The sequence below is a fragment of the Photinus pyralis genome, unplaced genomic scaffold, assembly GCF_008802855.1.
Source record: "Photinus pyralis isolate 1611_PpyrPB1 unplaced genomic scaffold, Ppyr1.3 Ppyr1.4_LG5, whole genome shotgun sequence".
Classification (NCBI taxonomy): Eukaryota; Metazoa; Arthropoda; class Insecta; order Coleoptera; family Lampyridae; genus Photinus; species Photinus pyralis.
The window spans coordinates 1753229-1823589 of NW_022170596.1; the positions used below are offsets into that span (position 1 = coordinate 1753229).

The following is a 70361-nucleotide window of genomic DNA, read 5'->3' on the forward strand; positions in this document are numbered from 1 at the left end:
AATTGGTTTCTAGTCTATAACTTTTGATTGAGAAGTCTGATCGAAAAAGTACGAATTGTTTTGGATTCTACGCACCAAAATTAATAAGAAAAAGTGTTTTCCCGAGAAATTTTGGTGCAGTCGATTTTTGGTAAAAAAGGAAGGTTATACACTGCCTTTTTTTGAGCCCCGAAAAAAAAATTGTCTCAGATCGACCGGAAAAAAGATTTTCTTATAGAATGTGGCCTGTAGAATCCATAATTTCAAACAGTTCCAAGATTGGGCTACTAGTTCAAAAGTTACAGCCCTTTGAATTTTCTTTCGAAATTGGTTTCTAGTCTATAACTTTTGATTGAGAAGTCTGATCGAAAAAGTACGAATTGTTTTGGATTCTACGCACCAAAATTAATAAGAAAAAGTGTTTTCCCGAGAAATTTTGGTGTAGTCGATTTTTGGTAAAAAAGGAAGGTTATACACTGCCTTTTTTTGAGCCCCGAAAAAAAAATTGTCTCAGATCGACCCGAAAAAAATTTTCTTATAGAATGTGGCCTGTAGAATCCATAATTTCAAACAGTTCCAAGATTGGGCTACTAGTTCAAAAGTTACAGCCCTTTGAATTTTTTTTCGAAATTGGTTTCTAGTCTATAACTTTTGATTGAGAAGTCTGATCGAAAAAGTACGAATTGTTTTGGATTCTACGCACCAAAATTAATAAGAAAAAGTGTTTTCCCGAGAAATTTTGGTGCAGTCGATTTTTGGTAAAAAAGGAAGGTTTACTGCCTTTTTTTGAGGCCCTCAAAAAAAATTGTCTCAGATCGACCCGGAAAAAAATTGTTCTTGTAGAATGTGGCCTGCAGAATCCATAATTTCAAACAGTTCCAAGATTGGGCTACTAGTTCAAAAGTTACAGCCCTTTGAATTTTCTTTCGAAATTGGTTTCTAGTCTATAATTTTTGATTGAGAAGTCTGATCGAAAAAGTACGAATTGTTTTGGATTCTACGCACCAAAATTAATAAGAAAAAGTGTTTTCCCGAGAAATTTTGGTGCAGTCGATTTTTGGTAAAAAATGAAGGTTATACAATACATTGCCTTTTTTTGAGGCCCTAAAAAAATTGTCTCAGATCAACCCGAAAAAAAATTTTTCTTATAGAATGTGGCCTGTAGAATCCGTCATTTGAAACAGTTCCTAGATTGGGCTACTAGTTCAAAAGTTACAGCCCTTTGAATTTTCTTTCGAAATTGGTAACACCTTTGATTGAGAAGTCTGATCGAAAAAGTACGAATTGTTTTGGATTCTACGCACCAAAATTAATAAGAAAAAGTGTTTTCCCGAGAAATTTTGGGGCAGTCGATTTTTGGTAAAAAAGGAAGGTTATACACTGCCTTTTTTTGAGGCCCGAAAAAAAAATTGTCTCAGATCGACCCGGAAAAAAAATTGTCTTATAGAATGTGGCCTGTAGAATCCATAATTTCAAACAGTTCCAAGATTGGGCTACTAGTTCAAAAGTTACAGCCCTTTGAATTTTCTTTTGAAATTGGTTTCTACTCTATAACTTTTGATTAAGAAGTCTGATCGAAAAAGTACGAATTGTTTTGGATTCTACGCACCAAAATTAATAAGAAAAAGTGTTTTCCCGAGAAATTTTGGTGCAGTCGAATTTTGGTAAAAAATGAAGGTTATAACCTGCCTTTTTTTGAGGCTCGAAGAAAAAAATGTCTCAGATCCACCGGGAAAAAACATTTTCTTATAGAATGTGGCCTGTGGAATCCATAATTTCAAACAGTTCCAAGATCGGGCTACTAGATCAAAAGTTACAGCCCTTTGAATTTTTTGTCGAAATTGGTTTTTTGCCCATAACTTTTGATTGAGACGTCTAATCGAAAAAGTACGAAACGTTTTGGATTGTACGCACCAAAATTAATAAGAAAAAGTTTTTTCCCGAGAAATTTTGGCGCAGTCGATTTTAGGTAAAAAAGGAAGGTTATACACTGCGTTTTTTTGAGGCTCGAACAAAAAATTGTCTCAGATCGACCGGGAAAAAACATTTTCTTATAGAATGTGCCCTGTAGAATCCATAATTTCAAACAGTTCCAAGATCGGGCCACTAAATCAAAAGTTACAGCCCTTTGAATTTTTTGTCGAAATTAGTTTTTTGCCCATAACTTTCGATTGAGACGTCTAATCGAAAAAGTACGAAACGTTTTGGATTCTACGCACCAAAATTAATAAAAAAAGTTTTTTCCCGAGAAATTTTGGTGCAGTCGATTTTTGGTAAAAAAGGAAGCATTTTTTTGGGGCCCGAAAAAAAAATTGTCTCAGATCGACCGGGAAAAAAACATTTTCTTATAGAATGTGGCCTGTGGAATCCATAATTTCAAACAGTTCCAAGATCGGGCTACTAGATCAAAAGTTACAGCCCTTTGAATTTTTTGTCGAAATTGGTTTTTTGCCCATAACTTTTGATTGAGACGTCTAATCGAAAAAGTACGAAACGTTTTGGATTGTACGCACCAAAATTAATAAGAAAAAGTTTTTTCCCGAGAAATTTTGGCGCAGTCGATTTTTAGGTAAAAAAGGAAGGTTATACACTGCCTTTTTTTGAGGCTCGAACAAAAAATTGTCTCAGATCGACCGGGAAAAAACATTTTCTTATAGAATGTGCCCTGTAGAATCCATAATTTCAAACAGTTCCAAGATCGGGCCTCTAGATCAAAAGTTACAGCCCTTTGAATTTTTTGTCGAGATTGGTTTTTTGCCCATAACTTTTGATTGAGACGTCTAATCGAAAAAGTACGAAACGTTTTGGATTCTACGCACCAAAATTAATAAGAAAAAGTTTTTTTCCGAGAAATTTTGGCGCATTCGATTTTTGGTAAAAAAGGAAGGTTATACACTACCTTTTTTTGAGGCTCGAACAAAAAATTGTCTCAGATCGACCGGGAAAAAACATTTTCTTATAGAATCCATAATTTCAAACAGTTCCAAGATCGGGCCACTAAATCAAAAGTTACAGCCCTTTGAATTTTTTGTCGAAATTGGTTTTTTGCCCATAACTTTTGATTGAGACGTCTAATCGAAAAAGTACGAAACGTTTTGGATTCTACGCACCAAAATTAATAAGAAAAAGTTTTTTTCCGAGAAATTTTGGCGCATTCGATTTTTGGTAAAAAAGGAAGGTTATACACTACCTTTTTTTGAGGCTCGAACAAAAAATTGTCTCAGATCGACCGGGAAAAAACATTTTCTTATAGAATGTGCCCTGTAGAATCCATAATTTCAAACAGTTCCAAGATCGGGCCACTAAATCAAAAGTTACAGCCCTTTGAATTTTTTGTCGAAATTGGTTTTTTGCCCATAACTTTTGATTGAGACGTCTAATCGAAAAAGTACGAAACGTTTTGGATTCTACGCACCAAAATTAATAAGAAAAAGTTTTTTCCCGAGAAATTTTGGCGCAGTCGATTTTTGGTAAAAAAGGAAGGTTATACACTGCCTTTTTTTGAGGCTCGAACAAAAAATTGTCTCAGATCGACCGGGAAAAAACATTTTCTTATAGAATGTGCCCTGTAGAATCCATAATTTCAAACAGTTCCAAGGTCGGGCCACTAAATCAAAAGTTACAGCCCTTTGAATTTTTTGTCGAAATTGGTTTTTTGCCCATAACTTTTGATTGAGACGTCTAATCGAAAAAGTACGAAACGTTTTGGATTCTACGCACCAAAATTAATAAGAAAAAGTTTTTTTCCGAGAAATTTTGGCGCATTCGATTTTTGGTAAAAAAGGAAGGTTATACACTACCTTTTTTTGAGGCTCGAACAAAAAATTGTCTCAGATCGACCGGGAAACAACATTTTCTTATAGAATGTGCCCTGTATTTCAAACAGTTCCAAGATCGGGCCACTAAATCAAAAGTTACAGCCCTTTGAATTTTTTGTCGAAATTGGTTTTTTGCCCATAACTTTTGATTGAGACGTCTAATCGAAAAAGTACCAATCGTTTTGGATTCTACGCACCCAAATTAATAAGAAAAAGTTTTTTTCCTGAGAAATTTTGGTGCAGTCGATTTTTGGTAAAAAAGGAAGGTAATAACTGCCTTTTTTTTGCCCAGAAAAAAAAATTGTCTCAGATCGACCGGAAAAAATATTTTCTTATAGAATGTGGCCTGTAGAATCCATAATTCCAAACAGTTCCAAGATCGGACTACTAGATCAAAAGTTACAGCCCTTTGAATTTTTTGTCGAAATTGGTTTTTTGCCCATAACTTTTGATTGAGACGTCTAATCGAAAAAGTACGAAATTTTGGTGTAGTCGATTTTTGGTAAAAAAGGAAGGTTATACACTGCCTTTACCGGGCCTTTAAACTACAATTGCTCTACAGGATCTTGCAAGACTCCGTACATTTTGAACTGCCTTTTAAAGAATAATAAGTGCGACGTTGCTGTTAATCGCATAAATTCAAATGAAATTTTTCAAAGAAGTTGCGTACGTGGCGACATCTTTAGGTGAGAAATTTACTAAAGACTAAAAGTGCCTATCACGTTTACGGTTACATTTTCTTTTTACTTCTTTTTTTGTTAGTGTACGAGAACTCTGTGCTTATGTCTTGGTAATTTTGTTACGTTGGCTACGTAATTTTAAAGTTCACTTAGAAAGTCAAAATTTTAAATCAAAGAAGGGAAGTTCACCCCCCTCTCTGTGCAACACTGTTGGATAATTAAGGTTTTACTTGTAGCTGATTCCAGTTTACTTGATAAAATGTAGTTTTATTCTACATTGACACCATTGAAATAATTATAGGTAATTTTATCGTGAAAATGAGACATTTTGGCCGCCTATTGGGCGACACAGGAAAGAAATCGGCATAAGTACATACAATTTTATTGGAAATGGTTAAAATAATACACTGTCAAAACTATTGCCTTTATTTACGAAATTACAATAGAACTCTTTAATAGTCCATTATATTCATGCATATCAACAGCTCGACAATAGCTTGTAAATTATGAATTGATTGGGAGTAGGATTGGTATAATGTGGGGGGAGGGCGGCAGATCTATCAGGGTCTATAGATCCTGGAAATGTCAGCTTTCTCAAGGCAAACAAAACTTTGTCTAAAGTTGCTGTGTGTGGTTATTTAAAGCTGTTCGCTGTGAATATTGAGGACACTGGTTCTGGATTGGTGCCCCCTAGGAAACGGATTGGAAAATCAACCACAAGTTTGTAGGTATATAAACACATAATTATGGTATGTTAGCTTGATGCCACCAAAGAGTGCCCACTCTTTGATGCCACTCACATGAAGCTCGCTTCCTCTAGAGTTAGGCACTGTCACTGTTGCTCGTTGGGAACACAGATGAAAGGATGTTTTCTCTCTTCCCCCTTTTTGGTCCCTAGTATTTATAGAAGCAGGAAATTCTTTCATTTACTATTATAGTCTCGTCAATGCATAAAAGAGGAAATCTTCGGAGGTCTTCAAGAAGAATTTTGTATTTTTATTATTAGGTATACTATCACAGATTTAAACACTCATCTGTGGTACTATTTAAAATCAGAAACCCTGAAGGGAGAGAGGGGTGATAATTTATTATTTGTTTTGTTTAAACAAATACGAGTATGTATCTTTTTTATATAGCGCATTTTTAAGGATTAAACAAATGTGCTATTGTTTGTGTTTTGCCATAAAATTTTGTTGACTTAAGGTAGCCCCCATGAATTATTTTCTGGGATGCTGTTTCTGAAAGCCAAACGTCATACCTTGTACAAAACTTATGAAAATTGTGTGTGTGTGTGGGGGGGGGGATAAACTTGTAACCATTCTACGAGATTATCTGACTAAGTTGAATAAGAATCAAATTCCGAAGTGTTTATTTATAATACGAAGTTGTATTGCGAAATTCAATTCAAGTAACCTGTAACGCATGCTTTTTTTAAATTAAATTTTCGCCACCTTCTGATTTTTCTTAAGTAATTAATCCCGTTTATATTGCATCAAGCCGTTAACAGATTCAGGTAGGTAACGATTGTTCATTTTCATTGTACACAGGTGTATGTAGGTAAGTACCTACTCTAGAAAGGAAAATCCATTAGATTCATTAACTTCCACATTGACTTACCTATTTGCTTTCATAATTAATTTTAGGTCCCTTACATTTACATTAAATTACCTAGAACCTACCAAAGACTACTTAATAATTACTCTTTGCTAGTATCTACCTTAAATTATTATATCCATTGGTACAAGTAGGTACGGATTAATTTCGTTAGAGACAATGAGATAACTTAACTTAAGATATTCTCAGAATACGTTAATTATGTATATTTATGCAGAAAGGTGTATACGTTTTATTGTTAGTTTCCAACTGTGAATAGAGGTATACTTGAATGGCAAAGATTGCCTAACTTTAATCGAATATTTGTATAAACTCAAGTTAAATTTAGTTATGTTTTGATGTATGTCCACCTGATTATGAGGTCAGAGTTTTCTAATGACGTGCCCTTGAATTCAACTTAACATAAACAAACAAGCAACCCACTGGTTTTTGTTAAATAAAAGACGTCACTTTTGCAGAAATTTAGACATAGCAATAAAAGCGAAACTTTCTACCCTTGACCATTTAGTCTAATAGTGTCTTTTGTGTTAGAAATTGTGAAGCACCAGGGGATAAAACTAAGTAAGTGATTTTGCTTTAAATGACGAAATTGTTTTTATTTGGTAAACAGGGAACATAATTTAGGTTACAGTAGTTCAATTTTTCGATAATTGTACTGCCAGGGAAACAAAAAACCATAAACTGAAAACATGCAATTTAACCATTTTTGAAAGCATATCAAGTACCTAATCGTTATTTACAGGTGGAATGAATTCCAAATCCCTAAAAATACCCTTTATCGTTGGGGCCATTTTAATTTTAAGTGGCCCAGTTCTTAACGCTCCAATGGAAAGCGACCAATCCCTCGTTGTCAGCAGTACAGTTCCATCGCTACCTAACGTCTCTGGTAAAGAGGTAAGTTCAGCTTCCTGTTACTTGTTATTTCTTGGGCAAAAACCAACATTTAAAAGCATTCACGGAGATCGAAAATCGAAACAAGTTTCCGAGTAAATTTTGAAAAATGCCACTTTAATTCTTGTATTTAAAATTTCAGAACAAACCAATCGAAAGCGTTCCTCAAATTTACCAAATGCGTGTGAGATCAGAAATTGGCAATCGTTTCGCGCACACCACGGTGACAAGTAGGGTGCGAAATTATGCCAGTGAACCACGCGAGGCTGTATTTTCGCTTATTCTGCCCGAATCTGCATTCATTTCTGGATTTATAATGGAAATCGATGGCAAGAACTACACTGCTTTGGTGAAAGAAAAAGAAGAAGCCCAGCGGGACTATGAGCAGGTGATCTTCGAACTTATTGGTTCATAGTTACACCGTTTTTCCTAAAACAGGCGATATCTAGTGGCTTGGGAGCAGGACACGTAGCAGTAACCGCTCGTGACTCCAACCGATTCACCGTTTCCGTAAACATCGAACGCGAGGCAAAGGCCGCCTTTTACTTAACGTACGAACAACTCTTGAAGAGACAAGATGGCCATTATGAGCAAATTATCAATATTCATCCAGCGCAACCTGTGAAAGATCTACACGTAGAAGTCTTAATTGCCGAAAGTCGAAAATTGGTTGACTTGAAAGCCCCGCCACTTCGGACTGGTAATAAGATTGGTACTGACAAGGTTGAGTTGGACCCGCGAGCCGATATCACCATTGTCAACGATACGTCCGCGATTGTCACATTCACTCCAAATGTGGAACGCCAGAAGCAATTCGCACATTTATTGGGAACCAAAGAGGAGAATGGACTTTCTGGACAGTTCGTCGTGCAGTACGATGTGGAAAGGGACCCAACCGGAGGAGAAGTTTTAATTCGAGATGGATACTTCGTCCATTTTTTCGCCCCTACAGAATTAGCACCTCTACCTAAACAAGTTGTGTTTGTTCTAGACACTAGCGGCAGCATGTCAGGGCAGAAGATAGAGCAAATGAAGCAAGCCATGCATAACATTTTGGATCAGCTCAACGAACAAGATACATTGAGCTTGGTGGAATTTAATAGTTACACCAAAGTATGGGACATTGACAATGCGGAAAAAAGCGTATGGTATCCATACACAGATGTCCCTTATTATTGCAGTAACGAGTATCAGAACCTCAGGGTATTAAAGGTGGGTAATGCGCGATATTCTTACCTCCTGCACTTGCATCTTTTGTAGATGGCAAAATTCCCTCGCGCTTATCCGGCTAATGCCAAAAACATTAAAAATGCCAAACTCGCAATATCGGCTTTCAAAGCGGGAGGCAGCACTGGAATATTTGGAGCGTTACAAGTCGCATTGCGACTGGTAGAAATAGAAAGAGTCGTACCGCATGTAAACGATACAACTAAGCGTCAGCCCTTGGTGATGTTTTTAACTGACGGTCAGCCGACTGATATGTCAACCAACAGTATCATAACTGGGATCACAGAGTTCAATACTTACACAAAAAGATCGCCCATTTTCGCGCTTTCATTTGGGGATGATGTCGATAAGGAATTTCTACAAAAATTGGCAGGTCAAAATGCGGGATTCTCTAGACATATTTATGATGAGGCCGATGCGTCACTACAACTGGAAGGTTTCTACCGCCAAATTTCATCGCCTTTACTTTCTGATGTCACTTTCAAGTACGAACCCTCGACTACGAGCCTCACAAACTCAAACTTCCCCATTCACTTCGGCGGTTCTGAAATTGTGATTGCGGGTTTTTGCGGTACAGAAGCGCCGCCGCTTCCTGTTGTTCATGGGGTTGGCACGCAAGGTTCCATTTCTCTCGAACCTACTGTTACTTCAAGCGTTTCGAATACGGAAAGATTATGGGCGTATCTCTCGATCAAGCAATTGTTAGAGAAGGAAGGAGCTTCTGATGGTGTTTACGGTGCCAATTTAAAACAGCAGGCTTTAGATCTTGCATTGAAGTACAATTTTGTAACACCTGTTAGTTCTTTGGTTGTAGTAAAACCGAATGGCACCGAGGAAGTTGGCGCAAATGAAGGTGATCGGATCGACATCGACAAACTTGAACCAAGTAAGTATAATGGTCTATCCGAAAATGCACTTTAGTCTTACTCACTTAGCAACCCTTCCGCCTCCTCGAACAACACCCTTTTGTTTCATTCCCACTGTCCCGACGGATGAATTGGACACGATCTTAGGCTCTCTGCCTTGGTTAGGCATATTACTGGAGGACAACCAATTTGTAGTGACTCCAAAAGGTAAGTTTTACGTATGCGAAACCAAGCACAAAACTATCTGTTATTTAGGAAACTTCAAGTTAGGTTTAAACGAAACCATCTCAGGCATGACTCCCTGTCCCAAGACACCCCTAGGTCAGGAAGGTTATTGTGCACTGCTCCACGAATGTCCTCACGCACATTCCGCCTTGGAGACATCGCTAAACTTCTTCGATCATTTTTGCATCTTAAAGAACGAGTAAGAATTTTGCATTTAGTAATGGTTGAGCTAAGTCTCTTTTTTTAGGTTTGCTGGGGTTTGCTGCCCACTATCCTAATTAATATCGTTTTTTGTACCTTATTGATTAACTAATTAAATAATTTGCCAACGATGAATTCGATCTGTTTGCCATAAGCATAAAAAAGAAGCTAAACAACTATAAATTGTGCATCAGTTAAAGCGCATTTTTTAAACCGAAGTATACGTTATAAGGTAGCAGCATGCTATATTTATCAATTTTTACCTTATTGGAAGATTATGGGAATCTTTACACATAAAAATTTAATGGCCGCCTGGCATACTTAAAAAAACTACGCTATATATTATCTAATGCATGAAAAATCAAGACCTTAGAGACATTTTCAACAGTAATATCCCAAGTGCTTAAAAATAGGCGATTAAATTTTGACGTTTTTGTCAAATGTTTGAAGTGACTCTCTATCTCGAACGCACAAATATTGTTGTGTAAACAGCGTCATGTAGACGTTATTTCGGTTTAAAAACCAAAAATAATGACGGGACACCCTGTATATGAGAAATATTTCAGTTTATTAACTGCAGATCGAGGGGGGGGGGAGGTATTTACGAATAAGCACAAAGTTGGTTGATTTTATTTGAATTTGTATTTCTGTGTTTGTTTATCTCTTTTAGAATTGTTTGTAAAATCGTAAATTATTTTGAAACAAAGTGTAGAGAAGAAGTTAATCGGCCATAACAAAAGATTTAAGTTATCGTCCAGTGAAGTTGTAAAAGTTTGTCGACAGTTTTTTTAATAAAAAACAGTTTGTCCGTATTTCGAAAAAGGTACCACGAGTGGGAGTCAACAAAGCAGTTGTCTGTTTAATGAATCTGAACGGTTTTTACCGTCCGATCAGCCACGGATAAATGTTTTTATCTATCTTATTTATCACGCTACTTTGAGTCATCGAGTCTAGTTGATTAAATCCTTCGTATTTTTACATCAGAAGTGGGATGTACCCAAATAATTAACTATTAGCCACCGAGACAATAAAATTAAAAAAAATGAAACTTGCTCGCGCCACGACAGTGCCGTTAAAAGTGAGGTCTGTGAGGTGGAGTGTGACGTATCTCCTTTGAGAAGACAGCAGCTGATTAATTTAGTGCAAGTGCAACAACAGTTAGCAGAAGTCGTAACTATAGTAGGGAACACTTCTCGTTTCCATTGGGTATCTCTAGTGCTAGTGAAAATTTCTCCTCAATTTCCCTTTTCAAACACGCCTCATATTGTATGATTCTTCACCTAGAGCTACAGCGATCATGGCTAATTCGTCGTCTGTAAAATTAGCCATTCTAAAAATTTTCAGAGAAAACTACTACAACTGAATAAGAGGAAAACTATGACGGATTTATATGAATAACCGTTTCATGTTTACTGAATGAGACTGAGACGGAACTCCAACGGAAATGAGACGTAACTGATAGACCGTTATTAGCGTTTTAACTTTTGAAATGGATTCTAACTGGTTGCTTCTATGGCAACGTGAAAATTCAACTTTTACCTTTTTTAAAAAGAAAAGGAACCACAAAGTACGATTCTTTAATGTGATCACAACGCCAATTAATATTTTTCTTTTATGAACCCAACTGGTCGCCTCGATTACTAAAACACAAATTTGCATTTAAAAACGGTTCTACTTTTGTTACTCATTAATTAACCACATCTACAAAATGGCTTCTTATGAAGTAAAATCGGACATATTTAAACGTTAATTTGTTTATGTAAATCCTGACTTACGAATCAAATTTGAGTTAGGGGGATAAATCATTCCCAAATATGCCCATTCTGCAAATTCCACGATACTGAATGCTATTAAGGTGAGCGTGAAAATGGAACTCAATTGTACCAATTAAAAAGGCGAAATACGATACAAACTGCATAGGTACTTTATGACTCTACCGACTTCCAGAAGCAATTAAGAAACAAAATGAGGCAAAAATAAATGCACTGCAGTTAATCAATTAATTGTTTCAACCACTATTTATCTGGGAAATAATTTAGAACCCCTAAATTTGATTACAACCTAAAAATGTTGATGGTGGTGGTCTAAAATTCTTAATCTCCAACTTCACAACCAAATTTCGAAAAAATTTAAAGACACATTTTACAGCTACCGTTACAACGTAGTTCCCAAGCAAAATTGTAACTGCTTCTATACCGTTACCGTAAAGCGATGACCAGATTAGGGCGACGAATTCTAAGGAGCTGAAATGTCACAAGCTATCTATAACATAAGCAACTGATAACGGCGTACTACTGTTATTTATATAGTTTTCTACGTGTTTGTTTTATCTGTCTTACCTGATCTTTGAAGCTTTTATTAGAGAGGTTTTTGTCCCCTTTTTTATGAAACAGGCTGTATATTTTAAATTAGTGGACAAAGTTGTGCAACCGCCTCTGAAAATGCCTAGAAAAAATACCACTTCTTCATTTGTTTTTCTATACAGTATCCTGTAATGTAAGGGTATAGGTAATATGTGAGAGTATGTTAATTTTGAAGACGTATTTTGGTATCGCTCCTGTAAAGACATCCAAAGTTGATTTTCAAAAGGGACTTTTTGAATGTAATTTTCAAAATTCTGTATTTTGGATCTTGTGAAAACATTGAACGATTTTTGAGCATCTGGTACGACCTTTTGTGTGAATTTTTAGCTAGCCCCTAAAACTGTTACACTGATGATCTACAAAAGCTCTTTGGAAATTAGAAGTCCTGCCGATTTTTCCAGAACTTTAACTAGGACAATAATGTCCCACCCATTCCCTTTCAAAATTAGGTTACTGAACTATTGTTAAGCCCCTGCAGATAACAATAAAAAAAACACATGCGCATAGAGTTTAATTTCAAGGAGACGTCTGTTCCCGTTAAGTAAGGAATTATGGTGATGGAATCAAGCGAAAAAGTACAATTTTTCAATATTTCTATATTTAAATTATTATTATTTAGTAAGTACATCAACAAAGCTGTTCATATTACGATTTAGTAGGTAGGTACTACCTTCCACATATGAAGCAACAGATAGTTTGTCATTGAAGATATATTCTTGAGTTTATTTATGCGTTTTTATTGATTAAATTTGTTTCAACCTACTTTAAATTTCCTCTTACATTCAGACGCCAAGTAACTTAAATCATCCCCAAAGGAGACTCTAAAAGTCTTGTTCCTGAATCCATACGATATCTGTGGTTCAATAAAAACGAAGCATACGAGCTCTTTATAGAAGAGACTAGGCTAGATTGATTGATAGATAAACCTAAACTTTCTATAAGGTTCAAGTAGATACGGGTGGTACGTTATAATATTGTAGCTTGTTGGGTTAAATGTCTAATTGGATGGTTTGCTCATTTAACAACTTTTGTGGTAGGCCAAGATTTTCTTAACTTTTAGAATCAAGATAGTGAATTAATTAAACTCTTCCGCAATTTGTTTCCTGCTCCGAAGATCAAAATTGTAAATTTTATTATTAACTTTCGCAAAAGAAAATTTCACCGAATATGCCGTCAATAAAACTTCTACTTGCTAACAATGCGACATCGCCAGTTCTTAATTTTAGTTTTCCTGTAGGTATTTACTTACTCTCAAATATTGAGAGAAATTTTCCGAGTAATTTACGTAACTCTAATGTTTATTACTTTACTATCGGGTTCTACGCAAATGAATATGTAGATTGGTGATAAATATGACTTGGAGAATATTTATACATCTAACTGAAATGTCCATGAAACTAATATTAAACAAAACAGGCAGGTGATTATTATATCATCAGGAGCCTTGCATATTCAATGACTAACAATTACAATGGTTTGTTTAGGTAACTTTTTACCAGTTGTTTATGTACTCCATCGCATGGAAAACGGATGTAACGTAAATAAAAAATCCCATCAGCTATTAAATAATTACGGGATAGAAGGTAATAAAGGCGAAAACGGACACCATGACCTAAAATGCGACAACTCGTCCTTCCATGATTATAGTTGTACGTGTGATTTTTGATTATGAGGTCAACGATATCATTTATATTTTTGTCGAAAGAAACGGAATTATTCCTGAGAGACGAATGGCCTTCGTTTTTGTGTAAATAGAAGACCAGTTTTGTATTTTAAAGCTTTCTTGGAGTTTACCGGTTTCTGAGATAATCATCGCATCAGTGACGCTCGTTTAGCAGAAGAGGTGAAAGAGAGGGAATCCCCCCTTAACGACAAATGTTTAAATAATACAAATGTCGAACGTATTATTTTGTTAGTGTTGGTGATGAGAGCGTGTAGATAACTTCTAATCATTTCATTAATTTCGTAAGTCTCTAATCAATCTTGTAACACTCGTGTTATGCGTGGCTTTCGTTATAGACAAGATGGCTTTTGAACTTCCCAAAATGCTCTTAATTTTTGGGATAGCTTTAATTATACCTGTCCTGACGGCCCCGGCAGATGGCGAGCAATCTATGGTTGTTAGCAGCACGGCTCCAACTACGCCAAAAGAGTCCGAAAAGGAGGTACTTAGTTTTTTGTACTTATTTTTTGAAATTCTGAATTGTGTTTTTAGGGAAAACCCGTTGAAAATGCACCAAGTGTTCCACAAATTTATCAAATGCACGTTAAATCGATTATCAACAACCGTTTTGCACATACAACTGTGACAAGTCGTGTGAGAAACTTTGGAGATAAAGCACAAGAGGCGGTATTTTCCATTGTGTTACCAGAATCTGGTTTCATATCTGGATTTATAATGGAAATAAATGGTAAAAACTACACCGCTTATGTTAAAGAAAAGGAAGAAGCCAAACGTGATTACGACAAGGTATTAGGTATATCAAAAACGCCTCTGCATGGTTTCATAAAAAAATTGTAGGCTGTTGCCAGTGGATTGGGAGCAGCTCACGTTGCAGTAAGCGCTCGGGACTCGAGCCGTTTTACTGTCTCTGTCAATATCGAACCAGAAGCAAAAGCCGCGTTTTATTTGACATACGAACAACTTCTCAAGCGGCAAGATAGCCATTATGAGCAAGTCATTAATATTCATCCGGGCCAACCTGTGAAAGACCTGAACGTGGAGGTCTTGATTTCGGAAAGCAGGAAAATTGTGGACTTGAAGGCCCCACCTCTACGTTCTGGGAACGAAATCGGCACGGACAAGCCTGAATTGGACCCTCGAGCGGATATTACCATCCACAATGATACGGCCGCGATGGTCACGTTTAGTCCAAATTTGGAGAGGCAAAAGGAATTGGCTCACGTATTGGGTACCAAAGAGGAGCAAGGTCTTTCTGGACAGTTTGTGGTGCAGTACGATGTTGAGAGGGATCCAAGTGGAGGCGAGGTCTTGGTCCAAGACGGTTACTTTGTACACTTCTTTGCGCCCACAGACCTGAAACCATTGCCTAAGCAAGTCGTATTTGTACTAGATACTAGTGGCAGCATGTGGGGGCAAAAGATAGAACAACTCAAACAAGCCATGTTAAACATTTTGGACCAGTTAAACGAACATGACACATTAAACTTGGTGGAATTTAACAGTAATACAAAAGTGTGGAACATACACGACCAAGAACAGAGCGTCTGGTACCCACATAAAAACACTTTCTACTATTACAATCAAGGTTCCGACAACCAGCAGCCTGTGGTAACCTTAGAAGTAGGTATAGGCTTTATATTAAGCACATTTTTATTTCGCCTGTTTCAGAACGCCACATTTCCACGCGCCTACCCCGCAAATGCAGACAACATCAAAAAGGCCAAAGACGCAATTGCAGCTCTCAAATCTGATGGCTCGACTGCGATGTTTGGTGCGTTACAGGTAGCTTTACGCCTGGTGGAACTGGAGCGTACTCAACCGTCCGAAAGTGACTCAATCAAACGCCAACCCATAGTCATATTTCTAACGGACGGTCAACCTACAGACTTATCAACCGATGAAATTATTACGCAAATTACGGAATTCAATTCTGAGGCGAAGAAATCGGCCATTTTCGCTTTAGCATTCGGAGATGGTGCCGATAAAGACTTCTTACAAAAGTTGGCTCTTCGAAATTCGGGATTTTCTAGGGTCATTTATGAGGGAGGCGACGCTTCACTGCAACTTCAAGGTTTCTACCGGCAAATTTCATCGCCATTGCTCTCCGACGTCACTTTCAAATACGAGCCTACAACGACCAGCCTTACCAAGACCAACTTCCCCATTCACTTCGGCGGTTCCGAAATTGTGGTAGCTGGTTTCTGCGGCACCAGATTCCCTACTCCCATTATTGACGGAATCGGGATCGGTGGACCGATTTCGCTAAAACCTGTCGTCACTAACACGGTTTCTAACATGGAACGATTGTGGGCGTACATGTCGATTAACCAACTGCTGGAAAAGAAGGAGGCTTCCGACGCCGATAAAGAAAAATTGAAGAAACAAGCGTTAGAGCTCGCACTGAAGTATAACTTTGTCACGCCAGTGAGTTCATTAGTCGTCGTAAAACCCAACGACACAAGCGCCGTGGATACAGAAGAAGCGAAGCAAGGTGTAGGGGGACTGCCAGGCCTGCCTTTGGCAGGAGGTGCAGGTGCTCCTTATGGCGCATTTGCGTCATTTGCAGGCCCTCCAGCAGCATTTGCACCTGCTTCTGCTATTTTACATGCACGTCCTAGTTTAGGTGAGATAACACAAACCTTAAGAACACAGAATTAAAGTTCTAACCGCAGATTTTGCAGGAGCAACCTATCGACCAATATTAACCACTTATATGACAACCGCCAAACCAAAGTCACCACTCGAAATGCTCATGGACGCGTTGCCATGGTTAAACGCAATTTTAGACAATGGTTTCATCAAGGCTCCACAAGGTTTGTAAACTATTGAAAGAGGTTGACCTAAATCTGCTGCTTTAGGTTCTTACAAATTAGGTTTAAACGAGACAATATCAGAGAAAGTTACCTGTCCGAAAACGCCTTTCGATCAAGAGGGGCATTGCGCACTTCTACACGAATGCCCACAAGTCCATTCTAAGTTACAAACGTCAACAAACTTTTTCGATCATTTCTGCATTTTAAAGGATGAGTAAGAACAAGACTTGCGTTGTGTAACAAAGCGTTAATTTAACTTGTTTTCAGGTTTGCCGGTATTTGCTGTCCTAATTAGTTTATAATTTTTTAATGTGTGACTTTTTGTATTTTTCCAAAATAATAAATGACTGTACAGTCTAATTTTCCTCTTAGCACTATGGCTGATGGGTGATCCGCTCATGTTTTCTTGTAGTCCGTCCACGTTTCTCAATGCATAAAATTGACGTTGCCCTTGTGCTGACCCCTGGTATTGGGTAAGTCAATAAGGAATCAAGATTTATTGGTTAGAGCTGGTTAAAAGTGGACGTAAGCAAAGACATTGTCCACACATTTGTGATCTGGCAATTAGTGTGTGCACACTAATTTTAAAAATGACTAAGGTATAGTATTCAACCAATTAATAAATTATTTCAGGACACGGTATTCGAACCCATTAAGTAATGTCATTGAATAATTAATTATTCAACGGTAATGTCGTTGAGTGAAAATAGGTACTATTTTTCATTCAGCGGGTAGGGATTCCTGATTATTTTTTGTAAGAATGCTCAATGCGTTAGCAAATCAAGAACTCAAGTAACCCTCAATCTCAAATTTTCTATTTGTTAAGACATTTAAATGACATTTCATAAGTATGCACCTCGATTAAAAGTAAAACTGATGCCGAATCCAAAATTTATTTTGCGCATACGCAATCTTAAATTTTTCATTTGTTGAGATATTTAAAATGAAATTTTGTATGCGGGCACCTCGAGTAAAAGTAATGCCGATTCAAAAAATTTGTTTTACAAGCTATGCTGATCTGGTGGGACAGAATGAACCCCTTAAGGTGTATTGTAAAAATGATGTATGTGTGAAGATCTCGAGGATCGTTCGGTATTCAGTTGTATCGGATGTTTTGCATTAGGTTCCTATCTAATATTGCATGAATCACAATCTCGCAATCCTCCATGAAAAATCATTGCTCCAAACTTCTAGGGTATTAGCATGGTGGGTTTATAGAATCATTATAATTACCTACTATCACTATCATTAAGAAATAGCTAATAGAAAGAAAGGAATGGTTACGTTCGATAGCGATACGTACAATAAACCTTTGTTTCAATTGGCTATTTCTTAATGATCTATTGATGGTGAAGTAATGATAATTATTGTATAAACCCCTTTCCTCCAAAACTTGTTCTGAAGGCATTCAAGAAAATAAAAATTGATTAGTAAAAAGATTTAATTAGTTTGGGCATTTTCAAGTTAAGAAGCTTCCAGATAAGTGTAATTTTAGTAAGGTTTAAGGGGTTTTGTACCAGAAAGGTAACATTTTGTCATCGGTGGGGTCAGAATGGAGAATTATTCGAATATTTGCCTACTAGCATAGTGTAAATCTATTATTTACACTATGCTACTATAGTCATTGTTTGTTTATTTTGTTGTTACTATTATTGTGAATGTTTCTAATAACTTCTCCATTGTACAAATGTTATTTGACACACGGTATAGGTATTCTCAAATTATTAACACTACTGTTAAATAGAAAAGTAATGATCGTATGAAATGGTTACTATACAGAATAAATTGCTTTATGATTTCCCTTTTTTTGTAGTGTGACGTTCGGTTTACGTTACGATACATTACAAAAATGAATTTAAAGTGATGAAAGAATACTGCTGTGATAATTTCGATTTATGTTCAGTTTAATATGCGATTTTGTATGAGTCGGGTGGGTTGTGTACATGAGATCCAATACCGCGTGGTGAGTTTAACTGTTTTGTATGTTTTCTGTCCACCTGCTTATGGTCAACTTGATTACAAATTACCTATTTCATTTGTACGTAGGCACATTTTCGATATTAAATGTATTTTAAGGAGCAAAAATACATGCCCTAGCCTGTCGGTCTGAGGACTACGACTACCAGATCAGGCATCAGTCATATACTAGTATCCAACCAAAACTTATAATGAAAGGAAGGTTGTCTGAAGTTTACAATGTATTTCTTATGGCAATAATTCCATGGCCGATTGTATTTAAAACCAGATTCATTCGTTTATTAATTCGCATAGTAACAATCAACCCCGTCAGGGAATAGTAGTCATAAGAAATACATTGCAAACTTCAAGGTATACATTGCTATACATGGTTCCCAAATAAGTGTGTACTATCAGTGGTTTTGTAATTTTTTTAATATCGAATGACAATACAAATCCAATAGGGTGTCTATAAGAAATAAGAAAGTGATTTATTCGCAACCCACAAGTCATAAAAATTTGATCTCTTTGAAAACGCCAGAGCGCGTGCTCGAAAATTACATTTTTCGTTTTTTTGGCCATAACTTCCCTATTTGTATGGCTACAAAAGGGGCACCATCAGCATACAATTTTGCATAATTTGCATATTTAGACGGTTTACGAGATCCCCATAGTGAAAATGCAAAAAGACTGATCCTGTATATATATCAACTAAGCATTTTTCTCAACTAAATTATAATAATATAAAAATCATATCACATCTACCTGAAATTGAAACTTCATTTAAGCAGCCTTACAACAAGCATACAGTCTGTTTCAAATTAAGTCGGCACTATTGCTAACTTTCTTAGTTGTAGAGTTAGAAAGACGGTTAAATTACCAAAATTTTGTATTTTTTCAACTGAATCCAAATATACAATTAAAACAACAGATCAACTTTCAGGTAACAAAAATGTCACCTGTATATTATTACATCATATGGCGCAGATTATAAAATTTTAATATTTTCATTACGATCGAGTTATAAAATGACGTTTTTCGTTAATATTAGTTCATTGTTCCCAAATTTATCCTCAAGTATTGATATTTGCGTCCTTTAAATTTGAATACAAAACTATAAAGGATCTGAATAACAAACTCGAATAGGGGGTAGGTACATGATCCATTTGGGGAAAGAGAAAATAAGAATTTCATTCAGCTTGCCCTGGAAATAACCACCTTTTTGCAGCTGAATAGGTGCCATAATAGGTAAAATGTTACAGTTCTGCAGAAATTAATCATCTTTTGTTTTTGTTACCTATGTGATTTACTTTTATACATTGAAAACCATATTTCAAGTAATAAATTTATTTATTTAATTTATGCCCCTTTGCTTATGGTTTGAATTTACTTATCTAAAAGTGCGCTTTTAAATAAAATTTGTCCGCCTGTCTGTCTTACAACTGCTACATGTATAAATCATACACGTATCAAGCCAAAACTTATAATGTTAGGGGGTGATCTTCTGCAATTGCTCAGTTGATGCAGAAAGGGGTAAAGTTGGAAATTCAACTACTCCTCGACTATGAGAAGCCATCGTAACATTGAAACTAGAAAATATCTAAAGAATTTCTAAATTATGTAAAAATAACCCAAAAGTATCAAAATCGTTATACCGGGTGAACAAGGGGTGAAAACAAGCATTTTTTCCAAATAAACCGAAGATCCACGTGTTCCGTTTGGAATCCACCCTCAAAAAAGTTGTGAAATTTGCACTTTCTTAAGGGTGGTAGAGTTTTTTTGTTCATCACGTGTATGTACTTTGATAAAAAGGTGTTAAAATTAGCTATTACGGAATACGGACTAATCTCGGCGAGCAAATTCATGCATGAACTCGATCCTAAGGGCTAAATTTGATGTATTATTTTCACGTGCAACCGTATCAATATGCACAATTTTAGAAAAAAATATCTTATACGGATTGAAAACTGTCGCTATAAATACAGGGTGGCCAAGTGAAAATGACCACATTTGAAATGATTGCCATGCGCTTAATATTAAAGTCGAAAAATTAAAATAAAAAGCATTTCGTTTATTTTCCATAAATAAGGTTTTCAAGTATGGAAGATGATATCCGACATTGAGGTCCTTGTAAGCAACCCACCCTTCGAGACGCTCGGAAAAGTTGCCTTCTGTGCAACTGTGGTGGAGAGGTGATCGAACAGTGGGGAACGCTCAAGTTCTCTTCTCCTTTCATCTTGTTCTCTGGTATGGGAAGTTTAGTTTCCGTGATGGTTTGCTCGATCCGGTCCCCTCCAAAATTGCACAGAACGCAACTTTGTCGAGCGTTTCAAAGAATGTGTTGCTAATCAAGGACGTCATTTGGCAGATATCATCTTCTATACTAGAAAACCTTATTTATGGAAAATAAACTTCCACATTTTTTCTACGAAATGCATTTTATTTTAATTACTTGGCGCATGGCAACCATTTCAAAAGTGGTCATTTGCCATCCTGTATCGCTAGGTCCAAAGCTTTTTCAACAGAGAACAAACTGAGTAGCCTTCCCCTCAATTCCTGTATTTTTGAAATCCTGGTTGCCTTGGAGATTTCAGAGACCTCTGAAGCTATCGACGCTCTGGTAGCGCTATACTATAAATGTTTAGGAGTTATATAGAAACATCAACCTCAGAAACTTAGGAACTTAGGTTTATTATATTTTATTGTGTCATTGGAAAATGAAATGGCTCATTATGAAAATTAGTTGGGCAATAGGTAAAGCTTTTATTTTGTGCAGTGATAAAATCAACTGAAAAATAATAATGTGATTTGGCGTGCGTGCTACTTCATGACAATGCAGCACATTTCCTGCGATTTTACGATTTTAATACCCTTGAATACCAAATTTTGCCGGCATACATTTTCACTCACTTTATCAAATTGTAGAAAATTGAAAAGGGGATGCAGAAAAATGACCCCTTTAAGTCTTTTTGTGTAATGAAAAAAATAAACAAGCTCGTTTACAAACGACTTACAAAAAGCGCCTTTATAAGAACGTTGCCTTTGTCCAACGGAATCGGGAGTAGTAGTACTGTTTTGGTAAAAAAATCAGTAAATAGGTTAACTTGGATCATATTCTCATTCAAGACATAATTTTAAATAGTTGTTGACCATTTTTCAACCATTAAATTTTTTTGAAAACGCACAGGGTGTTCCTAAATATGATCTAAATACGGCAGGGGCTAATTATTTGGCTTATTTTATTACCCAAATTTCATATAAACATAGGTCCACAAACGCTTTTTTACTGATCTACATGCTTAAAGTTTTTAGCGCATTTTCGAAAAAATATTTCGACTGGCTGTTCGGCTGAGATCTCAGCAATTACAATAGCTAGAGACTTCAAATTTTCACTAAATGCTTTCTCCTATACTGTAGATGTGCAGGCTCTAGTCTATTTTGAGTTAGATTACTCGTGAGATTGATAATTTTAAACTTCGCTAATAAAATACTGATCTGTATTACCAAAAATGTGCTTTAATCATGAATATGCTTATAAATTAAAAAGTGTACCGGTAGAACTTTAACACTCTGTAGACCAATAACAAAGTGTGAACATGTGAACGTGTGAACATCCTGTATAATCAAAAGGTAGGGATCTAACGGTCGATACAGGCAATGGAATTTTCTTCATGTAACTCTTTAGGAAATGCCCTACAAATTCCATGATTCGTGATCAATGTATTTATTTGGGATTAAATTGGGGGACCTTTTCATAGTCGATATGTACATAAAATACTAGGGATAATCACACGAATGTAATTCGCCTAACTTTGTGGTGGATAAAAAAGGAATTAGATTGGACAACAAACACCTGCAAATCTAGAACGATAAGAATTAATATTTTGACTGGTAAATTAAATATCCGTACTCATTCCTCAAGACGCAGAAGTGATCGTAGTACTCAGTTTCGGTTCGCAGCACGGCTTGGAGGCACTCATGAAGTAACGTGCATCGCCCCGCTTGAGTGTTGGGTGCTTTTGGACATGGAACGTCTTCGGTCACGGTTTCGTTGAGACCTAACTTGTAGGAACCTACAGGAGAAAATCATAGCTGCGGTTTATGAGAGATTGATGAATAACCTGCAGGCACATTGACCAGTCCATCCCGAAGTATGTTTCTAAGCCAGTTAAAGCTTCGTAATAGCTGACTTATAGTAGCTCTTTTAGGTTGGGAACTAACCGAATGCCCCGATACTCTTGATACTGTCTGACCAAAGTTTGAAGATCTTGGACCTGTACTTTTAGTTGTAGAGGAATGCAACAGAAAAATAACTTGCTTACCCACTGTTGGCACATGCGGACCTTTGGCCTCCACAATGTCTATTTCCTTGGCATCATTCGGTTTGACTACTACCAATGAGCTAACTGGTGTAACAAAACTGTACTTAAGAGCAATGTCTAATGCGTTCTTCTTCAATTGAGCTTTATCGCCATACGAAATATCCGCCTTTTGAAGTAACTGTTTGATGGTTAAATAAGCCCAAATTCTTTCCATGTTGGATGAGGTCGTTGTAGTTACATCTGGTTTAAGCGAAATTAGCCCGTTTGCCCCAGTACCTTCAATTGTTGGAGGATGAAAATTTGTCCCGTAATAACCGGCTACTACAATTTCGGAGCCCCCAAAGTGTATAGGAAATTGACTTTTGGTAACATGAGTCGACTCATATTTAAAATTAACGTTTACTAGTAATGGAGAAGAAACCAATCGGTAGAAGCCTTCAAGCTGTAGTGCTGCGTCGCCGGCGTCGTAAATGTGTTTGGCAAATCCCGAGTTGCGTGAAGCAAATCGTTGCAAAAAGCCTTTATCGGCGCCATCGCCGAAAGATAAAGCGAAAATTGACGTCCTTCTTGTTCCCACGTTAAATTCACTTATCTACAGAGATCAGTTAGTGATTCTAGTTTAAAGGGTAGGTAATAATACCTTGGAAGTTATTTGTTCAGTGCTTGCGTCTGTGGGTTGCCCATCTGTCAAAAATATAACTATTGGTTGACGCTGAATGTCATTAGCATTACGTTGCCTGTTTCTTTCCAACTCGACTAGTCGCAAAGCAACTTGTAAACTTCCATACATGCTCGTTGAACCGTGGGCAGTTAGCTGAGAAATTGCCCCCTTTGCTTTTCTAATGAAATTCGCATTAGCTGGAAAAGCATTCGGAAATACATCATTCTAAAAGTGATTCGATAAAAAGCCGCGCATGGATAATGGCCTATCGTACCGATGTAAAGATGTCTTGGTACTGTCGGAAATTCGAACGTGGATACCACCTGCTACTTTGCGGACGGTTCAAATCCCACACCTTAGTCTTGGTATTAAATTCCACCAAACTGAACGTGTCGCTGTGGTGCAATTGGTCGACAATGTTGTTCATCGCTTGAATGAGCTGTTGTATCTTTTGCCCCCACATGCTGCCACTTGTGTCTAACACGAAAACTACGTGCTTCGGTAGTGGTTCCAAATTTGTCGGTGCAAAGAAGTGGACAAAGTACCCATCTTGAATCAGTACCTCTCCACCACTTGGGTCCCTCTCAACGTCATACTGTACTATGAATTGTCCGGACATTCCGTCCGAATTTCTCGCCTTAAATGCAATAGCGAACTCCTTCTGTCGTTCAATAACTGGTGTAAACGTCACCACAGCTGTGGTATCATTGATTATCTTTATATCGGCGCGTGGGTCCAGTTCCGGTCTGTACATGCCGATTTCATTTCCGGAACGTAGGGGCGGAGTCTTTACTGCCGTAATTTTTCTGCTTTCGGCAATTGTAACTTTGACGCTAAGATCATTAACGAGTTGGCCTGGATGGATGTTGATAATCTGCTCGTAATAACCATCTTTGCGGTCTAAAAGTTCTTCGTATGTCAAATAAAAAGCAGCTTTTGATCTTGGTTGAATATTTACGGAGATCACGAACCGGGTAGAGTCACGCGCACTGACTTCCACGTGAGCTGCACCAAGACCTCTGGCCAATGCCTAGATTATAACAGACACTAAAATCTTCTGAGTTTCTCATGCTTTACCTGTTCGTAGGCTAGCTTAGCCTCCTCCTTCTCCTTGACATAGGCTGTGTAATTTTTGCCTTCGACTTCCATAATAAAACCGGACACGTAGGCGGCTTCTGGTAGTACTACAAGAAACGCGGCTTCCTGGGCTCGGTTTAGGGAATTTTTAACTCTGCTTGTTACGGTTGTATGTGCGAAGCGGTTACGGATATCGGACGTTATAATCATTTGGTATATCTCTGGAACGGTTGATGTAGTTGAAGCGCTATTGCCCTACAGTTTAAATACATATATTTATCCGGCGTTTAGGTGAGGACATTTACCCAACCCCGCTCCTCAAATGGACTCACAACTAGAGCGCCATGTATGTTTGAAACCATGGCACTGATACATGTAATTGTAACGAGCAGTACTCGGTCCATCCTGTGAGAAATAGAAATTTCTTGATATTACCAAAGAGTATACGTATACTCTTTGATATTAACTAAAACCATATATGGCACACTTGATAAATGAATAAGTAGCTATATTTTCAATAAGGTTATAGATAATTTGTGTAACAAAGAATTGTTGCTACTTAGAACTTAGTGAAAAGTAAGGGAGCTTACCTTTAATTTTCTATCCAATGCCTTTACCGATTCGTGCTTGTCAGTGCGGGATAATTAACTAAGTAGACAATTAATTAATGAAACTACGAGTTTTACTGTGACTTTCCCACTCAAATTTAAATTGCGCATCGTTATCAGTTAACTTTATATCATTACCATAGGCGCATCAGTTGAACTTTTAGAAATGGCGTGAATGATTTACACACAGCAGGCAGGTTTTCTCAATTGACTTACATTTTTATCAAAGGGAGTACCTACGGAATTTTGGAAATAGTTAAGTAACCTGATCACATGACTCTTTTTGAGAAAGAAAAAGAAAAAAGACAAGAACCATTTTTCTTATTGTTGGTTCTACTTTTATTTATCAAAATTAAATGTGTGTGTTTACTCTAAACTCTATACCTACACCAACGGCGCCTATGAATATATGTATTGCAAAAAATATTAAAATACATTAATGTAATAATCAAGAACGAGTTGTTATTACAAGTGGTTATCGAAAGTTGTAATCGCATCACACAGTTATTTATAAAATGTTGACAGTTTGGGAATTTTAAACCTTTGCTTTGCGGAGGGTCAATTATTACAAAAGAAATTTGAGCTTTGTTGATTAATTGTGGACAGAAATACAAAATTAGGGCGAAAGATTGAATATATTGACGGAATAAAATAGATCCAAATTTTGAACTCTTACATTCTTTACTTATTTATATATGTATTTGTTATGTTTACATTTGAAATCAACCCCTAATATTGTAGCCACATTCTTTTCTAAATACTCCTATTTAAATATCAATGAACAATGACATATGGTATTTTTTTCAAAAAGAATACACACGTTATGGCTAACAAAGTTGAACATTCTCATTGCAACTCTCCTTAATTTCACAGTTTCACAGTTTTTAGTGAATACTCTCAATAATTGTTTACGCTATTTTCTTAAAGAGAGCAAATAATTACTTTTATACAAATCAAGAAAACATTACAGTACTAATATACATATAGTGTGATTTTGAAACGATGGTTTCACAAACTTCAAAATTCACCAATGAATCATTGATAATGAAACTTGGAAGACATTGCCATTGGTCATCGGTCTGTACTCGGGTCTGTGTTTACTGTCTCCTGTCAAGTAACTTTCGTTGTCACAATACAAACTTCCAAAAAAAACAGCAACTGGATTAAATTGTTCCGGGCTACTTTAGCTTTCGAATGGGAAAAATTTTACAGACTGAAAAGTATCACTCTAGCTTTGCACGGGAGCGATTAAAGACGATTTTCCCCTAACTTTCATAATAATCGGTTCAAACGAAACGTACGATGAATTTATTCTTTGAATGATACTAAATCATCAAATTGTATTAAGTCTGGTGGAATGTTAAGAACGAGGTTAAGAAAAAGTTTGTAAGCAGGTTGATGGAATTGCCTTTCCTATGTATTTTAACAGTAAAGCTAAGAGTAAAATAAAGACTCGCGTTTTGAATCACGCTAGAATGCCATATAAATGTATATGGACGAAAATCAGAAGATGTTAAGTGCTGTTTAAGAATGCAACTTAATATTTAGAACTTTAATTGCGGCTAACTTGAATGAGTACGTTCACACTTTAACCATTTCTCAATTTGTGGTTACTATGACAAATTATATAATAAACAACCCTTTACTTGGTTTTATTCACATATATTAATATATAATTGAAAATCTATGGAACATCTTTGATTCAGGAGGTCCACAATTTAAAAATACAAAATTTTACACTTTTTCCGACTCCTTTAAGATCTCTCGTCTAAAATGTTATTAGTAAGCTTGCAACAGATCAATATTTACCTTTGACGATGGATTTTAAAGTTATCGAGTAAATTTGACGAAATACATAAATACAACTAACATTTTTATTTACAATTTTCCTTCGACGTGGGTGATCTGGAATTTTTACTTGTAACCTTTTTACTAGTCAATCTGTGGTAGATATCAGATGATTTCTAAAGGGCTGCATACTTAAACGCCACGGACTTATTGCTAGAATATTTATTGCTAACGATGTACTTTAGCTGTTGTTTTGCGGCGTAGCACCTTTCAGCATCTGGTGGATTTTATAGAAAAACTTTAAATACATATCGCAAACCAAGAGCCAAGAGTCTAACCCAATTGCAGTGGACAACGCTTTTCTAAGTGTATGCATCGATATAGTTTTTGCCCGCCCATTGGAATCAGGTTTTTGCTATATGGTATGGTGCTTCTGTCTTTCAGTTATGCAATTTCTTCACAGATCAAAAGCAAAGATGAGGAGGAGGTTTTCTATCTACACCCTAGTAATTACAACATTTATGACCGTCGTACAGTTCAATTTTTTGTAAATATCATTTCCAATTATACAGAAGGAGTAGTTTAAAACTTTTTGTGATTTTATTAAAAAATAGATACTTATTTTATGTATTACACTTCATTGGTATATAAATTACGTTGGACAGCAGACTCCGGCAAACCTAGAACAATGAGCAATTATTTATCTTGATAGATTAATAAATTAACAAAGTACTTACTCATTTCGCAAGACGCAGAAATGGTCATAATACTCAGTTACTGATGGTAAGACAGCTTGGTGACATTCGTGAAGTAACTTGCATCTTCCTTCTTGGTTATTAGTTGCTTTCAGGCATGGAACGTTGTCGGTGATGGTTTCGTTAACACCCAACTTGAAGAAACCTAGAGGTATATGGAAATTGTTGTTTGTTCTTGAGCATGGTTTTACTTACCTGTAGGTCCCTTCACCATACCATTCGTGAGTATGTCTCTAAGCCAAGGAAGCTTTTGTAACAATTGGTGTAGGGACGAAGTAGTAAGATGAAACGGTTCCACTCGGCCGTCAGGCGTGTCTATGTTAGTTCAGGTTAACAATTTGTCATTATGGTTAAGAGCAGTTATTACCTTTAACTTGTGGAACCCCGCCTATAATATTTATATGATGTGCACTTTGCCCACTTGGTGAAGGTCGCGGTATTCCTGGGTAGCTTGCTGGTGCAACACTCATGGGTCTTCCTGAAAGTAGTATACCTACTTTACATTAATTTAAAGCTCCTGTAAAATGAAAAATGCTCATTACCTCCAAAGAACGGTTTGCTAGCATGATAAGATGTTCCTAAAAGAAATTAAAAATGTAAAGATAACTCTAGTATTTGTGTTATAATGCATACTTTGTGCAACGTGACCCCAATGAGGTCCGGAGATTCTTGATGCCGTACTTCCAAACGTTGAAATTCCTCGTAAACCTAAGCAAATCTTACTTGAAAAGAATGTGTACAAGGAAACGTCTACGTACCTAGGCCTTGCGTTGGAACAGGTTGACGCTCGGCGTCTTCGGTATTCACTGCATTGGTTTCATTCGGTTTGACTACCACTAATGAACTGACCGGTGTAACAAAGCTGTACTTGAGAGCTAAATCTAAAGCTTTCTTTTTCCGTTGATTTTCCTCGCCTTCTGACGTCTCCTTCTTTTCGAGTAATTGTTTAATGCTCAGATATGCCCAAATTCTTTCCATATTTGAAGTTGTCGTTGTAGTTACGACAGGTTTAAGAGAAATTCGCCCTCGTCTTCCAATACCGTCAATGACTGGAGTTGGAAATCTGGCACCGCAATAACCGGCAACTACAATTTCGGACCCTTTAAAGTGTATGGGAAATTGTGTGTTGGTAATATTAGCGGCGACGGTCGATTCGTATTTGAAGGTAACGTCTGACAATAATGGGGATGAAACTAATTGGTAGAAGTCCTGAAGTTGTAGGGAGGCGTCGTCTGCTTCGTAGATGTGTTTCGAAAATCCAAAGTTCCGCGAGGCTAACTTTTGCAAGAAGTTCTTGTCAGCGCCATTACCGAAGGATAACGAGAAAATTGGCGCTCTTTTTGCTTCAGAGTTAAATTCGCTTATCTGCAACAGGGCGATTTCAGTGAACTTGCTTTGAGGGATAATCTGCATTTACCTTGGAAGTGATATCTTCGGTGGTTGCATCTGTGGGGTCTCCATCGGTTAAAAATATAACTATTGGCTGACGTCTTAAGTCGTTAGAATCGCGTTGTCTATTTCTCTCCAACTCGACCAATCGTAAGGCAACTTGCAAAGCTCCAAACATGGCCGTTGAGCCTTGAGCAACTAATTTGGAGACTGCCGCTTTAGCCTTGCGGATTACATCTGAATTTGCTGGGAAAGCACTTGGAAATGAAGCATTCTGAAAACGATTCAATATGAGTTTCTACAAAGCATAACAATTAGACTCACCTCTAACGGTACCGATGTTTGTCCAATGTGTTCATAATATCGACTGTTTGCACGTGGATACCACGTGCTTTTTTCTGGATTATCCAGGTCCCACACCTTTGTGTTGCTGTTAAATTCCACTAAACTGATCAAGTCACTTTCGTTCAGTTGATCGACAATGCTGTTCATCGCTTGAATAAGTTGCTGTATCTTTTGCCCCCACATGCTACCACTGGTGTCTAGCACAAAAACTACATGCTTCGGTAGAGGGTCTAATTCTTTCGGGGCGAAGAAATGTACAAAGTATCCATCTTCAATCAGAACCTCTCCACCACTCGGATCTCGCTCAACATCGTACTGCACTACAAATTGTCCAGAAAGACCGTTCTCTTCTTTCGTTCCGAGTACACGTGCGAACTCCTTTTGCCGTTCGACATTTGGACTAAACTTGACAACTGCCGCGGTATCATTGAATATTTCTATATCGGCTCTTGGATCGAGTTCTGGCTTGTCGGTCCCGATTTCGTTTCCTGAACGTAGAGGTGGCGCCTTTAAGTCGGTAATTTTCCTACTTTCCGCAATTACAACTTCGACACTAAGATCTTTAACGGGCTGGCCCGGATGGATATTAATAACCTGCTCGTAGTGACTGTCTTTACGATCCAAAAGCTGCTCGTATGTCAAGTAGAAGACTGCCTTTGACTCTGGTTGGATATTTACGGATACCACGAATCGATTGGAATCACGCGCGCTGACTGCCACATGGGCCGCACCCATACCACTCGCTACCGCCTAAATTGCGTTTATTTACAAAAATGTCACTGATACGAATGTTCCTCTTACCTGGTCATAAACGCGCTTAGCCTCCTCTTTCTCCTTAACGTAAGCTGTATAATTTTTTCCATCAATTTCCATAATAAAACCGGAAATGAAGGCGGTTTCTGGTAGGATTACTGAGAAGACGGCCTCCTGAGGATTGTCTGCCGAATTTCTAACTCTGCTTACGATAGTTGTATGGGCGAAGCGATTGCGGATACTAGATGTGATGCGCATTTGATAGATCTCGGGGACGGTCGTATTCGGAGTATTTTTGCCCTAGGAAAGTACCGTACAACTATGCGCCGAGCCAAAGACGAAGAAATAAATACCTCTTTATCACCACCCTCATAAGAAGAACTCACAACTAGAGCTCCATTAATGTGTGACACCATGGCACACAACCATATTGTCGCGATAAGCAGCATTCTGGCTTTTGGATGATCTTAAAAATGATTCTTAAAAAAAAGGTATATCACTTAAAGCTATACTATTTCAAACACAAGTAAACTATCCCAAGTGACGATGGTATGGAATGAGTCTAACTGTAAAAGGTCTTACCGTTGCCGAAGAATCTTAATTTTCACAGTGAAACAACTAACTGAGTATAAACTTCATTTAAGGAAGGTTTAATTTATATTCTAATTATCCCACCATAATTACTAAAAGTATGCACGCAAGCTTGATTACAAGAAATGAATAGTGTAATCGGTTATCAATTTAAATGTAATTACCCAACAAAATCTTGGAATGAAATAAATTTAGCCAAACCTACAGTGAATGTTATTGAAAAGCGACTTATCTATACCAGTCAGTTTATTTATAAAACTGTTTATAGAAGACGACACATGTTTGATATTGATAATATAATTAGTACGAATTAATGAATTTTTGCTTAACGTTTACGTACTTTTCAGTAAATTTTGGAAACCGTGCGTACTTACTACTTAGGTTCTTGTATTCTGGTTTTCCCTTCGGATCAATGCTTTACGATAAAATTAGCATCTTTTATAATACATACTTTTTGAACAAGGTTCATTTTCCTGGACTCTGAAAATTCTCCATCTCTTAACGTCCAGAATGATGTATACCTCGCATTTGGGAATTTTTCATAGACAAATTACCTTTTTATTGTCTATGGGGATTATGTAACTGCGAGGTATGCAAAATGTCAACATTCATTCTTATCGATGCTTAGTGAACTATAACACAATGCATTCTGTTTCTTTACACTATGCTTAAATATGAGTTTTGAAGACAATTTTTTGTGTCATTTAGCAGTAGCAACAAATTCATTCATACCTATTTTGTGCTAATTTTGGAGACATAAATGATACCGAATCAATGTTCTGGAATTCCCAATAATAACAATTTTGTTTGGGTGATTTCAGTGTAATGTGTAATGTATTTTTTTAAATGCTTTGTGTACAGAAGAACATTAAAGTTGACAACTGCATATTTTTTTCAAAAATTGTAATGCTACGCTAGTTTAATTTGTTCAATATGATTGCAACAAACGGATCTAATGAATTTGCTAGTGAATAGATACTTCTACTCGATTAGAATTAGTTGCTGTTAACAGATACAGTCTTCTAACATTTGAAAATGAAGGAATGAACAGTATAGAAGATTCAAAAATGTTTAGATCAACCAAATGGAACATTTTTAAGGCAACTAAAACAAAGATTCGTGTACCTATTCATCTGTTAAAACTAGAATCATTTTTTGCGTTTATTGGGAACGGTTTGACCTATTGTTTGAAATGTGTACACCTCCTATCACCATATAATCAGTACCTACACGTATTTTCTAGTACTAAAATTAACGTGAATGTGAAATAGACACGACACGTATTTTATTTCAACGTATTCAGGAGGCGACGCTGGTCCATCCGAATAAGATTACATAAAAATGGAGCGAAATTTGGACCCATTCAAGACACTTTACCGTGTTTTTCCATCGTTCATTTTTTATACCTTCATTTTAGACAAACTGGTAGCACTTACTTCATCATACATCTCTTAAATTTTACATTTTGTTTTTTTTTATAATCGTGTCATTTTAATCCTGCAATTGTGTCTTGTTTGTCTCTTATATGTAGGTATAGTGTCGTATATTATTTATGTTAAATTTATATACAAACCCTGACAAGTGTAAAGACTGTACGGTCTCTCAGCACAATAAATCAATCAATCAATCAATCAATCATACAGTATAATCGAAGGTATTTGCTGGAAACAATGAATATTGCATTTTTGTGTAAGAATTCTTACAGTGTGTGTTTTATTTACTATCTGATACCTCTAACGCCCATTTTGGAGGTATACCATTGCCGTAATATTAACATCAGTGCATACTTATTACACAAAGGGATCAAATATTTTTACTATTGCATAAAGATTTATGCTTTGTAATACTTTAACTTGAACCGAGTACAAAAATATCACTTTTGGAATCCCTTGTTAAAATTGTTTTGATTGGCTTCAGCAATAGGGAGGTCTCATACTTCTGTTTTACTTATAATTCGGAAGGCTTAATTACTCACTAACACGTGGCACAAGTAAAAAAATTGGAAAAATTAATTAGCGGAGTAATGGGCAAAATCATTTCGTGATTAGAAGATTTGAAAGAGGCTACCTCGGGACTAGGCTAGCGTTGTGACTTCAGCTGCACTCTAAACTCAGGCAAGTTCTGGATTTTTATTTTTATTTCTTTAAAAATGCACCGATTTTGATGAAATTTTTATGAGACGTTCTCTAAGCATCGATTTTGGAAAAATGACTTCTGGAAAGCGTTGCCGTCGAGATGCTCGTCGAGACCGTTCGATGCAGAGTGTCGAAGTTGAATCCGGCGACCTCGAGATTTGGTTCCAAAAGATTGTTCATAAATGGTTTGCGGTTTGCGAAAGTTTCGAAATAGTATAAGTAGGTACCTACTGTGTATTGTTGCGAGGATTATTTTGATGTGAGCTTCTATTTCATTTTATTGAATATTGAAGTAGGTATATGGGAACATTTTTCAGTTAACCGAGGATGTGGAAAATTACATTTGAGCAAAGTAAATGCCAGACTGGAGCCATATATAGTGCCGCGTTTATTTTCTTGTCAAGCCGATAAGAAGTTCACTGCAATTAATTTTGTAGACATAAATAACACCTAATCAATATTAGCTGGTTCAATTATAAATAAAAACAGATTTTCTAGATCTGACTCTATAATGCTCTAGAAGCTTTTCTTTTCCTATATAAGCGAATTTAATGGTGTTTGGTAGAATTAAGTTCCAAACTCGATGCCGAGAGTGATAAATAGCGAAATTTGTGCCTGTGTTATAAAATTGAGTACCTACAAGTGATAAATAATAAATTAATTGTTCTAAATCAATCTATTTAAGAACCGTTATAAATTCGTACATACATGAATCGGGTAATTAAATGTACGTTACGTCATTCACCCCCAAGGGAATTCGCGAGCTAATTGTAAACTACTCTTTCATTATATTCTAGAAACAATCAATCATGAGCTATATATTTTAAAAATCCTACTTCATTTCTCCTCTCTATCCGGTTTACGAGATCAACCCTTACGGCAAAATTTTGAAATGGCACTCGCTCTCAATAAAAGCGAGAATTTTGATTGATCCAATGTTGTGTTAAACCTGCAAGAGAGAGACAGAGAGGACGAAGGAGAACCGTAAAATACCGGTCCTTTGGCATTAATAACGGTACCGGTATCGGTTCCCGTTGATAAATGCAATCGGTTCCGGTTCTTTTCAGTTCTACACCAACTCCTGGCCCGTTTAATAATGACTATTTTCATTTATAAGTACGAAAATAAATCTCGCACTAGCATTAAAAAATAAAGTCCTCAATTTATCACATTATTTTTACCAACAAAAGATCTTCAAACTTTGCCAGAGAAAATGTATTTTAAAAACTACGCAACCACATCTCTACAATCAACAACTTTATCAATGAGGTATCGAAGAGATTGAAAGACGTTTCTTTCATAACGCCAATTAAAACCGTTAAATAGATTTAAACTTTAATGAATAAAAAATATATAAAACAGTAGAGCTTATATTTTTTTTTCTTCAGGAAACATGCCGAACACTTTACGTGGGGCAGCAAACACCAGCAAACCTGAAATAAAGACGAATTAGCAAAACTGGATAATATTGGATATTATGAACTCGTACTCGTTTTTCAAGACACAGAAGTGATCATAGAAATCAGTCACCGTTGGAAGTACTGCTTGATGGCAATTGTGAAGTAACTTGCACTGTCCAGGTTGGTTATTGGTTGCTTTTGGACATGCTACATAGGGAATGGTTTCATTGAGTCCCAACTTGTACGACCCTAAATTTGAAGATTAGTAAATTTGTGTTTAACTGATTAATGAGCTACTAACCTATAGGTGTCTTTACCATCCCGTCCTGAAGAATGTTGGCCAGCCAGGAGAAAGTTTGTAGCAGACTGCTTAACAGCACCTCGGAGGGATCCAGGGAGGGAGCTAAAGATTCTGTTAATATTAGATGTGCTGTGTGCACAGCTGGGATGATTACTCAAAAAAAGTAATCGAATACATTTATACATTTTATACATTTAATTACAGTAATTGATTAGGTACTTCAGAAAATTGGTATTCAATTACTGATTACAATTGTAATCGTTTACTTTAGCATTGTAAGTACAATGACTTTTATTTTTTAATTTAGGTAGATCTTACACGTATCCATATTGTTTAAAGTTCGTTGGATTGCATTGTTATTTTAAAGATGTTTCGATAAAACCAGATATTCCATAAGCAAGTTAAAGATCTATAGTAACCGAGCACTTGGAAGTACAATTTGGAATATAATATGTAGGTATACATGCTTCACCGAATTTTTACTAAAGATGGGCGAAATTGCAAAGTAGTTCATCCACCAATAGAATCAAAACAAATAAGTACAACAAACGCAGAGGTAGATAACCAAATTGCTCCATTGTAATCATTGTTACCTTAGTATTCGTGATTACTTTTGTATTCATATGATTGCCATATGATTACTAATTACGATTAGGTACTATTGAGAAAAGCAATTAAATTACAATACTAATTACAGTAGGTACTTAGTTACTGATTACGGATTACACAGAAAGTAATTAAATACTGTAATTAATTACAATTGTAATCGATTACTTCCTAGCTCTGGCTGTGGGAGTGAACTGTTAATAAATTCTTTGTGAACAATGAAAGAAAAATGTTTCTTACACGGACCAATTGAAATTGGTTCAGGAAGTGCAAGTGGCAGCGTGTCGTGACGATAGCCGGGTGGTCCTGGCCGTCCTGCTGACATCCCATAATGAGAACCAAAACCTGGTGGTCCTGCTATGCCTGGTAGACCAGGTAGTCCTATTGGTACTCCTGCTTGCATACCGTAATGCGCAGTGCCTCCAAAACCTACTAGAAATGTTAAGCAAAAAAGAGAAGTATAAGACTCACCTGAGAACGTTGGCCGGCGTTTAGCTTCCTCCGCGTCTACAGCTTGGGTGTCATTCGGTTTTACGACAACTAACGAGCTGACCGGTGTCACAAAGTTGTATTTCAGTGCCAAATCTAACGCCTCCATTTTCAATTGATTTTCATCTCCTTCTGTAGCTTCTTTCTTCTCCAGTAATTGCCTGATGCTCAAATACGCCCAAATTCGTTCCATGTAAGACGTCGTCGTTGTAGTTACAATGGGTTTGAGAGTAATTGGCCCCCGTATCCCCAAGCCTTCAATAGTCGGCATCGGGAATCGGGCAGTACAGATACCTGCAACTACAATTTCTGAACCCCCAAAGTATATTGGGAATACAGTTTTGGTAACGTTTGTTGCTGTGGTGGACTCATATTTGAATTTGACGTCGGATAACAATGGAGACGAAACTAATCTGTAAAAATCTTCAAGCTGTAAAGAGGCGTCGCCGGCTTCGTAAATGCGTTTTGAAAATCCTGAATTGCGAGAGGATAATTTTTGTAAAAACTCCCTATCTGCACCGTCACCAAAGGATAAAGCGAAAATCGGCGCCCTTCTAGCTTCCGAGTTAAATTCGGTGATCTACAAAAACCACAGTTTTAATGGTTTCTGCTTAGAATTATGATACCTTGGTAGTTAAATCGTTCGGGCTGGCATCTGTAGGTTCTCCATCGGTCAAAAATATTATTATTGGTTGACGTTTGACATCGTTAGCTTCGTCTTGCCTCTTTCTCTCCAATTCCACTAACCGTAAAGCAACTTGTAGGCCACCGTACATGGCCGTAGTGCCATCGGCGTTCATACTGGAAACTGCTAACTTTGCTTTACTAATGATTTCGGCATTAACCGGAAAGGCATCTGGGAACGTTGCATTCTGAAATTAATTATACTATAATAATTGATACTAAACATATCCTAGAAGTTTACATCTAACGTCACAAGTGTGTTCACATCATGATCGTAATACATTCTGTGCGAACGAGGGTACCAAGTACTTTTTTCTGGATTATTCAAATCCCACACCTTTGTGTTACTGCTAAATTCTACTAAACTTATCAGGTCAGTTTCGTGCAATTGATCGACAATGCTATGCATCGCTTGAATGAGCTGCTGTATCTTTTGACCCCACATGCTGCCACTTGTGTCTAATACAAAAACTACGTGTTTTGGTAGAGGCTCCAAGTCCTTAGGTGCAAAAAAGTGGACAAAGTATCCATCTTGAATCAGAACTTCACCTCCACTCGGATCCCTTTCAACGTCGTATTGCACTACAAACTGCCCAGACAGACCTTCTTCCTCTTTCGTTCCAAATACATGCGCCAGCTCCTTTTGCCGTTCCACATTTGGACTAAACGTCACCACGGCTGCGGTATCATTGACGATTTCTATGTCTGCTCTGGGATCCAGTTCCGGTTTGTCCGTACCAATTTCGTTTCCGGAACGTAGAGGCGGTGCTTTTAAGTCTGTTATTTTTCTGCTTTCAGCAATTACGACTTCAACACTAAGATCTTTGACAGCTTGACCAGGATGGATGTTAATAATCTGCTCGTAACGGCTGTCTTTTCGACCCAAAAGCTGTTCGTATGTCAAGTAAAAGACGGCTTTCGACTCCGGCTCGATATTTACAGATACCACGAACCTGTTCGAATCACGTGCACTCACCGCCACATGTGCTGCACCTGCTCCGCTTGCTACTGCCTAAGTGGAATACTTTTGTTAAAAAAACGCTACCATGTTGGAAGATTTACCTGTTCATAGACGCGCTTAGCTTCCTCCTTCTCTTTAACATACGCCGTGTAATTTTTGCCATCGATTTCCATAACAAATCCCGAAATGTACGCAGCTTCCGGCAGCACAACGGAAAATACCGCCTCCTGAGGTTTATCGACGGAATTTCTAACTCTACTTGTAACTGTTGTGTGAGCAAAACGGTTGCGAATATTAGACGTGATTCGCATTTGGTATATCTCTGGAATGGAGGTGGTTGGGGTGCCTTTGCCCTAAAATTCGTTGCTATGTATGTTTCATACCGAGATCCTTTCGTTTGCTTACCTCTTTATCGTGTTTTTCAGTACTCACAACCAAGGCTCCATTTACTGCGGCAGCTAAATATGCCACCAAAATCAAAAACGCTTTTGCTGTGGGAGGCTCCATCCTGATATGGGGAGATAAACCAACGTCAGAAAACCAATGGAAGTAAGAGTTTTCCGATTTACTACGGTTATTTTTTTGGAGGTGAATATCTAATTATACCAAGTCAAACTTTTTTTTTAAAAACGTCTTAAGGTTTTTGAAATTATGAACCAAACGGCTGAAGATGCATATGGGCATAAAGTGGAGTGGGGTAGTTGAAGCATTTGCTAACATCGACAAAGCCGAATGGCTATTGAGTGTCTATTGGAAAGTTTAAGACCTACAATTAAGGGGTTTACCAATAGGGACGATAGGATTTTAAACGTTTAAGGCGGCTATGTTGGATGCCAAACATTTGACATATGCTGTCAGTTGTCATCGGTAAGGCTTGCCATTTCATCATGAACAAGTTCACGTTGCCTCAACGCTTGGAAATTATCCAACAACATGCCACACAGCGAACGCTACAATGGACTTATTGCGTCAACAGTTTGGTGAATCGTTGATTTCTCAAAATGACCCCCACAATTGGCCGCCAAGATCATGCGATTTAACACCATTGGACTTCTTTTTGTGGGGCTATGTGAAGTCAAAGGTTTATGCGAATAAACCCAAGACTCTTGACGAGCTCGAGGCCAACATTCGAGCGACCATAGCTGCCATTCCACCCGATATGATCCACCGAGTCATCGAAAATTGGTCCGATCGGATGAGCCAGTGCAAAAAGAGCCGCGGTGGCCATTTGAACGATATTTTGTTTAAATCATAAATGGCATGAAATACAGCATCTAATAAAACCAATCAAACCTAAATTTGACCAAATTGACTGTGTTTTATTTCAATTTAAAATCCTATCGCTCTTATTGGTAAACCCGTTACATGCGCTTACCTCTTAGTTTTCACAACTTTGTATTTTATATATAACAAAGCCTTATTTATTATAATTTCCCCACCATACCGACATATAAAGTACGCAACTAGGTTAATGAGAAATCTTGTATCTATGCATTTGATTTTCGTGGTACTGTGTGACCTTTTATCGGTCTAAAATTATCGTAGGTTAATACTAATGAAATGATTGAAGTTTCCAAAAAAAGGCGCTGTGACGCAATACGATAATTTGTTCAATAATAAAAGTTATTTACAAACATATTTGCGGGGGTATTCATTTACTGAAAGCGACTGAAATTTTGGAAGAGGTTTTGAAGAAATGCAAATCTTCGTGCTCAGGCTAATTGGCTACACTTATTATATTAGAATTGATATTGCTAACTGAATCGGGTCAATAGGTATGGCTATGAAATAAAAAAATTAAAAAAATCAACCTCAATGCCAACCTCCATTTGCTAACTTGACACCACTGAAGGGGTAAACAGCACGTCCTCAAAAGCAATTAGCGCTTTGGCGCGCACGTATAATTAATTGAATTCACAACTGCCTTGTTTTCCAGGTTGCTATGGATATATGGTTTCCGTAGCAACTTTCCACAGAGAAGTAGGATGACTCTAAAACAATAAAAATAAATTTGTTAGGTACATGCTACGTTATAAGTTGTGATTTAATATGTACTTTACCTTTATGTTAATAAACTTACTCACCGTCAGAACTTTGTCTATTCAGCGTAACAGAATTTCCAAAACGGGGTTGGTGAGCTCCATTTTGAATTATAAAGGTTCAAAAGTGGTGTTGGCCAGCTTCATTTTCATTAAAGATCACACATGAAAACCTTGTAACCTTTTCTAACGACTAGAGGGTGGTTTGTGTAATGGGTGAAAATATTTTCATTGCACATAAGTAATGTTTTTTGGCGTGAAGGAATAAAATTTTTTAATTAACTATATATAATGTATATTAGGTTTTGTAAACGTATCATTTGTTGTAATTTTAAATTTAGAATAGACGGGATGTACTTTGGCCGAAGAAAGATGTAAATGAGATGGTAATTTTATCCATGCGAATTAAGTCGTTGTGGAACTCGCATTGTAAGCGCATGTTTTTAACGCGTATTTTAAAAATTTAGAATTGTTTAGATAGTTTAGGTTTAGGTTTTTTTTAGGTTCAGCGTAACTGTAATTTATGGCTTTATTTGTGTTTTTAAGTAAAATAAATGCATTAAAATTCATGTAATTTTACAGTCGTAATTATTACCAAGATTAAGCTTTACTAACAGGAACAAAATGTTCTGAAATTCAAACGTACACCGAATTATGAAAATTGCGTAATTCCTCCAGATATATTATAGTATCAATTTCGGTAGTAAAATCTTGCCCAAATTTTGATTATTATCTGTAGAAATTAATGAAGTATCTGTGAAGACCAAATTTAACTAATTATTCCCTATTATTTACCCATTTATTTACCTGAGCTAGCTGGAAGTTTAAAAGTATAATTAAGGTAAGTTCCGAAATACACCGACATCGACGCTGAGAAACAAAGCAGAAGAAGAATATACACGGCAAATCATCGATAGTTTGTAACTGTCCGTTACATTTGTCTTGGGTAGCGTCGCGATCAGTGGATTGGACTACTAGTTCAAAAGTTACAGCCCTTTGAATTTTCTTTCGAAATTGGTTTCTAAGTAGTCTATAACTTTTGATTGAGAAGTCTGATCGAAAAAGTACGAATTGTTTTGGATTCTACGCACCAAAATTAATAGAAAAAGTGTTTTCCCGAGAAATTTTGGTGCAGTCGATTTTTGGTAAAAAAGGAAGGTTGTACACTGCCTTTTTTTTGAGGCTTTTTTAGTGCTATGTAACATAATCTATTGGTCCAAGGTACCCAATAGTGAATAAACTATAATCTGTAAATTTAAGAAGATCGCAACATGTTAAGGAACCAAAAATTTGGAATTGTATCAAAATATTATTGCATTCACGTTGCAGTAAATAGTAGATTGAAAGTGAACAAATCAAATCTGTACCTATGCGAAGGCCGGAAACAGTGTGAAATACGTTGATATGTAGAAGAACATTTCAATCCATTACAAAAAGTGATAACGACTAACACACAATTCTTGGTAAATATGACATTCAACAAAACAGTCAGCTAATTTGAAATCGTACAATTTTATTCAGCCTTTATATTTGGAGTCAGAATATACAATAGAGATTATAATCATGCCTTAATACCCTAAATAGTTATTAAAAATATCTTTTTTTACATATTCACACTATTTAAATTCGTACATTCAGGAGACGATACTAATCAAAATTTCACAATAAAATATAAGCAAATTGGTACATTATCAGCTAAAACAGTTTTTGGCACATTACGAAACAGGTATAATGTTTTATACAATCAAAATATATAGATCAATAAATTGAGCAACATATGTAAACATAAATCGTGCAAATAACAAAAGTGCTATCGATTTTGGCATCCTGAAATCACACACTGTTATTTTCTTATAATTGTTTGAGCTTCTATTATTTACAAAGTACATAGTAGAGTAATAAATACTAAAAATGGACAGAAGCATAAAATTCTCTTAAGTATCACACATCTTGTAATAGGATATCTTTGAAACCAAATTGAGCATAAGCTCATCATGTTTACAGTTCGAGGTGCTTTAAGAACAAGAGGACCTTCAAAGGCACCAAGTCAATCTCTTTCGCAACTGTTCAAAAACATAGCCAAATTTGCCATATTGTCACAGTCTGTTTGAGCTCATCATCAGATGAAAAAAATAAATGCCTACTATATTAATGAAATATTGCTTAATGATATTTCTGTTGTTCCAAAATGACCGAATTTCATTTTTTTGGCACTGTTGCAAATGAATTGTTAAACCTATTCAATTGGAGCAAGTATTCATCATAACTGTTGACCTTCGACTATACCCCCTTCTCGTAACAGTAGTTCCTTGCGCCTCACACTCTTTTCTCACCCTGTCAATAATATCAGCGACTAACTTCTCCTCCTTCACCCTTTGCTCTTCCCAGTCAGCAGATTTAATCTCCTTTTTCCTGTGAACTTTAGGACTTTCAATGGTTTCGACAATCTCCTCCTTTATACTAATATTAAGCTCCTCCTGCTGTTCAATGTTCTCTGAGTGCCTCGTCGATATGTGTCCCATGTACCCCTTTCGACTTTTAAAAAATACGTTACAATGTGTACACTTAAATAATGGAGCTGGATTGATCATACTATTAACGTGTAATTTATACTTGTGTCTGTACCAATGTGTTCTACTCGCCAACACCTCACCGCACAGCTTACACACGACACTACCATCTGGACGCGTCAGGTACTCCAACAGTTCGCTCTTCTTCCTCTCGTAATTTTCCCCATTATCAGTCGTTATCATTAAACTGTTATCGCTATCGGTAAGGAAGTGCACACCGGCCGCCGCTTCCAAATCCGCATCTTCGCTCACGTCGTTAATGTCGCAAATATTCTCTTCAATAACACATCTGGCCGATTCCGTCGAAATTATTACGGTGTCTTGGTGTTTCGGGGGACAGGTTATTAATTCGACAGTCACTGATTCGGGCATGTTAGAATGGTTTTGGTTGTTTTCGTAATATTGTTCATCTGTAAATAGGGTTTACATTAGCCAAAGAGACATTATATTGGCCCACTCAGTAGGTATTGCAGAACTGTAATAATGTATCTATGGTGGGCAGTGAAATACTTTCTAAAAGTACGATTGCATATGAATAATTTAACTCTGAAAGTTCACGAATGATGATTATATTTTATTCATTACTCCAATCGACATTATTTTTTAGGTAATAATCGATTGTAAGTACGCTGACGACATGTGCAATCATCTTGGTGTTTCGTTTGGGTGCAGAAATCACGCATCTCATTTTCAATAATTTACCAATCTTAGAAGAGCTGTAGATATCTCAGAAACCAAAATTGGTATAAAGGTGGTTTTCAGCTCAAAATGTCGCAAATTAATTCCACTGTGAAACAAGCATAGGTTTTGGTCAATTATCAAAAAAAGTGAAAAAATTGCTACATCTTTGCTAGATTTTTAAGTTTGAGAAGAACGGCGAATTTATTAGACAAGTCAATCAGAATAAACAAGTACATTCAGTCTATTGTCCAATATGATGTTACAGTTGCCAGATTAGCATAAAATATCAACCTACCATGATGAAAAACGGTCAATCGTATATTTACATGAAACCTATTCAAACCATACTTTACCTATTCTTCTTCGTCAGACGGAACTTCGGCGGGATTACATCAACCAATAGAGGATGGTCCACATTTAGTTATTTTGGATTTGTACTAAATGCGTTATTAATTTTTAAACCCGGAAGCAAAACGGGTGCGACTACCGCGATGACATGAATGGAAATAATTTCATGAAATCGCTGGAAGAAAAATGTATCCCAAATCTGTCATAATACACCCTTTAGCAAAGAACATCGTACTGTCAAATAAAAAAGAAATGCAACGATGGTTGGATGACAAACATATTCCCTATACGAAAAAGATGACCAAACTGGAGTTGTATGAAGTAATAAGAAGATACAGATCTCAGTCTGATACAAAAAATATACCTACCTACTGTTGATTCTGTATTGACAGCCCATGGACATTCGGTTTTGCGACCTCCGCCATTACATCCAGAATTGAATCCCGTTGAAAAAAGCTTATATTAAACACTGGGTTACTTCATGTAACACTACACTCAAGCTGAGAAACAAAATTTGCCCACCATTGTTCAATCGTCACAAAATTAGCATGCAAACATTCAAAAAGTGGAATCCCAGTTTATGGAATCAGAATATGTTCTTGATATTTGCGTAAATGATCTAATTATTGATTTAGGCGAAGACGACTCTCATAAAAGCGATTTTTGTTTTAGTGATGATCAGTGATGACATTAATAAACAGTCAATATCAGATTGGGAAATGGTCCATATTCACCATTATGTAATAATAATTTAAGAGTATAGGTAGGTGTTATTGATTTTCATATGTAAAATAAACTCGGGCTACTTTAATAAACGATCATTATGTTGCAATTGAAATTATTAAGTAAATTCCCGTTTCCTGCATTTGACAAACTGAAATGTAATGGTACTGGGCACGGTCAATCAATAAATTAACAGAGTAATTACTAATTAGACATTACCAGGTATATCTAATAAATGTTTAAACAGAAAAAGGATTGAAAGTGTGTTTTTATCTTGGACATGAGTAGGTACTCTTAAAACAGTAAATATCACACACCAACCTCTAGATCTACACTTCCTTTAATTGTACAGTGGAACATTCGTCTATGCGCTTATAAACACTTTGCAAATTCATATTCTAGAGGGTGGTTCCAACAGCGCGCATGAGTATCAGCTTTATACCTATCTTTATTCATGGCACGGCGATGCCAAGATGAACAATAAACTTAGGGGGAAGTTACACTACTTCCCCAGATTTCCGTGTTAAATGATACGCCCACAAACAGAAGTAAAAAGTGCGCTTGCTAGGGAAGCAGTTCTGTCAAAAATTTGGCACCTGATTTTTAATTGTTAGAATGCTGCAGATATGCAAGTTAAATTAAAATCCAAGGCTAGATTTTTGAAGTACACAATATGTAATAAGATGTAATGTTATTACCAATAAGATTTGATTACTAATAAGGAGGCTTGCATTAGAGGTAGATTTATTAATAAACGAAAATACATAAACAATTTTATACTTACATAATAGATCATTTGCAATGGAAGGAGAACTACTTAATTTATTTTATACATTTGCACCATTAATACAAACAAAGTACAGAAAGTAACGATAAATATTAGGTTAGTTAATAGATAAGTTTGACGTCAATCTTAGAAATGTACAATAAGGATGACGAGAAACTTAATTTAAAGCATTTTTATTCACTAAAAAATGATTTTTAATCAAAACAACAATTTTAGATAAAAAACAATACTCTTCGAGAAATGATTTCTAACTTAAAAAACATTGCGACCCAAGTTACCCATTCTTTCACTAAAGGAACTTATCCTGTATAAAAAAATTGTTTAAAGGTACATTAGTCAGTCTAAAAATTTTCCACGTACGAATACGCAACTAAGTTCATATCATTATTTAAAAAGGACAATTCTTAGAAAACAATGTGCAACTCGGATAGGTAGCCGATGTAAATTGTTAATAAGGTTGTCAACATTGATAAATTCTGTGTGCATAACAAAAGGCAAATTTCTCAAATTTGCAACAAAAATAAAGAAGATCGATTTAAATTCTAAATAACTTGTTAGTAATAAATTTCTATATTAATTGCACTTACTTTTAGTTCCTTAATTAAGGCTCCTCCGCATTTTATACGACGGCTCGAGCCTAACATGGAAGAACTGTGACAACTGGCCATAAGCCAAGATAAAATGATTAAAAAAAAACACTAACTAAACAAAAAAATTATTACACAGCTATTGTCAACATTCTCGACTATTGCAAACTAAAGATATTAAATATCGAACAGACATATAAAATGTTTTTAACAAAGTCGACTTAATTGCTTATCGATTAAAATCACAACAAAAAATCAAAAAATTTACAATAGAGAATATAGAAAAACAAACAGCAAATAAAACTACATTTTGTGCTCTATGAAAACTTTTAGCTAACAACATGAGCTTTTCTCCGTTATTCCCCAACACCTACTTAAATATTTCAATGCGAAAAATATTAACTATGTTACAATTGTGCGTTTTTACGGCCGTTCATATAAATATATATATAACAATATTATTGTCTACCGTGTGCAGTCAATAAATTCTGGTTACTCTAATATTAAGTATTTAATAATGTAAATACTAGATATATAAATTTTTGTTTGTTATTAACAACTAAAACATAACTCTAAACTAGATATTTGCAAAACCCCTAAAGTTCTATCCAAACCAAATCTAAAGTAAAAATTTTTTTAAAGAAAAAAAATTAAATTTGTAAAATCCGTTAGTAATTTTGTGTTTGTTTGGATTAATCACTGCTATGCAGTTTCTGTTAATATTTTTTAACTAAATTACCTTTTTAAGGTCCTTTTTAACCAAACGGTTAATCACAAGTGATTAATGCCAACGTTAGCATATCAGTTGTACATATTGGTTGGTAGATACAGGGTGAGTTATTTATCACACATTTTCGTCGGCGCTTCGAACCTAATCGAGAAAAGCTACAGATAAATGAGTCACTCTGAATTGTATTCTATCACCGAAACGCTATATGGTTAAACCATCAGATAATTTGGTTTGTTCTATAAGTTGAGATTTTCTCTTAGTTTTGAACTACTACGCTAATCTTGTTGTACCTGCATGTCTGGAGTGTATACGTTTGATTCGAGCATGTTCTCCGGCGGGAGAAAAAATCCCATCGGAAAAACGCAATCTTTCGGCATGAAACAGTCGTGAACGGTTTTCATGTGGTTTTTCATTTTATCTGGCCTCGAAAACTCTTTTTGGCATACCGGACATGGAAATACTTTTCTTTGATGGCCCTCGTGATACAAGAAGGCGTGTCGTTGAAAGCTATACTTATTTTTAAATGTTTTTTGTACATCTACTTTTGCACATTCTGTACATTGATAAACGCCCTCGTTTATCGAGGCGTATCTAAATAAATTTAATCCTCTAACTGACATTTCCGTTAGCTGTTCGGCGGGATCCTGGCTTTGCGACGTCGCTCTACGCCGCGCCCTCCGTTTGACGGGTTGACGCACGGGCGGCGCACTCATGGCGGTCGTCGTTAACGTAGGTGTCACAGATGGCGTTGTATTGTTATTGTTATTATTGTTTATGTTATCGGGCGTAGTCGCGGGGGAATTGTTTTCGGTTATCTGAGTGTTCGGCTCCGTTTTCGGTACTAGCAGCTCCACCTTCGGCGTCAGCTTATCCGTGACGGAATCTAGAAAAATTACAGTTTATTGTTTGTCCAACACACCTTAGCGATAAGCTACTAGAAAATAATAATAAATAAATACGATTTTTGCAATATTCAAATGTGCATTCTGCAGTATAAAATAGTGGTACAGTCAACAACAAATCAACTTGCGAAACATGCGCAAACAAATGATTTCATACAAGCTAATACAAATAGTACAAATAAAAAATGTCCACGTCATATTTTATATCCAAAGAGGACGGACTTTGATGTTTGGCAGCTTTTAAAGCACACTGAAATTTGGTACATGACTCAGCCATGTAATATCACTAAATGAAATGAAAACCAGTTAGCTGTACTGGTTAGCAGCATTCCCATACTAGACAGTACACAGTATATTTATCTGCACACAAATAAAGAGTAATACAGGTACTTCTTACACTAGCTATCTGTTCTACATTGTGCTTGTAGGACCTTAGGAAAACTGTTAAATGTTAGAAGTTGATGAGCCAGTTAACTATTGGCGTGTAGTCCGCCGCTGTATAGTAAATGAGGATGGGATCAGCGCTAGTCACATACCTGTATATACACAATGTGCAATACCTAATGCAAAAATGAGCTTTTGAGTCAAAGTAAAAAATGTAGGGTCTGAAAAACCCCCGTTCCCCAAGGTTATGAGATTTTTAGAATGTTTGGTTTTTAACGGCCCCCAATATCTATGACTTTTCATACATTCTATAATCATCATAATTAAACAAGGAAATAAAATGAGAAGAAGAAATATAGGCAATACATGAGTTAGCTGCCATATAATTATTAATAATTCCTGTGTGTTACCTGTCTACATGTGTATTTTTTCCCTTTGGGATAGTACTCAACCAGTACTAGATAGTACTAATGTACTAGCAAAGAGTACTCTTTGGTACTGATGGAAAAATCAAATTTGATAATGATTTTGAAGGTTATGTGTTGCTATGAGAGTGATAGTAGTAACAGATGATACTTTTGTTTTTTCACTTTTGGTGTTTGATATATATCTTCCTCTCTTGCATCATTGCCATACACACTTACTCAGTCTAAAGCAGGGGTCGGCACCACTATAGTTTCAACGTGTCATTTTTTTAACCAATTAAAAAAAAACCTTTAAGCGTGTCAAATGAATGAATGAATTGTACCAAGCTCTAGATAGTACGAAGCTCTGGATAGGACACATAGGAAATTATTTTGTAAATTACAGTTGTAACTGGATAGGAGGGAGGGAATCAAAAATGCACAAAAATGCGACTAGAGTTAGAGATCGGCGCGTGTAAGTACGAAAGTAAGATGGGTACAGTATATTTCGCTCTGCTCCTCTGCGTGTTTTCTAAAATACTTTCACGTGTCACTTGTTGACACGCGTGTCATAATTTGCCGACCCCTGGTCTAAAGGCTCACTACACTCACATATGAAGTGCTGCATTAATTGACCTTTGAAAAAAGGCTCTTTCAGAAGACCTAAAATGTTTCAAGTTGGACATTCGCAACATACACACTGCACTTGCATTTGTAGAACTAAATTCTCTAAGTTGTGCATTCTATAATAGGCACATATCTACCTAATGCAAAACAAATAGGACAAGAGCGTTTACATAGCGCTGCCAATAATTATAAATAAAATAGTAATGGTACATGTATAAAACAAATTTATTAATGAAGATGATACTTAAACTTGCTACTTCAACAACAACGTAAATAAATACAAAAACAAAACAAATAATAAAATATTCAAATCTAAAATATTAAAATTACCTTCGATCCACATCTCCCGCCAAAGCTGCGATTAGTAAAAGAAAGTGGTAATAATGGTAGCCAAGAACAAGAGTTCAGTTTTATTAGATACTTACAAAATTTCAACTACATTGTAAAAACTTAGCTTACGCATTGGTATAAAACCGAACTGTCGACAATAGCGACAGTCCGCATTAAGAAATATTAGTTAAGAGCACTTTAAGGCAATTGTGCGCAACGAGCGAATCGGTCACATGTTACAATAGTCGTCAGAATCAATATCAATATTTTTTATATTTTATATTATCAAAATTTTTTTTAATAATATACAGTCTGTTTCAAATTAAGTTGCCAACTTTCTAATTTGCAGAGTTAAAAAGACTGTTAAATCATCAATATTTTGTATTTTTTTCTACTGAATAGAAATCTGTAATTAAAAAAACAAAACAACATAGCGTTTTTCTGATAATAACAAACAAGTGACTTTTTTATCTGGCTATATATAAACTAGGACTTTATGTGCGTTAACAAAACAAGAATAACAGGTGAAATTAAGAAATATATATAAAAATAACTTAAAAGTTCAAAAAGTTTCCATTTTCTTAAGTACAAGGCGAAAAAGTCATATTTTCTAGGAAAAAACAGTAGTATGTAATTAATTTCAAAGTTAGCAGTCATATGATAAAAACGTAAACTGGGTAAAAAACATAAACACACACAGGGTGTTCCATATAAAAAAGCTACATTTTTGTTATTATCTGAAAAATGTGATGTTGTTTTGTTTTTTAATTACAAATTTAGATTCAGTAGACAAAAATTCACAATTTTGGTAATTTAACCGTCTTTCCAACTCTACAATTATTGCCAATGGCAATAGGGCGGACTTCATTTGAAACAGAATAAACACTAAATTTTAGCTAGGTAACCTACTCCATTTTTGTAACATGTGACTATTCTTCATATATTTCCTCCTAAAATGACACTAAACCTACCTTGTACAAACACTAACAAATTTGATATAATTTATAACAACGAATAAAATTGCACAAAACTCTTCTAATTCCTAACAGCTACTACCGTAATAAAACATTTCAGGCATTCACCACAAATTAAGTGCCTCACTTACAGATATTGAGGTATAAAAATTTTCTTAAAAATATCCCATGCTTAAAACTATATTTGGCTTACTTTTAAAGTGTGACACCCTGTAGACAAATCGTCGAATCTGAATTGTAACGAATCAGTCTTATGGAAATAATTTGAACACTTTTCGGATTTAGTTAAAGCTACAAATTAAGGCACAGCGTTACCGGGTTTGTGAATTATCTTCAAATGCGCCAGCATGTTGTCTTTGCGCGTAAACTCGCGACAACAGACCGGACACATGAACATCTTCACGTCGACCTTGTGCGACGTCATGTAGTGCCTGCAGAAGTTGCTGATGTGCGTGTAGACACGGTCGCAGACGGTACAGCGATACAAATTATCCTTCTCTCTCACGCAAAAATCGCGCGCCGACTTGTCGGGGTCGTAAATTTTCCTCGAGCACTTCTCGAAGCGGTTCAATTTCGAGTAGCACATCTGATCGTGGAGGATAAACTCGTAATTCGAATCCTCGTCGAAATCGAAAATATCAGTTTTATTGTTACCGTTAACATTATTATCGACCTCACTAGTCGCGTCAAGCTTAAAATCTACAACTTCGTACGGCGAGTCTAGTTCTTCGTCGTCATCTGAAAGTGTGAGATCGGGATGATGCATGTGCAAGTCCTCCTGAGTTGATCCGTCGAAATCTTCGTGAGTATTCGTTGTATCCTTTTCATTGTCTGTAATTAGGACACAGGTTAGATGTACGAAAAAGACAGAGGGAAAAGCTATAGGGAATAAGCCGCGTTCAGTATGTACTAAGTTTTGTTAAAAAAAGTTCTCTGTGTGTGGCTCATTCCTTACACTCTTCCCTTTAATAAATACTTCATTTCACTCACCTCTTTGCATATGACACCGCACTACCGTAACACGGCACTATAGCTTTTCCCTTCACTAACATTTGTTTGGTGTTGATTCACAGAGAAAAGTAACTATATAACAGCTTTTCGTATTTGGAAAGGGGTAATATCATCATCTCTTAGTGGATCTGGTGCAACTGATTAGACAATTTAAGTGTTTTAGAGCACTCTTTTTTGGACCAAAATTTGGTATAGTTTTAAAGAACCAAGAGGTAGTAATAAATGTGATATTCTCTTGGGATTCTTCTGGCATTCTATGGCTAGTTTTATTTTAGGGTATTCCCTCAGTTCTGTAACTTTACGAGAATATCAAATAATATGTTATGTGCTCACTGAGAAAAATATTAAACAAGTGCTGGTTTTGTTCATTGCACCTGTCAAGTCTTTTTTACATATACTGTAGACGAGAATAAACAGAGCTGCACAAAAATACCATGGAAATTACAAACTAAATATGGGATTACCTAAAATAGAGCAACTGGTTCCTAATAATTTGAGTCTACAAACAAAACCAATGCCAGAATCCTTTACATTTAAGAAAGAAGAGGAAGGGACGCCCCCCTCCTGTCTCACTTCCCAGATCGCAACAAGCGAGTCTGAAAAGCTTCTACTGCTCTCTATATGTAAGGGCGCCTAACAGATTAACCGTCCGAATATAGTTACAATTTCGTACACCAACGAAGACGCATAGATGGCAATTAAAGTGAATAGGGATACAAAATGCGAGCAATATGTTTCTTTTTATACCCACATACAGTGTGTCCCTGATTATTTGGCTGTCTCTGGCAAGAAACGAAACATTTTCGAAAAATTAAGGGTGCTTTTCAAATTTTCAAAAAACGTTAAGATTTTTTTGTACTGTTCTGTCACATTTTTTCGAATTTCGTCAAAAAATACAGTTGAGAAATAAAAATACATATTAAAAAAACCAAAGTAGGCCTAGGTCTTTAAAAATTTTGCACATTTACTCAGTTTTTTACTCCAAACAACTTTTCTTAATTAAACAACATATGTTCTCGTTCCTAAAGGGCCGGGAGCGTTTTGAATAAGCAATAATAATATATGTAAAAATATGCTTAATAAAACCTTCAAAATGGCATTATTAATACATGGATTAGTATAGGTACATAAAGTAAAATGCAAGGATTTTTTTTTTACAACTACAATGCTGTTAATTTAAATCATTTGAAAAAATCATCTTTTGTTTTTCAACCACTCTGACCGTTTGGGTTAAACGCAACTTTGGATATGATAATATACATATCAAAAATGTGAACAAAATCGGATTAACCAAAACAGTCAAGAGTGGCCGAAAAACAAAGGAAAATTGTAGATTTTTTTCCTAAAGATTTAAATCCGACCCATTACTTTTGAAAAAAAATTGAAGCGCCGCTACGGCACCAGCCTTTTTCTATTTTAATAGCAACGCATAATTGCTATTAAATTATTCGAAAGGCTTTCTTTTTACATGTACAATCTACAAAAATTATACAGGGTTTTATTACCAAAAAACGGGAAAAAACAAAGATATTTTTTTGCAAAACGGTTACATATTTTGATTTCTTTAAAATTTTGGCAGTGTACAAAGTGGTTCAAATTCGTGAGTAACCATTGGGATGTCCATAATGGTGAGAGATACAGTGTAGCATTAAACGGGGGCAAAATTGCCTTGTGACTAAAAAAACGCGTTTAAAATTACATTGCAGATTCCCCCCCAATTTTAATATTTTTTGTTAACAAAACATAAATACCATGTTATAAGTGGTACTATTATTTCAAAATTGTCAAGTGGTCAACCCCTCGAATTATTTCCCTTTTATTTGTACAGGATGAATGAACGATTGCACGAGGTAACTTAATGCCTTCAACGATTTTTCATGCGTTTTTGTGTACCGATATGGTGGAAAATTCTCAACATTTTAAAAATATTTTGGATTATACAGGGTGCGCTCACAAAGTAGGGGGGCAAAAAGGTCCTTTTTTTTGTATTTGAATGCATTTTTTAATTCCACGTGTAATTGTACAAGTTTTTTTTATAGTGCAACTTCTTTAGTCCGGACACATGCTAATCTGGACATCCAGTAACCCGGACGGCCTGTCACAAAGATAGTCCGGGCGCTCCTCTATAATCCAGACGCGCTGCATGTGTATTTTATTTATGTAGATTAATGTTTAATTATACATATGTTAAATTCATGAGAATTTATGCTGTTTTTGAATAAAAAAATTATTTGAACCAAAATAAACATGTCGTAGTTGTTAACGTACATTCACACACACTATTATCCTAGAATTCAATAACGTTTCGTATCAAAAAATATATTGGTTTTCTTGGTTTTTATATTGTAAAAAATAAAAAATATATACAGAGTGTTCCATTTAAAAAAGTGAAATTTTTTAATATGAAGTTTTGTAACTTTGCATCTACAAAGAAAGCCTATAAATCGAATTATCTTTAAAACTACCTAGAATTAAAAAATGCAGTTAAATACAGGGGGTTCCATTAAAAAAATGTATTTTTGTGGAGAATATTCACTACTTAATCATCTTCTCATATTTTCATATTCCACATCCTTTAATGAAAACCTTTTATACTAAAATTGTATTGCCCACGAATATAATATACGATTCAGTGTAAAAGTCAGAACTCATGTTGGTAACACTACCAACTTAAAAAATTACGCTCCTCTAAAATCACACTAGGACATGAGAATCTTGTCTTTTCAACCTTCTTTCAAATTTTATCTCGAAATTAGAAAATTACAGAATCTCTTACCTGAGGACGTAAATTCTTCGGAGTTCTTCGTAACAGCATTATTGAAGATCGGCTCCTTCGACGTACCAGGTACAGGTTCAGACTTAATCTTAACATCGCCATCAGTATCTCTATCTTCCGGTTTGCCACTACTCGAATCCGAGTTGTTGCCCGTGAAGCCGTCCATGCCCATCTTGACCTCCAACATCTCCGGACTGCCCTGAATTAAAGAGTCGGACCGATCGTAGTCGTCGACGCCGTTCGAACTGCCCGATAACTTCCTCGGCCGGCCCCGTTTCCTCTTTGGTTGTAGTAACGCGTTCCCGAGCATATTTAAGGTGGCGCCGAATCGCTTTTGCGGCTGTAACCTTTGCAGGTGGGGGAGGGGGTTATTGTTTATTTGGTTGTGCTGCTGCTGCTGCATTAGGGATGAAGTAATAGTATCACATTTTTCTTCGTTCACTTCCGTCAATCCTTTTATCCGTAAACTTTCGGCGACTCTCAGAAAGGCGGTTAATCGTTCCTGGTCGACGCTCACCTCCCCTCTGTACATGAAATCGAGCAGACTTCGCATATCGTTATACGGAACGTCTTTTAGAATGACAATCGGATGCTTATCGGGGTGATTGACGAATAATGCCTGAAAGTACGGACTACACGCCGACAAGACCATTTTGTGAGCGCGCAATAACTGTCCCTCGACTGCTAACGTAACGTCTACGAAACTTTCGTCGTGAAGTAACTGATCGAATACTGATAGTAAATTTGACTGATGGTTGTTCCATCGTAAACAAAAACGTTGGGAAGACATAGTTGAAGCTTGATGGGGTCCGTTCCCTGATGATTTGAACTGCGATGTGTATGGATATCGAAAGTTTAACGTTGTCATTGGTGGCAATGGCGCTATTTTGAAGAGATGTGCTTATTAGCGCTACACTGTAAATACAAACAGACAATTAGTGTTTGGCCAACATGCAATGATAACAGCAAAAAATGTGATGACTTACCAAAAAATACTTATTTCTACATTATTGTTTAATATACTTTGTTATTTTTCAATAAGTGGCCTTGACACAGTACTATATTCTAGGCCTATGAGATACGTTTGGTAAAGCCAAATCGGGCAATTGACTAAAAATAAAATTCCACGACCTGTCAATGTGTAGAAACAAAGTGGTAATTAATTAAAGCCCTTAGGCATAAGCTTAGATACCACAACCATATTACATTCTCCCTCATCAGCGTAGGTCACTACAAAATCAGCGGAAAAAATTGGAAAATACTCCAACCTCTATGTCCACTTCTAGGGGCAGCACCGTAGCTAACACAGCTAGAAAGCGCTTCAGACAATTTGAGCTTTCTAGGGATCAAGAGAGTCTCTTGTGTTTTCCACACATCTTGGACACAGTGTATAATACGTTTTGGCAAAAATTATTAGTTCCCGATCCAAATCCGCTTTTTTTATGTAGGTAAACTGATTCCACATCGGGGAAAAATAGTTAAAACAGTCGAATTTCCTGGGGAGAAATGTCGGGGGTTGAGAGGGGTGAAAAGTGATGGCAATTTAGGGCAAAACTATTAATTTTAGCCGAAAATGTTTTAAGTAAAAGTTGTATCTAAATTTTTCAAATTTTCTATTCTTCTATTTTTATTTTTGCGAAAAAAATCGGGGTTGGAAGCCCCCCCCCCCCTCCTTCCAACCTCTCTCTGAAACTTCGAGGAACGTAACTTTTTGTATGAAAAAAAGACAATTTTTTGAGCCCGCAAAGTTAAACCGGGGGCGGAGCGGTTTGCAAAACAGTAGAAAATCACGAAGAAAGGTCCCCACTTTGGTTCTCCCAAAAATAATTGATAACAATGTCTCTAGAGGGTTTTTCTCGAGGTTATTCTAGTTTTCAAATATTGTTTTTAAGAGTGCTAAAAAACGAAAAGTACCCCTCCAATCAAGTCAAAAATTGAGCTCCACTATTACACAATACGAGTTACAAGAATTAGAGTTGCCATTTTTACAGTTTTACATTTACCTGTAATGAGATGAGCCCACGAGTTTTAATAAGGAAATTAAAGGTTGGGCGTTTTTCTATTAGCACTACACTAAAATCGGCAAATCCTGCATGAGATCAAGTTATCTATTTTAGAGCTAGGTCGAAAGCATGCGTCGGCAATTTTGCCTTGCCTGCCAATACTCTTTGAAATGGAGAACCCTAGTGGAAATTTACGGTCTATTTTTCCCCAAGAAGACAGAAATTTTGTTTTGAATGTCATAGCTCGTGTCATAGCTACATGAATCATTTTAATGTATGGAATTTTGCAGAAAAAGGCACCCACTACTGTCTTAATTGTTATTGTTGTTCGAGGTCCACTGAAGATGCCACCTGCACAATTAAGTGCACCATGTGTCCTATTTTGGTTGAGACTACAGTGTCCCCAGCTGTTTGCGGTTTTCGCGACCCGGTGCCACTTTTTATTGTAACTTTTAATACCACAAGCAGAATCAATCTAGCTCGTTTGTTTCTGAAATACAGGGTGTAAACGAAAAATGTTCATTTCATACTACCTATCGAAGACAGTAAAAACGTAAAATCCAGTGGCGTAATCAAAGAAATGCGTGGACCACATTTCCTGAGATTTGACCCAAAGTTGGTATTTTTTAATGCAACACTGTGTATATTTTTACGTCAATTTTTTGCATGCTTTTCTCAGGAATTTGATGTAGGTAAAAATGTACTTAAAATTCTTTTCAGGCCAAGTAGGTCGGGATCCCCAAACATCAAAACCAGATTCAATTACACGTATAATCACGCGTATAGTGAAGTCTATCCGAGGACACACTGTATATCACATTTTTCAAATTTTTGAAATGTCTGTCAGTCATTTTTATTGATGGGTATCGTCTGCCGTTGTTACAATGGATACAATAAACAAAACAAAATCATCATAAATCCATGGCCTACTACTTTTTAAAAACCGTAAAAAATAAGCTCGGAAATAAGGTCTTTATTTTTAGTTCAAGGCTAGAATGCAAAGATATATAGAAGATATATGTACAGGGTGTTGCATTTTAAACATACCTATCTCAGAAACGGTAGCAAACTCAAAAATGTTAAATGCGCCATGTTGGATTTTCACATAGGTAATTCAAGATAGTTTTTATCTTGGTTTTTATTCTCTTTTCAATCAAAGATTAAGACATTATATGATTGGGCAAAGGATACTAGTAAAATTAATTATTCTTACAATTTAATCAAGTAGGCAGACTTTTTGACCATTTCAAAAGTCCATATTTCCCTAACTAATAAAAAAAGCAGTATTTAAATTTTAGATGGTTAAAAAGTAATTTTGATTCTTTGGTTAACGATCGCCTAGAGCAATTAATTATTAAAATGGCAAAAAACTTGATTACCATGCGAGTTAACATGTAAAAATATTAATTTTACTAGTATTCTTTATTCAATCATAAACATATCTTACATCGTTGAAAAGTGAATAAAAAATTTTCCTTGATAATGAAAATCTGATACGCCACCAAACTAAGAAAAGAAAGTTGGCATTTATATTTCAGCAATCTGGGATTCCATTTTCCTATCCGAGAGAGAATCTGTTTTCTGTTAACTTTTACAATTATGGAATGAGTATGTTTAATCTAATCTCTACCTTCAATAATAACAAAGTTATCCATGCAACCCCACTGCATTTGAGACACCCTGTATCGTTAGCTACTAGAAGTAACTAACAGCTAAAATATGAAGGGAAAAAATATTGGCATTTCAAAGGAATTTTTCAGTAGTGACTGATTCAAAGAAGAAATTTGTAATTTTCATAATTTGGACTTTCAAGAGCAATGGGTTATCTTGTTGGGTTAGGTGCCGCTTTTCCTTACTGACATTTGTTTAGACCTTTGAATTGCAAATATTTCAGAATATCAAATTCGACCAAAATAAGAAACAAAAATGTTTATATTTGGAATTACGTTTCTAACGTAGTGAAACCCTCAGTAATGATTTGGAAAAGTAGAGGCAAAAAAGTGCGTGCGTTACCTGCAAGGGGCTGCAAAAAAAAGACAATCATCCTGCAACTTTAACCACCATTTAAAGGATAAGTAGTCTTCGGAAAATTGCCAATAGTTTGATATTGTACCTATATATTCAAGACAGAATATGGCAAAACTTAAGAAAAATAACAAAAATAGTTTATTGAAAGAAAATATCACAAAACTAATCAAAATACAAGTGTGGTAAAAGTATATGGTCGATTGTACGCCACTGACATGTGACAACCAAAATCGACCACGCTGTAGATTGGAATTTCAGCCGATTTTCGCCCCATTAAGTAGGTATTTGGCCATCAATTAGAATTAGTAATGTTCATTTGGATGAGGTTTGTTAAGATGTTATGTTAATTGCATTCAATTAATAGGTAGGCGAATTTTTCCCAGGGCCGTGCCCTACCTAGTCCATTACCATAATTCGCAGGGCCACGATTGCGATCGTCGAGCAGGAAGCTAAGGCCATCGTCACACAATAATTAACGAAATAGTTTAAATCGATAAATAAAAACAAATGGAAAACGTGTTGAATCACACAGGTGTCAAGTCATACAAATTGGAGCGAGCAAATTTACCTGCGGTATTTAATGCGAGCCAAAAGTTTAGATAAAGACGGAGATAATAACAAACCGTAATTTGTTGTTGTTTAAATAAAATTTGCGTTTTCCAAGTCAACCCCTTTCGCGTACGAAATGAGCACAGCCCTCCGCCATTTTAAAGCGAAGTTATCGCTAGTCCACACAACACCCCGCCTACTGTGTGATATCATGAAGTCGCAGTTTACGCAACCCTTTCATGGCACGTTAGGTGAACTAAAAATGCGAACGAACGAATTTTAAGCGGGTTTTAGGCTGGGTCGTCATTTGCAAAAACTGCGGGCAGAACGATGGGGGTTTCAGTATTGATTTATAGAAATATATTGATTTAAACGCGAGGGGTAAAAAAGGCGGTCTACTTTCTGCATTAATTGCAAACCCGAACGCGTGCTTATTACTAAAATTAATGTAAATGTCTAACCTATTTTAAGACGTTGCCACTTATCCAAAAGGGTTGAATCCTTGCACAGGACAATTTTACACCACTACACTCAACGCGCCATGTCAGCAATCTACCATCTCTAACCCGCTTCGGATTTATTCGGGGTAGTTCGGGGTTGCTAAAGTATGGGCGCCGAGATTTAAATTGTAAGAATCCCCAGGATCGCCTTTAAACAGGCCGTGTTTGTATAAATTGATAACTGATAAGAGGATAACAATAAAGAAATAGCGCGCATGTTTCTCGCCGTCCCTTCTTTGCACGGATATGTAATAAAAGCTCCGTTATATCAACATTTTTCCCCCGGCCCAGCGCTGCCCTCGAATACAAGACGATTTAAAATAAATTAGGTGTAAAATTTAATTAACGCGGACATGCCAAGGTTTTTTACGACATATGTAACACAGATCGCCTTAAAATTTTAAACATAGATCTTATGTCATGCGCCATATAAAAGAGGGTGTGCGCAAAACGCTAATAAAGTTAAATACTTACGCAATAAGTTGTCCTTGTAATCCACGAGTAAACTACTTATACCCGTTAACTCACATTTGTCCTCTTCTCGGACACCCACTAATCACCACCACTAACCAGGAAGTGAATCTTGTAACAACATATCCCCGTTTAAAGGGGTTCCTTCGACTGAGGGAGAAAAGTAAGTGGTGCGCACCCTTCGAGTAACTAAATCCAACTCGATCCCCGCGCAACTCGGACTCGTAATACCACCACTACGACTATAATGACCTTGAGCATTGTGGATGTCTAGAAGACCAACCATTTACTCGACCTAACTCAGACAACGGGGCTAATTTAAGATCGGTCTGGTTAGCTGGAACGAGCTCTCACATTGAGGGCTCAAACAGCGGTCCAGTTAAATCGAGATGGGTGTGTTTGTGATTTGAATTTGATCATCGAACAGGTCCGTTGCATTGAACGGGGATTCGACACGTGCAAGTTTAACGTGGGGTGGTTGACCCCCCTTAAAAAGAGCACGACTTTTTGACTTCTTGTAACACTTTTTAAAGGAATCCTACCCGTATAGCGAGCGTGATATATTTATTGTATAGGGGTGTTGGCCTGCCCAATGATTAGAAAGCAAACAAAAATAGGGTAAATCATTAGCGTTAATTATTGAATATATTTAAAAGACAATTAAGAAAATTACCCGGCGATTAAATAAGAAACTAAGCAACGACGCGCTTCGCCTTTAATCGCTGATAATGAATACTAATTAAACATGTGCGCCTTGATTTTTTTGTTGTCAATCGCAAACCCCCATTGACGAACGCGCCAACTTGATCGTGCGCAACAGGTAGCGTATGATTCAAAATGTTTTCATTAGGTATTGCTCGTCACGCTTTGTCTTCGGCTTCTTTTTACGCGAGGCACCGACCTACCTCCTCTGTCTATTTCTTATTTCATCAGATACCGTAAAAGATACTTTCCGCCGTGTCAGCAAAGCTCGAATTCTCACAGTATAGCACTATCACGTCAAGTTGATGACCATCCAATCATATCATGTATTTAGACTTGGCAACGCAATAGGTCACGTTAGATCTTGGTTAATCAACCCATTGAACTCAAAAAATCCAAGCAGGCTAAGCTATACATTTTCAAAAAAACAAATTGGTTGATGGTGTTTTTAAGGATCAATCGAGTTTCTCGCTAGGGTGGAGTGATCAAAAATGAGTTGCTGACGAGTCACATTTGGAATTTTTGTTTCCATGGGAAATCGTACCAAAGACTATATCCCTTTGATCGTACTTAACTTGCACTTCCAAAGGCGACTCGACAGCAACTCATTTAATTTTTGATCGCCCGCCACAAGATTGGTTACCTACGGACTCATACGGAGATTGGTACTCTGGTGCCCACTCTGAGTAGGACATTTGTATAGATAGTGAAAAGGGGCGAAAATCGTATTATGGCCATTTTCACGCAATTTTGATTTTTTCGTCACTCTTTCCCCAAAATAACAGAGAAAAATTGCGGAAAACCTTTTTTTCCGTTTTTTATTTTTCATTTCCACAAAAATGATTTTATTTTAACGAGGCTTGAGGAAAGTACTTACACTTTTTTCAGTTTCAAATAACTACAAATTTTTTTACTTATAATTGCACAAGAGGTTTGTATTTTACCGAGTAAATTTGGGTTGTTAAGGTAATGAAAATCTGTTGCCTAGCAATTAGAAAAACTGTCAACTAATAAAAATGCGACACCGAAGATGGAGCATTTTTAGGTTTTAGATTTGAAAATATCTAGGACCTCGTTTACATTCAAGTTTAAGAGCACTTTCAGTCTTCTAAAGTGTTGTAGACCCTGTAAAATAGTTCGAAGCTAAGGTCCTGATTTATTAGGCATTAACAGTGTTAAAGGTTCTCCTAGTTTTGTCTAGTCTTCTAGAGTCCTTAATAGCAAGAATAATCTTTTCACAGTGCCCTAATGAGAGATGAGCAATGTGTGCACCTTGCACAGGGCGTAATTCTATTGGGGACATAGAAATATCAGATCTTTCAAATAAGTACCTATACTTATAGAATTAATGAAATTATAGCAATTAAGTTTTAAAGGAGCGGATTTTGGTGGTGAAATACCTATACCCTATACGCAAATACGTCATGTGTTATGTTAAGGGTAATCCAGATCCTTCATACAAGGCCGGCAGTGACATCAAAACAGCATTTCTTTATAGAGAAGTCGTCAAGTAGACAGAGAAATTTACAGAAGCTTTCCGAATGAAGAACATAATCTGCAAAATTAATAAAGTATTATATAGATTAAAGCAAGCAACACTACAATAAAACAAGCACTTCAAAAATTTGATAAGAAGACAAGGGCAAAGCCAATGAAAATCAGATATTTATATATCCAAAATTCAATTATTTTAGTAGGGTATATACATCGCTTTACTTTTCCAAACAGACTCAGATATCAAAACAGATTTGCAAAATTCCCAACCGTTTTTGTACAAATGGGTTGTGCACAAATAAATGCAAAAATCCGCTGAAGAACTTAATGGGTAGGTACCTACTGCTCCCCACATTCAAAAATATGTACAGCGTTGGTTAGACTACAATACAAAGTATGGTCTAAGAATCAGCATGTAGGTACGATTTGAATAATTATTAAATTGTGATTGACTGTAATTTTTCGTCGCTCATTTACGTTCCTCTCCCCAGGACGAAAGAAGACATTTTAATCCCGCCAATAAATAACGAAATAGTTCTTTAGTGCACGGAGCACGTGTATACACCATAGGACTAAAGTGCATCCTAATCCTTCGACAAACTTTGTTTCTAGCACAACTGCACCCTCGGGGTTAAAACGCGCACTTTAGTGTATACTGTTAAGTGTTAGGTAGGTACACTGTTTTGGCTCTACAGTAAATCTCTAAACCTATAGAGCAGTATTTCCCAACGCCATAAGGCCCCCTATGACGTATTTATTGGGGACCACAAACGAGAGACAGAATATTGGTAGGCCACGGAAACTTTTCTAGTGGGCCACAATATCTTACTGAAATATTAAAATGAAATAAATATACCAAAATTGGTCAGTACAAAAATTATACCACAATAACCCCTTATCCTTGTTTGTGTTAACTGAGAGTACCTTTCCTAGAAAGCAATAAATCCTAATCACAACTTTACATTTAAATGTTTATAAATAGCAAACGCAGAATCAAATTGATAGACGCGATATTATTTTTCTGTAGAGATTAGTTTTTCTACACTTTCAAAGAGGCATTTTTAAAAAAAATTTCGGCGTCAAAACAAAATGAGCTTGAAAATGGTTTCTTGATAACTAAAAAATAACTCAAATTAATTTTGATCTAATCTCTGTTAAAATATTGAAATGCCACATTTAATGGCCTATACATGTATACCTACATTTTTGTGCAGTCTGAGAAAGACGTAAATGAGTCTAAAAAACACGTATAAAGCTACTAAAATTTCAAAAAATTCTCGGGATATGACCCCCCCCTTCAGGGGGTATTCCATACCCCGTGTGTAACGCGGTGGGGGGCCACAGAGATAAATAATATTCACAAGTAGGCCACCAGTAAAAAAAGGTTGAGAAACACTGCAGAGCATATAGGATGTAATGTAATGATTAGGGGTAAGTGTGAAAAATTTACCTCCGGAATGTTCGCACCATGAGAATTCCGACCTCTTTAAAATTCTACCCGGAAAGAATTTCATGCAGGATAATTCGATTCAGTAAACGCGCTTGTAGGCGATACCCAAAGTTACATTTTTCAGACCCAAAAAAAAACACTTGTTGGAGATTTTTAAAAGGGTCAATTTGTCACAGAAGAGGCTACTATCATAATTTCAAAATGAATCAAACAAAACTGGCTACGAATCTACGATTTAAGATTATAATTTTCATAGTAAATTTTTTTAATGCCGGATATTTCAGGGACGGATTTTTTGGTGCGAGTTAACCGGAGCGAGTTTTGTTACAAGTAATTCTTTGAAGCGAGTCTTCCGCGTAGGGAGGCATATATTATTTTAGAGGTGGATTTTTGGAAGCAAATTTACGTGGGGGCGAGTTTTCTGAATAGGGATCGAAGTCAATGACAGAAACACAAATCCCTGGCTACTATACCTCGAAAACATAGGGTCCAGCCGCCAACGGGGGTAATCATGTAAAGAAAATAGCAGACGTGGAGGAGACATGTTTGTCACTTGTGCCCTTCAAGAAAAAAAAATCAAAAATTACCTCATTGAAAATGCGTTCTATTTTATTGATGAATTCGTCCGTGAGTGCAAATCTATTTAACAAATTTGTTTATGTTTTTGTGATTTTTTGTCTTTTTAATGTAATGTCGTTTTATATGTACCTACATTTATATTTTTATATCTGTAATTCTAATTGGCATGTTTCTATATACCTACTTATTATAGGTATTATTTTTATTAATTGTTGACGAGTGTATGTGCACAGACACGTTCCACACAATAAAGATCTATCTATCTAATACAGGATTTAAACAAGTATTAAGGTCTCCTGGTCTACGGATCCGTGCGAATGATTTCTGCTCATACTTTGGTAAAAGTAGTTGCAAATGTTCACAAGTGACAAGAAACAAGCGAATGCAAAAAACCGCAAAAATCATAACAAATGTACTAAACTAAAAGCGCAAGTTTCTAAGGAAATTGGCCTCTCCCCCTTTCCCAATTGGAAAATTCATCAAGAAAATGCACTGAAAATGCAATATTATAATATATTATAATATATTAGTAAATTAGGTAGTTTACCTCCTGGTTTACCTAGTATTTATGCTTCGCAGACATTTTATAAACTCAACCCACGTACATACATTTCATAAGTAACAAATTTTGAATTATTGTAGTAGAAATTAATTTGATCACACATTAAATAAAATAAACTATAATGTAATGTAGAGAGTCATACGCACCCGTGTGCTTGCATTCGGTTTCACTGTCCTTCGATCCAAAAGAACCATGTAATATTTTGAAACACTAAGAAAATACATAATCTGATGCATAAAATCGCATCCTTTCTACGTTATTAAGGAGTTTAGTTTTGTAATGATGTACAAAAAATAATTTTGTTTTTTACATTAGATGCCGAAAAAATTAACTTTGGATATTTAAAATACCGTAATGCTGCATTAACAAGTCTGATCTTTGATTTGTGTGTGTGTGTGGGGGGGGGGGGGCTAAAAACAAATTATTTTTGCATTATAAATATTTTACTAAAATTAAATTAAGAATCTTCAAACAGAAAATTCGCGAAATATAGTTCACCCTTCAAGATTATCGCTAGGTTATAAGTACCCCAGTATGCCTAAGGGACCCAGATCTTAGTCAAATAACAACTTATGCTTTGGGGGTAGCAAGAATTTATAACACTACGACGGCTGTCCAATTCATCTGAATGAAAAGCGTCCATTTAGGGTTTAAAGCAAGTGTAGTTATATGAGAAGATCGCAATACACAAAAGTATAGGCGTGTGTGGTTATTTTCACTTCCCTGTTGATTGTGTTATTTTTATGCCACATTTTGTTGTCTACTAGATAGAATAGCTACACAGAATACTCAAAATGAAGCTGTTTTCGACTATTTTTTTACTAATTTTATTGTGCTTCGAATCCAATACAAAAAGAGTAGAGTTGGATGATGTGGAAAAATCGTTTACACTCTGTCTCTAGAAAACGAAACCAACAACCGATTATATGAAGAAATGTTCTTACTTTTGGGTGGTAAATACGCCCTTAAAACCTTTGCATTCCATTTTGAATCACCCTCTATATTTTCGGTGCTAAGATCTCGTCCCTGAAACGAGCCTACCTACTGTTATATAAAACACTTTATTTTCAATACATTCAAAATTCAATTTTACAGAACGTGGTGTTCATTACTCCAGTTAAAAAATAGACCCTCATAAATAGTGGCTTTTTCACGGTCCCTTCAAGGTTCTATACTGCCAAACGAGATAAAGTACCAGCAAAAAAAAAGTTAAACTAGAAATTATACGTAGATCTCACAAAAAAGATTAAGAGACATGAAATGCATATTTTTATTATAACTAGCGTACCTAAGCGTAGGTATTGTGTCACGATCTTTAGTAATCATTATCGAATTCCTTAAGAATGAATTTAATTCAACGATTTTGATTTTTTAATCAATTAGGAAAACGAATGGAAGTTTGAAATGTTGGAATGAGGATAGAATAGCCCAAAATAGTAGGTACCTAGCTGTGTTTCTACATGTTAAGGAAAGGCATTTAACAATATGTACCTAAGCCATTTATTGCTACAGTTCCGGATGTACTATAAAACTATAGCAATTAATATACCATGCCAAGCCAAGTGCGGTGATTCCTAGTCGAATGATCAATTTTAGAACAAGTGAGGATTTTGTAGAAATTCACTTTTAACATAAATGGAAGTTGCCTGAAAGTTCCTATCTTTTCAAAACGGATATTGGCGTGGTGGACTGTTAGAATCTCCAACGATTTCTACAATTTATCGAGGAAGACTACAAACAAAGTTCTATATTGCAATATTGGAAACTAACTAGAATTACCAAATCTCGTATATGGGGGTAGGGAGGTTCATTAAAAGAATTTAATTTAATCTAATATTTACGTAAAGCTTATATGCGTCTTAATCCAATCAAAACGAGATCATATTGCTTCTAATTTGAATGTAAGTATTTTTACTACGTGAGAAAAGCAACGAAATTGAGGCGCCGCAACAGGCCGAGTGGCGACAGGCGACATTGGCGTTACACAGGAAACGATATGTTGCGTCACTTACTCTGCAGATTTAAAAAAAAACGTAATTTGCAAATTATTTTCATTGCTTCTGCTAAGGGCGTGCAACCTCTTGTCTCCCAGATTCTCTCATTTAAGGACAAAGAGGCTTGCATTTACCAATTTGATGAAGCAATGGAGGTGTGGAATGCAATCAACATTGATACTTTCATCTACCAAGTGTACAGAAAATTGGTATACCTAAAGTTAAAAAAATGGAGTGTAAACCAAATGCACCAAAGACCCAAAAGGAACAGTTCACAATATCTACAATCAAGGGGTTTTAGTTTATTTTTCCTTTTGCCAGTAGCCAAATTGTATACCTAACTACCTACTTTAATCTTTTGGTGTTTGATGGTTGAATGAATAGAACAACCCCAGTTTCGAAGTCGTAAATGTGAACAGCGCAAAATTTGTAACCACTTTTTTTATGACTACTTTCGTCTCTAAAAAGGGCGAAGAAAATGTATTTTCTTCTTTAGTAAGGAAAGTAAAAATCAATTGCTGCGTTAATCTTTAGTGACAATTAAAATTGAAACATACCCGTATCTAGATAGATTGTTATGTGTCAAACTTCATTATTATTACCATAATTTTCAATTTTGATTGTAGTTTCAGAAAAAATTATGTGTAAAACTTCAGAAGAAACAAATAACAAAACTCAAGGCATCTTTTATGGTCTACAAGTCCCAAGATGTACCAGATGTACCTAGATGTTAAGTTTTTTAAGTTTAAACGCTCTGTATTCTGTATTTATTCCTTTTTAAAATGTTATGTAAGGTACTCTTCCTACAATATCTATTTCAATATCATTATTTAGTGTTGTTCTTGGTTTTTTTCTCATTAAATGCAGTTGTATTACCATGAAATCTGGCTTTTAATCTTCGAAAATATCTATGTGACGGTACTTCTCTATTAGGATATTTCTTCTGAGGCATTTTAACTGCGGCAAAGGTATATTTTTGTTAAAATGTACACATTTTCATTATGAGTAAAATTATGCATTTTCCAATTAAATTGAATTATCTTGAATACTGATATTCACACAATAATAATTCAATAATAACAACTGACAGTATTGTAAACAACATAAATAGTGATATTGATTTTGATAAATGCGGCCAACTATACCAATGCACCTGTTTCTGTGGGAACTGGCTGCAGTTTAGTTCACTAACTGGATAACGATTTTATTAAGTTGGTTAAAATTGCAAAATCAAGTTTCTTAATTTTGTCAATCAAGTGAACTATGATTGAACTATAGTCGTACAACCAAGGTGTAAAATAATAAAGAGGTGTATGAACCCTCTATCTTTATATCTTATATCTAAGCAGAAAGATAATCCAGATTATTGTCCATGCAAGGCGGGAAACAGGCTCAGTCAATCGCACTTGTACCAGTACAGTTTTCTTATGGAAATCACGATCCCGCATTTGTTTCGAAACTCAGGGCGAGCTGAAATATGTAGCGAAAAATGTATAGCCGATTTAGAGAACCAAATTTCCCATTAAAACTACTCCGCGACGACACTTGTCTATTTTCTGCTTGATTTGTATTTAGTTAAATTGAAATACATTTTTTCAGTAATTTTCATAAGCTGGTAGCGAAAATTTGCCATAAAAAACGGTTTCACTAAATTTTCCTAAAAACGGCACTTATACTTGTACATATTACAAGAGACTTAATTGACCCGAATTGTTCGTCAATTTGGGAATTCCGATATTAATCATTTACATATCTAATTATTGATTTGAATCGTAACGATAACAGAATAGAACCTTGATGACTTTTGAGTTTTGACCTATAATATTTACGTTCCATGCAATGTGTACCTACTTAATTATGGCAATAACTCATTAAAAAAATTTAAGGGAAAGTCATAGAAAAATTCCCGATGTTAGCTGTATAAAGCGATGCTTTTGTAATAAATTATGCATTGATTGTTATTTAGTTTCTCAAGAAAACATGAAATTGCCTTAATTCCCTATGGCTAAGTAGGTATCTCACATACCGGCAATGCGAGAAAACTAGCAAAAGTAGCAGTTACTAACTCAGTTATGCGTTAGTGAACGAGTTGCCTAATTAATTCGCCGGCTAGGGCAATAGGATAATCTTGCAACGTTTTTGACCTTTTACTCAATGAATAATCAAATTTATTAAGGCCGATGTATCATGTTAGTTTTAACTGATAGATGAATGCAACCTCCAATGTGAGTACCTACATTTGTTTCCATGGTAATTAACCGTCAGATAAGCAAGGGAAAGGTGGAAGTACCTAATGACTTACTTTGGAAGAAGAAAATTGTCTTAGTAGGAAATTTGTCCCCTGAAACACCCGGTCCAGATACATAGAAGTAAATGCTGTGACATTCCGCGTTAAGACATCGTTGAGAGATTTTCAATACAAAAAAAATCATATTCAACTTTAGTTTTTTATATAACTCGCAAAAAATTACATACTGTATTAAGTAGGTTTTTTTAAATTACTTATTATATTATTAATTTAGCATATCTTCTGCAACACTCCATTCTTAAACGATTTGCCATTTTTAATAAACAATTAAAATCTTTAAAGAGCTATAAAGAAACAAATCTTTTGAAATCCAAGTTTTTTATTCAGTTTTTTTCAATTTTCTGGCCAACTCTTTTAATGGAAATAATAATTGTTGATCACATCATCTGAAAGTAGATATTACAATAAAAAAGTCAGAAAATGTCCTGACATTTTTTTTTTAACCGTTTTTTAAACATGGGCATATTTTAGGTTGCAGCCGAGAACTTAAAATAAAATGTAAAAATAATGTGTTCCAAAAAATGTACTTTTCTTGATAGGAGCTTCAGTTACCTTGGAAAACGCGTGTCACCATTTTCAACCCTTACATCCCATTACATCCTCTCCCATTCGGATCGACTTTAATTTATTTTTTCTGTTATAAGCGAAATATTATTTTCCCTTTTCAATGAACAAATCATTCACCGCGTTCCCGTTTTTCCTAATTGGAGTCAACACAAATAATAAATAATAAATAAATGGAAATATGGAATCTGTTGCTACCCTCCTAGAGAAAGATGTGATTTTCTATCTCCATCAGTTGTACGCTTATTGCCAATGGAGGGTCACATTGAACAAGAAATGTTGTAATGACTTAAACGTATTAAACGAATTTCACAAATTAAGCCTTAATGCGTGAGGCAGGGATTTAAATCGAACCCGGCGAAAATGTATTGCAGTCGAGAAAGTTGCAGGCATGTCACCAAAAAAGTGGAGTAGATGCCGCCCTCGGGCCCGTAGATGTCTGATGTAGTTTATGGAATTTCAACAAATATATTTGCATTTTCAGTCCACTAATTTAAGTCAAATTTGATTAATTGCATCCAATGGTAAACGTAATACTTAATTTGTGCGTTATCATGTTTTCGAGAGCAATAATTCTCTATTCTACGATGGTATCTTGGGGTCATTGAAATCTATGTAGTATCACTTCTAAAATTTGGAATAAAAGATTCTCATAGTATAATAGAAAAAAAGGGATCAACCCGCTGTTGCTGTCATAGATGGTTGCGTGACTTCAGGTGAATCTTCGAAATGAATGCTGGTTTTGTCTTCTGTTCGCGTAAGAATGGACGTAATTGAGGGAAGCGAGAAGGCGATACTGTAACGTTATGTAAGAGTATGTAATAACCCCCGTTTATAATGACGATGTCGGTCATCGCCCCTGATCCGCTTTATGCATGGTGGGTCTGACTATATGAGATTTTAGTTTTGTACATTGGTGGCATTCATAGTTACACGTGCCTAGTACGATTACACTAAGGCCATTGAAGAAATTCTTCTCTTTGTCAATTGCTGTACAGGTTGATTTTTATTAAAAAGTTGGCACAGTCGAGTAAAAGCAAAACTCAGTTAACCCTCTGTATAACGTTTTGCGATTTGCCTGATGCTAGCATTCGCCTCTTGTAATCTAATGAAACAAAGGGTGGTGAGGTCCCCTTCTTAGTACAAATGATATTAATACTTTCAACATTATTTCTGGGTACCTACGTTATCCACTCTCGATGCAAAATTACCATTGGTCTTCTTTAAAACCCGACCTCGGGACTCCGGAGCTCTGGCTTTGAAGTTGAAAGCTTTAGGTGCTTTGGTTTAGTATCGGAACAGGAAATATAATATTTCGTGTACCTTTCACCAAATTTTAAGCTCTCAATATCTTCTAAAAATCAAATCTTGCAGTTATTTCTTGCAGAGCCTTTTACCACAAGTTATACAATTTTTGGTTTTTAATTGAAATTTGTCATTTTTTGCCATTGGGAATTATGCATTATACTGAGCATTCTTAAATTAATTGGTGTTACCCATTATACATAGCCGTATCAAGAATTAGCACCCCAAGAGCCAGTCCTTTCGCGTTTCAGGTAAACTAACAGTAACAGCACAATTAAATATTCCATTGAAACAAATATATTTACAGGAGATTTTATATCCGATAAATTTAACATGAATAACTGGCCCTAAATATTAATTTTTGTTTATTTACACAATACAAGTAATATAATAATTATCAATTTAAAAATATCTCAAACGGAAAGTTTTACTTTCGGATACAGGAAAATCATTCAAAAATCAGCTCTGTTCGTCCCCTATTGAGAATTTCAAATTTCAAACTTCGATTGAGGATCGCAGCTTGAAATGTTTAAGTCTGAATTTTGAAATTCCGGAAGGAGAGAGTTTGATACCATCCGTTATAAAATGACATAAACTGACATACTAATTTATTTCTGTTGTTTATCTGGGCGTTAACTGGGTATGTGCCCTCAACACTCAACAGGCTTGTGCTCAATTATAGAGTGACCCGCATAATATCGCTTTAGTTGGCTGGCTACAGTTTTAAATTACACGCTGGAAATTGATCCTGTTATGTTACTTCTACGATCTATCGCATTAAATAAAGCTTGATAAAA

General features: G+C 36.0%; 6 protein-coding genes across 17 annotated transcripts; 2 read left to right on the forward strand and 4 right to left on the reverse strand.

Annotated features, from left to right (window-relative positions):
- The first annotated feature begins 5839 nt into the window (after positions 1–5839).
- Positions 5840–9632, forward strand: LOC116171991 (inter-alpha-trypsin inhibitor heavy chain H4-like). Of its 2 annotated transcripts, none has more exons than XM_031489072.1 (8): positions 5840–5990; positions 6834–6985; positions 7125–7370; positions 7421–8194; positions 8243–9095; positions 9145–9282; positions 9331–9499; positions 9548–9632. In XM_031489072.1, the coding sequence occupies exons 2-8, from the start codon at positions 6839–6841 to the stop codon at positions 9576–9578; spliced, it is 2358 nt and encodes a 785-aa protein (XP_031344932.1). In that variant the 5' UTR covers positions 5840–5990; positions 6834–6838; the 3' UTR covers positions 9579–9632. The 2 variants fall into 2 exon arrangements, with proteins under 2 accessions (XP_031344932.1, XP_031344931.1); XM_031489071.1 differs by lacking the exon at positions 5840–5990 and adding an exon at positions 6347–6652.
- A 4038-nt stretch (positions 9633–13670) lies between these two features.
- Positions 13671–16726, forward strand: LOC116172023 (inter-alpha-trypsin inhibitor heavy chain H4-like). Of its 2 annotated transcripts, none has more exons than XM_031489109.1 (8): positions 13671–13829; positions 13884–14029; positions 14080–14334; positions 14386–15168; positions 15217–16171; positions 16221–16361; positions 16407–16575; positions 16629–16726. In XM_031489109.1, the coding sequence occupies exons 2-8, from the start codon at positions 13889–13891 to the stop codon at positions 16654–16656; spliced, it is 2472 nt and encodes an 823-aa protein (XP_031344969.1). In that variant the 5' UTR covers positions 13671–13829; positions 13884–13888; the 3' UTR covers positions 16657–16726. The 2 variants fall into 2 exon arrangements, with proteins under 2 accessions (XP_031344969.1, XP_031344970.1); XM_031489110.1 differs by having other exon boundaries at positions 16230–16361.
- Positions 16727–21813: 5087 nt separating this feature from the next.
- Positions 21814–25079, reverse strand: LOC116172025 (inter-alpha-trypsin inhibitor heavy chain H4-like). Of its 3 annotated transcripts, none has more exons than XM_031489114.1 (9): positions 24968–25079; positions 24683–24782; positions 24378–24632; positions 23575–24330; positions 23280–23525; positions 22640–23231; positions 22439–22591; positions 22228–22390; positions 21814–22184 (listed from the first exon to the last, which is right to left on the reverse strand). In XM_031489114.1, exons 2-9 carry the CDS (start codon positions 24779–24781, stop codon positions 22151–22153), a joined length of 2298 nt encoding a protein of 765 aa, XP_031344974.1. In that variant the 5' UTR covers position 24782; positions 24968–25079; the 3' UTR covers positions 21814–22150. The 3 variants fall into 3 exon arrangements, with proteins under 3 accessions (XP_031344974.1, XP_031344975.1, XP_031344976.1); XM_031489115.1 differs by having other exon boundaries at positions 24683–24843; XM_031489116.1 differs by having other exon boundaries at positions 22026–22178.
- A 2272-nt stretch (positions 25080–27351) lies between these two features.
- Positions 27352–30501, reverse strand: LOC116172021 (inter-alpha-trypsin inhibitor heavy chain H4-like). 3 transcript variants are annotated; one of them, XM_031489108.1, is made up of 11 exons: positions 30369–30501; positions 30064–30315; positions 29242–30012; positions 28946–29191; positions 28287–28893; positions 28162–28236; positions 28071–28106; positions 27896–28006; positions 27724–27843; positions 27511–27673; positions 27352–27453 (listed from the first exon to the last, which is right to left on the reverse strand). In XM_031489108.1, the coding sequence occupies exons 1-11, from the start codon at positions 30462–30464 to the stop codon at positions 27426–27428; spliced, it is 2505 nt and encodes an 834-aa protein (XP_031344968.1). In that variant the 5' UTR covers positions 30465–30501; the 3' UTR covers positions 27352–27425. The 3 variants fall into 3 exon arrangements, with proteins under 3 accessions (XP_031344968.1, XP_031344966.1, XP_031344967.1); XM_031489106.1 differs by having other exon boundaries at positions 27896–28021; XM_031489107.1 differs by having other exon boundaries at positions 27896–28012; positions 28068–28106.
- A 3563-nt stretch (positions 30502–34064) lies between these two features.
- On the reverse strand, positions 34065–38711 carry LOC116172024 (inter-alpha-trypsin inhibitor heavy chain H4-like). Of its 3 annotated transcripts, none has more exons than XM_031489112.1 (10): positions 38558–38711; positions 37588–37690; positions 37284–37535; positions 36463–37233; positions 36164–36409; positions 35520–36117; positions 35289–35477; positions 34443–34544; positions 34231–34390; positions 34065–34174 (listed from the first exon to the last, which is right to left on the reverse strand). In XM_031489112.1, the coding sequence occupies exons 2-10, from the start codon at positions 37687–37689 to the stop codon at positions 34147–34149; spliced, it is 2448 nt and encodes an 815-aa protein (XP_031344972.1). In that variant the 5' UTR covers position 37690; positions 38558–38711; the 3' UTR covers positions 34065–34146. The 3 variants fall into 3 exon arrangements, with proteins under 3 accessions (XP_031344972.1, XP_031344971.1, XP_031344973.1); XM_031489111.1 differs by having other exon boundaries at positions 37588–37750; positions 38558–38574; XM_031489113.1 differs by lacking the exon at positions 38558–38711 and having other exon boundaries at positions 35295–35477; positions 37588–37839.
- A 2179-nt stretch (positions 38712–40890) lies between these two features.
- Positions 40891–59323, reverse strand: LOC116170189 (protein tramtrack, alpha isoform-like). Of its 4 annotated transcripts, none has more exons than XM_031486415.1 (3): positions 58097–58311; positions 53056–53970; positions 40891–42201 (listed from the first exon to the last, which is right to left on the reverse strand). In XM_031486415.1, the coding sequence occupies exons 2-3, from the start codon at positions 53921–53923 to the stop codon at positions 41462–41464; spliced, it is 1608 nt and encodes a 535-aa protein (XP_031342275.1). In that variant the 5' UTR covers positions 53924–53970; positions 58097–58311; the 3' UTR covers positions 40891–41461. The 4 variants fall into 4 exon arrangements, with proteins under 4 accessions (XP_031342275.1, XP_031342274.1, XP_031342276.1 ...); XM_031486414.1 differs by lacking the exon at positions 58097–58311 and adding an exon at positions 58610–59323 and having other exon boundaries at positions 40892–42201; XM_031486416.1 differs by lacking the exons at positions 40891–42201; positions 58097–58311 and adding exons at positions 44597–46530; positions 58610–59291.
- Positions 59324–70361: the final 11038 nt, after the last annotated feature.

Coding starts and splice junctions, on each gene's coding strand:
- LOC116171991 (XM_031489072.1), top strand. CDS start 6,839: ATGAATTCCAAATCCCTAAAAATACCCTTTATCGTTGGGGCCATTTTA. Junction 7,371..7,420: donor CCCAGCGGGACTATGAGCAG/GTGATCTTCGAA, acceptor TTCCTAAAACAG/GCGATATCTAGTGGCTTGGG. Junction 9,283..9,330: donor ATTTGTAGTGACTCCAAAAG/GTAAGTTTTACG, acceptor TCTGTTATTTAG/GAAACTTCAAGTTAGGTTTA.
- LOC116172023 (XM_031489109.1), top strand. CDS start 13,889: ATGGCTTTTGAACTTCCCAAAATGCTCTTAATTTTTGGGATAGCTTTA. Junction 14,030..14,079: donor CAAAAGAGTCCGAAAAGGAG/GTACTTAGTTTT, acceptor TTGTGTTTTTAG/GGAAAACCCGTTGAAAATGC. Junction 16,362..16,406: donor TTTCATCAAGGCTCCACAAG/GTTTGTAAACTA, acceptor CTGCTGCTTTAG/GTTCTTACAAATTAGGTTTA.
- LOC116172025 (XM_031489114.1), bottom strand. CDS start 24,781: ATGGACCGAGTACTGCTCGTTACAATTACATGTATCAGTGCCATGGTT. Junction 23,232..23,279: donor CTGAACAAATAACTTCCAAG/GTATTATTACCT, acceptor TGATCTCTGTAG/ATAAGTGAATTTAACGTGGG. Junction 22,185..22,227: donor TTCTGCGTCTTGAGGAATGA/GTACGGATATTT, acceptor TAATTCTTATCG/TTCTAGATTTGCAGGTGTTT.
- LOC116172021 (XM_031489106.1), bottom strand. CDS start 30,464: ATGCTGCTTATCGCGACAATATGGTTGTGTGCCATGGTGTCACACATT. Junction 30,013..30,063: donor CTAAGCGCGTTTATGACCAG/GTAAGAGGAACA, acceptor AACGCAATTTAG/GCGGTAGCGAGTGGTATGGG. Junction 28,022..28,070: donor TAGCAAACCGTTCTTTGGAG/GTAATGAGCATT, acceptor AATGTAAAGTAG/GTATACTACTTTCAGGAAGA.
- LOC116172024 (XM_031489112.1), bottom strand. CDS start 37,689: ATGGAGCCTCCCACAGCAAAAGCGTTTTTGATTTTGGTGGCATATTTA. Junction 35,478..35,519: donor ACGCCGGCCAACGTTCTCAG/GTGAGTCTTATA, acceptor CATTTCTAGTAG/GTTTTGGAGGCACTGCGCAT. Junction 34,391..34,442: donor GATGGTAAAGACACCTATAG/GTTAGTAGCTCA, acceptor CTTCAAATTTAG/GGTCGTACAAGTTGGGACTC.
- LOC116170189 (XM_031486415.1), bottom strand. CDS start 53,923: ATGACAACGTTAAACTTTCGATATCCATACACATCGCAGTTCAAATCA. Junction 42,202..53,055: donor CGAAGAATTTACGTCCTCAG/GTAAGAGATTCT, acceptor CCCTATTTACAG/ATGAACAATATTACGAAAAC.